Raw genomic sequence first — 72,089 nt, 5'->3', positions numbered from 1 at the left:
GAGTGACAGAGCCCCAATCTAGGTCATTCCAGGTCATCTCCCACCCCCAAACAGGCTTATCTGATTCAAGGAACTTAAACAAGAACTGATTAAGGAAAATATTTTGTATATGCATAGCACTTATCACTATAACATGTCATATATTAATATATAAAATATACATTCTTAACTTATTTACATAGCTTATTGTCTCTCCCTTCATTAGAATGCAAATTTCATGATAGGACAGATTTTTGTTTGTTTTATTCACCGTTATCTCCCAAGTGTTGAGAAGAATGCCTAATGCATATTTGGTGAATAAATGAATGAATGAATGAATGAATGTTCACAATCCCAATCAGAAATCCTGTTTCCTGTGGGTTTACAGATGGCCAATTTATGTATTAAGGGTTTTTCTTTTGTCTCATGTAAGAGAAACCACTTCTGGCTTAGTTAAACAAAGGGGGATTTGGGGAAATGTTATCATGGCGCTGCCAGAATTGTCAAAGGAAAGAGAGACAATTGTCACTCAGATGGCCAGAAAAAGGGACCAGAACATTTTCATCAAACTGCAAATAAGGGACTCCAAACTTTTTCATTGTTTGTCCCTCTACTCAAGAGTCAAATTCCAGAGAGGGGCTATGTCAGATCAGGTGCTAGCCCCTTGGACAGTCACGGATGGCATCAGACTGTAGACAATGAGAAAGGGGTCCAATCCCCAAGGAATTTGTTAGGAAGGAGAAATTAATTCTGAACAACCAAATACAAAACTCTACAATCAAAGGGTCAATTAATTTGAGTTTAGCAATTCCGACACCTTTACCAACTTTTATTTTCCCTCTAAGAAGAAAATTTTCATATATTTTCTTCCACTGCCGTATGCTTAGATAAGCAAAACCAAATTGTATTAGAAACTTATTAAGAACACTGTAGAGTGATGTTTTAAATATAGTTTCAATAAATGTTAGGAGTCGATACTCTAAAGACTTGAAATATATTGACTCATTAAAGAAACGCTCTCACTTAGAACCTTCTCTAGTGGCCAATCACAACTTCGGGCTGCTTTGATTTACGACCTTGGCCACTGTGGCCCAGCCATTTAATCTTATAATCAACATCAATCACCAATTTTTATTACAACATTTTGCAGGCTGAGCAAAAAATATTTCTCCTGAGGACAAATTAGGAACCCCAAAGTGACTACTGCAAATAAATACTGTTGGCCATAACTCGCTGTGCTACAGTTCACTCACAATTCATTCTATTAGTGCCACAGAAGCTAAAAGCAATTGTATAATTTAAAAAATAAAAGAAGTATCCAAAGAGATTCATATAATATAATGGCTATCTGGTGACTGGATAAAGATCTTTAGTGGTTCAATGACAACATGTACTTTCATTTATGCCTCCAATGGTTGCCATCCAGAAGATATTAAGTGTGTCCAAATATCCTTCAAGACAGATCATAACTCACCATTAAGATGATACAAGGCCCTATTAGATTGACAGGCATACTTCCCATTGGTTCAAGGTGCTCATCCCTGAACTTGCACTCAATAGTGAAAAAGTAATGGCCAAACAGAGGACACTATGCAGAATGGCTAATTGCCAGGTATACCACCGATAAATCAGCTGGACCCTATTAATAAGTAATGGTGCTCAATTTACTGTTAATTCAGATACGTCCTGCAAACCCAGGGAGCTCTTTAAAAGTAACTACAGTAATAATTCCCCTTTATGTAAGTCAAATAAAATTGGCATTTAATCCTGGAGTTGTAACCTGTAGAAATAATCATGATGATAAATTATTTAAATATTTCTCAGCACAGAGTCCAGGATTCCAGAGTCCTGGGCTCACTATTCCATCTTGGCTAGCAACACACCATGCAGCTTGTTGTATCTGAGATCCCATGTTGCTGCTGGTAAAACAGGACAGCCCAAAATATTCCATACATAACACATAAGTCCAGATGTAATCACTATTAACTAGAATAACAAAATAGTCTGTTTCCTCTACACATTTACTTGATTCTCCACATTGTACCGCAAATGGCACAAGAGAGATATAGAAAAGTGTTTTGAAGTCAGAGGGATATAGAGAAGTGTTCAGGAGGGAATCCAAGGGTTCACTGCTGCTAATTGCTGTGAAGTAGAAGGTACTTTTCTCCCTTAATCTTGCATTTTTCCTCCAAGAAAATACTTACATGTTTTCTTTTTTTACCCTCCTTCCCGGCAGAAGAAATGATATAGGGTATCTCCCTGGGGACTGAGAGGTCCGAAACCAACACGAACACTTGCTATGACACTGGTCAAAAACACAGTAAAAAGGATGCTTGTGTTTCTACAGCATCTTTTTCCTCCCCCCGCATGACCAGGACTTTATCTCCAGCAAAGGACTTCAGTGTCAACACTTTCCTCCCAGGTTTGTTAGGAGGAGCACATGAGCTGAGGTTGTACACAGCGGCACTCTTTTTACAACAGTAAAGCACCATAGGCATGCTGGACATGTGTAGGCTATTATTATTAATACAATTTAGGAATAACAATAATACGCACTTATACTCTCCATAAAAATACCCTCTGCGGTCTATTCATCCAAGCCCTGTCTGCAGCCTGGTATTTACATGTGCAGCATATCCTCTGAGAGCCATTCTGGGCTGAGTGCACACATTTCCAAATGACAAATTATGAGTTATTTTTCAGAAGACCACAGTGGCTATTATAATGAGTAAATATATTTAACTAAAAATATAAGCTTTTTAAAAACTATTAAGAAATGTTATACAGTGATTGTTTTGTTAGTCTTCAAACAGCTGAGCTAATGTATACAACAAGTGGCTATCCAAGTCCTCTTCAAGTAGCCCAGAGAGCATCGCCCAAGGTGTTATTCTCCTGGATCCTATAGGATGGCGTCCCCTTCCCTTACCAATATGAACCAGATAGATAACTCAATCAATAAAGTCAGTGCCTGGGAAGACACTGGGATCCACACAATGTGAATTTCCAGCATTCAGTATTCAGATATTTCCAAACAAATAGACAAAAATTTTCTCACTTTTTCTTCAGTACTTGAAATCTATTTTTTAAAAATCAGGAACTTTTGTTCAAAATAACTAGTTTCTGATATGCATCAATTTGTTTGAGTTCAAAAGGCTCAAAGTCTAAGTATACAAAATAAAATAAATGAGTTAGTGCTACAATTCTAAAATACATTTAAACTCAATATTCAAGACTGAAGAATATTTTCCTACTGTCTCTTAATCAAGTTAATATCTTGGATTAGACAAAATAATTATTCATATGACAGTTCCTATTGTGAGCTCTTAGAAATGGAGGTTTTCAACCAGGGACACACTTAGATTTCTCCACAGAGCAAGGTGATGAATGCAGCTCCTCAGCTTTGGGGCAGGATCACTATTAGGACATGAGTCATTATATGTGCCCAGCACATCCCACATCTGCCAAAGCACCAGTTTTGCCCACTGCCATTGGACATGTGTAGGACATTAATACAATTTAGGAATAACAATAACATGCACTTACACTCTCCATAAAAATACCGCTCCACCATCTATTAATCCAAGCCCTGTCTGTAGCCTGGGAGACCCGATAGATTGTGACAACTGCACAGATATTACCAAGTCCTCCAAAGATTTTGTTCTATGCCTGTTGCATGTTCTGTGCACATATAATGGAAACATTGTACGTTTCCAACACTAAGCCAGGAGAGCTTACTGGTGACACAAATAATAAGAGCTGCAATTTGCATGGTGTTACCATTAGAAGCAGTTTCCCAAAGGATACGATGGCAAATGTGCCATAATTTTAGGTAATATACAAACTTTAAAATTAAATTAGTAGGGGGCCAGCCCGGTGGCTCAGGCGGTTAGAGCTCCATGCTCCTAACCCCAAAGGCTTCCAGCTGCCACTGAGCTCCCGAATGGCTCAGTTGGTTGGAGTGCGTCCTCTCAACCACAAGGTTGCTGTTTCGACTCCCGCAAGGGATGGTGGGCTGTGTCCCCTGCAACTAGAAAGTGGCAACTGGACCTGGAGCTGAGCTGCACCCTCCACAACTAAGACTGAAAGGACAACAACTTGAAGCTGAACGGCACCCTCCGCAACTAAGATTGAAAAGGACAACAACTTTACTTGGAAAAAAGGCCTGGAAGTACACACTGTTCCCCAATAAAAAAAGTTCTGTTCCCCTTCCCCAATAAAATCTTAAAAAATAAAAAATTTTTAAATTAGTAGTTATATATTTATTTTCATGGACATTTAAAAAATATAACTAGTATATCAACCTCATATTTTTATTACTATGATTATATTCTTAAAATTTTTAATTCAAATTTAAATTGACACATAATGTCAATTCCTTAAAAAATTTTAATTGAAATTTAGATTGTCGATTTAAATTTTAATTAAACATTTTTAAAAATATAGTAGTATGTAGATATGGTAAAAAAGGATGATAGTGATTTGCAAATTTCTGAATATTTAGAAATGTTAAGGCCTTTTTTTGAACTAAAAATGTTTTTAGTTTTAATATTTAATAGCTCATAATTCAGAAAATTTTCATTGACAAATTCACAGATGTAAGTAGGACTGAGAATTTCTCCTCCTGGGGTTCCCTGCATGGCCTATTCAGTGATAAGGTGAATATGAGTAGTAATCCTGATGTTTCTGTACGCTAACCTCTGACTATAGGCATTTACATATAGAGAGAAACATTCAAGCTTAAAACTGTGGCCCCTCATTGTGCAGATTCAACAACAAAGAAACACCCTGATGGGGTGAGCGACTGAGATCTGGGCTCATCTGCAAAATGGGCAACAATAATCCCCACTTCAGGAGGTCATGGTCGAGTGTGAATGATTTATAAGAAGGCTTTTTAAAAATACATATATATAACTGTGTTATTATTATAACTTGTCATGGGGAAGGTCCACAGTTCTCCAAGAGGAAAAAAAAAACAACCATATTTCTCTGCCCCTGATTTTATACTGCAGTTGAGCTCACCTCCAAGGAGTTCAGGAGCACAGCAAACAAATACAGGGCAGGACCCATGTGCAACAGCTCTCAGAATCAGCACCTTGCCCCCAACAGGCTGGGATCTGCTGATAGATCCTCAATAATGATCTGGGCTCAGCACTTGGCTTCCCATGTCCTTCACCTGTGATGAAGCACAGAGCTCTTGCCCAGGAAGAAACAGAGGCTGCTATACAGGGTCTGTTACAGTGGGACAGATAGGCCAGGCTCATTGCGGAAGCTCCTCAGAGAGCAGGGGTAACAAAGAGGGCGCTGAAAAGTGTGGGAGCTGGGGGAAGGCAGTGTCAAGGGTCTCAAATTCAAATGCCTTTTAGAAGAAAGAAGATAAATGAACAAAACTGAACATATGTGGGCCATGGTGAACTAAGAGAGGCAGCTATTACCCAGAAGCTAACTGTCACCAAAGAGAAACTAACTTTCAGGAGAAGTTGGAAGTTGTTTTTATTTGAAATTTCCCACTTATTAACTAGGAACTAATCCCCCCAACTCAAAAAAAAAAAAAGTTAAATCCTCTGCAAACCAAATAAAATAAGTCTGTGGACCTCATGGCGGCCTATAGCTGCCATTTTGCAAGCTCTGTTGTACCAACCCAGGAGGTGAGTGGAGAAAAAACAAATCATAATGAGAAAGCCATTTTTTTTAGCCATTTTCTAATGTCATACCAAAAAAAAAGGGGGGGGGGGGAGTTGGCCTATAAACTAAAGCTAACAACTCCCTTGCAGGGGTGTTGAGAAGCCTGACCAAAATGGCATTTTCATAATCCTCTGAGAAAGCAGTTTACCAGTGTCTGTCTTTAGCTCAAATCAGTGTAGTACTGTTACCTCCTGCCTACAAGTTCCCGCATTTTGAAGCAAGACAATAAACTGATGACAGGTGCATACATAACCCTCAGCCACCTAGCTTCCTAATAAAGAACTAACAGCTTTTCAGACATTTCCCAGCCTTCCCCTCCACCTTTGGGATTCAGTCTCATTAAAGAACAGGCGTAAAAGATGGAGCGCAGGCGGCTCAAACGCCATCCCTTGCACCGGTTATTTCCATTCAGGAAAGGCTAACCTGGGCAGCCTCACGTCTTGCTCTCCAAATTTCACCACAATTTGCAGGGCTTCGGAATCCAACAAAGAACAGTTCTGAGGGGACCCCACATTTCTGAACAGAAACTCAATCACCTACCTTTCCATCCTGGAGTATGCCTTCCAGAGAAAGAAGAAGACAGGAAGTGCTACAGCCATGAACTCCTTCCAAGGCAGCTGAAGTCACCGGACTCGGAGGCGCTCTGCCTGCTCCACACTGTGGAGCAGGCGCTCCCAGGGCTGCTCCCTGCCTCACTCCCACAATGCTTTGCGCTAATGGGCGGTCTGCAAAGGCTGCTGAGGTGACTGGTTCTAGGCCCATGCGGAGGGATCTTGGCATGGCAAACGGCAGTGATTAATTCCTCTGTTTTCCGTATTTCGATAAATAAAAAAGAGAGGGAGAAAGATTCTTTGTGTGCACTCTGTCCAGGTGAAACAGTAGAGCTGTTTGAAAAATTGTGAAATTTCTGCTGTGCAAGGCAGTAAGAGCTAAGCAATGAAACTCAAAAGCATTTTCCTAAGTCTTTGGAGGTCAAATTTACCCCCAGATCTGTAAATCTTACTTAATCCAGGTTTTTCTAAAAACACAGAAGAAGACATAAGATACCCTTCATTTACGTTTTAGCTATTAGGTGGTTCCTTACTCACGGTATGTTGAGGATTTCTTTAAGGATATATTTTAGTTTAACAATTCAGAAATACTTTCGATTCTACTTTTCAGTTGGTATTTTTCATAGTGGAGGCCTGGACTAACTATTTAAAATTATGCCCTTAACTCTCAAAATAGACTCAAAAACCAACAGCACTGAAAGAAATATTAGAGCTCAATCTTCTCAATCTCTTTATTTAAAAAAAAGAAAAAGAAAAAAGAACAGATAGCCAATATTCACCTGGGTAACCTTGGGAATCATGGGTGGCTAGGCTTAAATGAAAGAACATATTGTAGTCAACCCATTATCAGGAGAAAGCTTTTGAACAAGGAAGTAAGAATTTGCCCTGCTGGGTAAAGTAGGTAAGATTAAAATGGCCTCAATGAAATAGGTAATTACAATGAAATGTGCTCCCCCATATATGCTGGCCTCAGGAACTGGAGACATGCCACAGTGGAATGTGCTACAAAAATCCAGCCAGCATAGGTATGTCAGCACCAACAGGAAAAAGTTGTACAGACAAGGATACTCAGTCCTCCAAACGAGACAAGGAAGAAATGGGGGAGGGACTGTGGAAATAATCCTCACAATCAGTCCTTCTTTTGTAATGACTAAAAGCCTCAACTCTGATAGCAACAGTTTCTTTTTCCGAAGACCACCATCTGGAGTCAAATCTGCCTCATCCCGTCAATGTTAAGGCTTTCATTATTCTCAATAGAGATTTTTTTCAGTGTGCCCAAATTCCCAAAGGCCAAGCAAGAAGTCTCTGTACAAGCCCAACCGAGACACCTGGGTAGTGCCTGCTGTGCCACCCACGTCAGCTGCACAGACTCCTGTGTGACTTCCTTCACTCAGCCCATGGGACAGAAGCGTGACACAATGAGGGGAGGAAAGTGCAAGGAAGACACCTGAGCAGAGCTGACAGTGGCCAGTCTGAGAGTGAGCCCCACACATGACACACGTCGTGCTGACATAGCAATCCCATCTGAACAGCAAAGCCTGGAAGCAAAGAGCAGCACAACATCTTTGTAAAGTTGGTGTTACAAAGCCAGTCCTGTACATATCAAATGAGGAGGTGGGTAATTTTCCAAACACAGCTTCCCTGCCCCCAGTCCTACACTCTGATCTGTCTGTCCCTGACCCCCAAACAGCAAAGGTAAGAATTCATGCCAATTCATGTTGGCAAAGCTCAGGATGTAGGAGGCAAAGCTAAAGCAGGACTGAAGCTGTTGCTATGGCCTTCCTTCTCAGAAGTGGCCATAGAAACAGCAGCCTAGGGATAGGGAAGGGACACAGTGGCAAAGAAGCAGCCAGAAGGCAAAGAAAAAGGAGTGTTAGAGGGCCACATTCCTCCTTCCCCTCCCTTCCTCCTTCCCTTCCATTCCTCCTAAGCAGTAGTTACACAAATACCTAGCCAGTCACAAACAGTTGCCCAAACAGTTCAATTCCCTGAATGCAGCTCAGTGCCAGGTATTAGGATACCAAGGGAACAGTTTTTCTGAGAGAAGGGAGAGAGTGTTCAAGAGAGGTTTTATAACAGAGGCAAAATTCAAGCTGGCCAGTAATAATGATGAGGCTAACAGCTGAGTACAGAGTGTTTACACAGTTTAATTAACTGTGTTAAGTGCTTATGTGGATTATATAATTTAATATAACCATAAAATTAACTAGACAAGCAGGAAGATACATAGAGAAAGCATTGCAGAAGGAACAACATGGGACGGCCTGGTGGCTCAGGTGGTTAGTGTGCCATGCTCCTAATGCCACCGAGGTCGCCGGTTCGATTCCCCCATAGGCCAGTGAGCTGTGCCCTCTACAGCTAAGACTGTGAACAACAGCTCTCCCTGGAGCCGGGCTGCCGTGAGCTGCTGTGTGTTGCCTTGGGCTGCTGTGAGCAGCCAACCGACGACTGGCAACCGACTGCCTCAGGCGGTGGGAATGCAAGGCTCATAATACCATCATGGGCCATGGAGCTGTGTCCTACACAACTAGACTGAGAAACAACGGCTTGACCTGGAGTGGGGGGGAGGTGGAAGAAAGGGGGGAAAAAGAAGGAACAACATGAAGGAAGGTAGGGAAGAGAAAGTGTTGTCATGTTCAGTAAATGGTGACATGGAAGAAATAAAGAGGAAGTTAAGAGAAGAGTCAGGCTAGCATAGCATATTCTTCCGGGAATCCCTTCCCTCTTGGTAATTCCCCATTCCGATCACCACTCTGAATATTGTCCCCTTCACACTTAAAATGCACACTCTATAGGATGTGCCTGTCATTATATTTGGCTAGAAGTATCAGACACTCAAAATAACAGACAGATGGCAGTTTATTGCTCTCTCACGTAGAAGCCCCGGGGTAAGCTGCCCAGGGAAGTATGGCAGTTCCACAAATGCAGAGCCCCAGGCTCCTTCCAGAGGCCCCCATCTGTGAGGCCCTCATCTGTGTGGTCTAACATGGTCATAGGAGCTCCCACAGTTACAGTTACATCCACATCCAGTGAGCAAGAGGAAGACATGATAAAGAAGGGCCAAAAGGGGTATAGCTGACATATAATGGAGGTTCTCAGAAGCTGCCACAGAATAGTTCCTCCTACACAGCATTGTCCAGACTTGGCACTGGCCACACCTAGCTGCAAGGGAGGCTGAGAGATGTATCTTTACACTGGGCAGAGATGTGCCCAGCTAAAAACTAGGAATTCTGTTACTGAGGAAGAAAGGGAGAATAGAGGCTAGGGAACAACTACCAGCCTCTATCCATAATAACTTATTTAATCTCTTGTTTCTAGAACATTTTCTTTGATTCAACTAGATCACAACTTCCTTAAAAGTAAGGACTGTATTCTACTCTTTAATGCATTTCATGACTTTAGTATGCACCAAGTGTCCAATAAATGACGTGGGAAAAGAATTGATGAATAACAAATAAAACAAGCAAATTCTTAAAACCTTAGTAGTGTATATGGAGACTATTTTCATGGCTGAGCTACACACAAATAGCGTGACCATAAGATAACAAAACTGATTTCTTTTTTCCAGTGTATATCACAAGAAGATAAATACTTTTTAAAAGCCATGATCATAACATTAGAAACAGATTTTTCTAAACCAACAAATCAGACTTTATTTACCCAAAGGAGAATCTTTACCTTCAATGCAATCTTCACAGCCCACTGCATGTTCTTTTTCAATAACCACTATTGAATCTTCCATCGTTTGAGGGTGTGTTTGGAATTTGGAAGCATAGAAAAGTGATCCAGGACAAAGTCTCATGAATAATAATCTAGATGATCCCGCTGTATTGTGCTATTTCAGTTTTTTTTATAAGTATAATAATAAAGTAACTGGTCTAGATTCCTCATGTGCTTTTTAAATGCCTGTGGGATGTACTTTCAGAAGTGCAATTCCTAAAATCTTTTCAAGAATGGTGAACCAGCTAAATGTCATTACTAGTAGTTACTAATCTTGTTTTATTATTTAAGTAGTGTAATAATGCAGACATACGTAAATATATTAGCATGATATATACAAGGTCTGACAATTAAGTGTGAGAACTCATCCTAGAAAAAGTGCTACATACCTCATTGCTGAATGTCACTAAGGTCACCTTCAAAGTACTCTTTCTGGAATGGCCATCAGAGCTGTCGTCATATTACCCTTGATGTCCTGAATGTCACCAAAATGTCTTCCTTTCAATATTTCCTTTATGTTCAAGTAAAGAGTGAAGTTATTGGGTACCAGATCAGGTAAGTAGGGAGGGTGTTCCAATACAATTATTTGTTTACTGGCTAAAAACTCCATCACAGACAGTGCCATGTGAGCTGGTACATTGTCGTGATACAAGAGTCATGAATTGTTTGCGAAAAGTTCAGGTCGTCTCACTTTTTTATGCAGCCTTTTCAGCACTTCCAATAGTAAACTTGATTAACTGTTTGTCCAATTGGTACAAATTCATAATGAATAAACCCTCTGATAGCAAAAAATGTTAGCAACAGCGTTGCAACCAGTTCGCAAACTTAATTGCCAGACTTTATATGCATTATACATGCGTATAAATATGTGTATATAAATGTATATATATTATAGATTACATATCTATATACACTCATTTATATACATGTTTGAAAACATATATATATGCATGTCTGTGTGTGTCCCCCTATTTCATGAACAAGGTTATCCAAAATGGATGGCAAAATTTTTACCAATCCAGACCTTTCATAATGTGAAGCTTTACTGGGCTCAACATTAAAACAGATAATTACTGAAAAGAAAACCAAAACATACAAATAAAAAGAAAATACTTTGATAGGCAAATAAAAATCCAATAATAACATAATCAGTTTCCATCATGTAATAATGTTTTTTCAGAGAAACTGAAGGCATTTTATAGACATCAATTTTCCTCGGGGATAACACACGCCACATCTCTCCTGCCAGCAATTCTTGGCTGTTTATGCAATGCTGAGCCATTAACTGATATGGGAAGAATTTTATAATAACCACAAGGAAAAAAATAAATCAATAATGTTGCTCAGAATGGACACAGCACTTCTCAACTTCCTAGCACTTTACCAACATTGATGAAATAAGCCTCCCCTGGTCCCAGTGAGACTAAAACAAGAGTCACACTCTTTCACTCCGAGAAGGAGACAGAGATAGTTTGAGTCAACTGCCCTTAGCTCTGTGGGGAGTTAGGGTCAGGGCCAGGACTGAGGTGAGAACTCAACTCAGCGTGTGGAGAAATAAGCACTGACCCCGTACACTCAAGACTTCCACTTACCCCCTCATGTCATCTTCAGGGAACAGTGGTCTTGGAGGCTGGGCGCCCCATTGTCTGAGGCAGCATGGAGAATGTGTTTTCAAGTCAAATATCTATCAATCAACATGCATTGATTTTCTTTAATTATCTCCACAGAGCAGACTTGATTCTGAAGAGCTTATGTGATTTGAAAAATGTATCACCTATTTGTCAGATATGTATAATTTATGAAGGCCTTTTCACTCAAGGTCTGTGGTCCAAAGCCAGCCGTTTGTGAGTTATTAACATGTTATTAGACATACCCTATTAAGATTCACAGACTTGCAGCCCCTTACACAAAAGCAAGAGTGACAATACGTAAATTTTCACTTGCACCATTAAGCTCAGAGGAGTCTAATTCTAACACTACCCCATGAATCCTTTCCAAGGAACTGCCTGATACAATGAAACTATCAAAAAATTATCCTTACTTTACTAATTAAACTCTTTAGTTTAAAACAAGCTTGCTTTAGATGGTAGACTTTTACTTTCCTGGAATGTGTTTCAGTGACTTCCTTCCCATGCAGTTTGCCAATACTAACATTAAACTCAACAGAAATTCTTAGGAATTTTTATGACCAATATATGCTCCTGAATTGGGGACACATAATCTATTGTACAGGTAACTGACTTATAAATAACTACTAATACTTAATTCACGATTCCCTTTACATTAAGTGTCACTAAGTAATGTTAAATTTAGACATAGCCAAGGAACATGGTAGGAATTTCTATTAATCTGGTAAGATAATTAACTTTATAGCTATTATCGTCTTATGTATAGCAAAAATGAAGCAAGAACAAATAGACACATCACCATTCATAAAGAGGGATAAGTGGGTGATAGAGGATGACCTGACTCATTTAATCTCTATAATTCTAATTTCTCATTAGTTATTGAGAATTAATAAATATGTATTGATCATGTGTCCTAGGAACCACACCCAGCACTGGGGACCCAGAAGAGAATGAGACCAACACAGACCCCAGGAACAGGGGGGATGTCCTTGAAGAAGGACCTACAGCTTAGAGCTGAAGGGAAATGAGGGGTAACAGTGAGCCAGGTAGAGCTACCAACTTCTGAACACTCTGGTGAGAGAGAACAGAGAATGTGGTAGGAGAAGAGAGAACAGGCAGTGGAGAAGCCTGTGCCAGAAGCTGTAGGGCTGCAGGGCATCTGAGGCTGATTCATTCTGAGGACAACAAGAACCCACAGAGGGTTGTAAGCATGGGGTAGCTGAAGCAGAAGGGCCTCAGGGATACATGAAACAGATGAATGAAAAGTCCATGAGAGTCTAGCTCTTTTTCAAAACCTATCTCAAATCTGAGTTAAAAGGGGTGTTTTTAAATTAAAAAGAAAAAAAGAGGTCACCTTCTCAAAACCACATGAAGTAAACCCAGTCTTACAGAGGTTTTCACGTTCGGTGCTACTACATCCCTCTGAGGTTGATATGAGGAAAAGGGGAATAATGGAGAAGGAGGATGACTATTTTGTTATTAAATATTTCCCATATACAAAAAGCATAAGGAAACCATAACAAATACCCTTATGCCCACTAGAAAAATTTAGCCAAGGTTAACATCTTACAAGACTTGGTTTGAGTTTGGGGTTTTGTTATTGTTGTTGTTTTTGGTTTGTTTGTTTTTTTAGAAACAAAACATTACAGCCATAAACTAATCCCCCTGTCTCTTTCTTCCCCTCCTTCCCCAGAGGTAACCATCATTCCAAAATTCTTGTATACCCTTCTTCTACATTTATTTTCAGTTTTATTATAAATGTGTGTATCTATATATAATATAGAACATTGTATGTTTTGAAACTTAAGTAAATGGTTTCATACTGTATGTATAATTCTGTAACTTGCTTTTTTTCACCCAACATGTTTTTGAAATGTATTTATATTGATAGACATAATTCTAGTTAATTTATTTTACTGCTGCCTCAAGTATGATTATAGAACAATATATTGATCAATTTCCTAGTGGAGAATATTTAGGCATTCTTTTTCTTCTGATCACAAACAATACCGCAGTGAACATCTTTGCATCTATCTATCTCCTGATACACATGTGTGACAGCTGCCCTGAGAGACAACATTTATGTAAACTGTTTTAACACATTAGAGGAGAGGAGTCCACCAAATTGAACTAATATTCTAATGGCTAGTAGTGATGACAATGACAGTGATATGCTCGGTTACAGGAATAGCTCAAAGCCACCATTTACGGGACCTATATTCAAAAATATATGACATCACTTACATTGAGATGAAGAATGAGCATTTGGAGGTCAAGCAGTGGCTGAAGCTCTGCAGGGTCTGATCTAAGTTGAAAATCTGGTTGAAAGAGCTGAGCATTTCTAATTTAAGATGTATGCCCAGTAGACCTAAATAGCAAAGGAAAACGGGAATAGATGTACTGAGAGGGGAAAAAAAAGTCTTGACAGGTACAGGTTTGCTAACTTCACTGAACAAGTTTTTCAACCTCTGAGGTTCATCCAACATGAAGAATTGTACAGAATTAGCTACAGACCGACGAGACTTTCAAAGTCGGATTTTTTCCTTAATTTTTTCTTTCCAAAAACTAACAATTTAGGGTCAGGCTGGAGTCAGGATTTCCATTCACATCCTACTGCTGCTTTTTTCATCACTCATTGATAATACTCAAACAGCCACCTTGTCAGAACTTGCCCTTTAGCTAAGTGAACTGAGAATGAAAAATCCTTCTAAACTGAACAGCAGTCCCATGTGTGTGAATGGCAAGGCTTCAGTGAGAAGAAAATAAGTACAGGCTCCAACCCCTCTAATGTTGGCTAAGGATGAAAGTCTTAGATCTCCGTGCCTGCCTTCAAAATGCAGAGCAACACTTTCTAACAGCCCAAAGAGGTCCTGCAAATTGAACTCTCAATACTGTCACCACTGTCACTAGCACACACTACCCAGCATGTACTTGGAATCAAAGAAACACAGACATTTTTAATTTACGATAAACTGGGCGATCATCTCATTTAAACCCCTTATTGCGCAGAACTGGGAGCCCAGTGATTACGATGTGTTGTCCAAGCTCATACAGTGAACTGTTGCCATACAGACTCCAAATTCTCCGTTTTATGCTCTTTGTCCTGCATTGTGTAGCTTGTACATAAGATTACTACATCATGATAATTACAAATACTCATTCTTTTTAAAATTTTTATTCATTAAAAGTTGCCAAAATTTTCAGCAGCAATAATTTTAGATCATCGTTATACAGTTCCTCTGGATGATTATATTAGTATTCTCAATCATTTACTCTGCCTCCCTGGATTAAACTGTCCCATTGATGTCATGTTTTTCTGTGTACCTTGCTTTGGCAAGTCATGTGAGTAGAAGTGAATCATGCCATTTGTAAGCAAAAGCTTTAAAAGGTATTGCATGTTTTCTGTCTCTCTTTCTCCCTTTGCTATAAGACAGGTATGTCCCACATAGGGACCATTCCTTCAGCCTGGATCCCAGGATAAAGAAGAGACATGGAAAAAAGCCGAATCTTACTCATATTGACACACAGTGAAACAAACCTTTGCTGTTTTAAGCCATTAAGATTTTTAGAGTTTTTTGTTATTGCAGCATAACCTAGTAAAAGCTGACTGATACAGTTACCAACAAATAGCAAAGACGAAAAAATCCTTCATCAGTCATCACAAAACAACTCATATAAATTTGTAAGGAAAGACCAACCCAATATATTATTTTTGAAGAGCCATAATTTACTTTTTTTACTCATATCTTCATGAGCCATAATTTACTTTTTTCCTTTATTCGTTCACTTCCACATTGCACAGAACTTCCTTTCCAAGAGCAGTGTGAAAAGTTGACTGTGGGATCACTAATAGTTGCTTTCACTTATCCTCCTCAAGAACACACATTTCGTATCAAAGGAATTGAGACTGTGAGCATGAAAATGAGATGTTTTATCTCATCACCAATGACTACTAGAAAGGAAGCTGAAGAGTAGGGGCCATAGAGAAGCGCAGCACACCAAGAGCCAAGATTCTGGGGTCTGGAGGCTCAAGCTGTCATACTTGTTTCTATGCCCATGAATGATCTGTTACCCGACATCCACTGTGTCAGAAGCCAGCCTGTTATCGTCTGTATGAATCCAGCAATGAAGTCATCCTGCTGGGGTAGGACAGGCAGTGTGACCCTCAGCAGAGCAAGACACTTGTCTTCAATCTCTCATTCAGCTAAGACCTGTTGAGTGCCTACTGTGTGCAAGGCACTGTCAGGCCCGAGGATATGAAAAAAAGAGTAAGACAAACAAGGTCCCTCACCTCAATTAGTTTCTATTTTAGTGGGAGGCAGAAAAAAAAATAATGAAAAAAAACACACACAGATTTTGTGAAAAACATGGAAAGTAAATAAGGTGCTAAAAAATTACAGCACAAATTGTTTTAGACAGTAAAAATTCCTCTCAGAAGGTGACATTTTAGCTAAGATCTGAAGGATAAAATGAATTTGGCAATGCAGAGAAAGAGCTAGGGAAAGTCTCCACGCAGGGGGTTGTGGGAATTGCAAAGACTCTGGGGCATGAATGAACATTACACATCAAGGGAACAAACAAACTTTCAGGGAAATGGACTTGTGATTTGGACTCAGCATCAGATAACCCAGACTAAATGACAGTCCAGGAATGGACTGAGGAGAGACAGGCGTTCTAGAATGCTTAAAAGCTAAAAGCAGACATATTTTTCAGGTTTAACTGAATACAATATCTCCCCCCTTATCCACAGTTTCGCTTTCCGTAGCTTCAGTTACCCATGGTCAACCAAGGTCCAAAAATAGTACATGGAAAATTCCAGAAATAAACAACTCATAAGTTTAAATTGCACACCACTCTGAGTAGCATGATAAAATCTTGCGCCATCCCTCTCCATCCCATCCAGGATGTGAATCAACCTTCTGTCCAGCATATTCACACTGTAAATGCTACACACCTGCTCATCGCTTAGTAGCCATCTCAGTTATCAGATCAGCTGTCACCATATTGCAGTGCTCGTGTTCAAGTCACCCTTACCATCAGAAGAGTAATAACAGCCTCATGCCATGTCACAGTGCCTACGCTATTCACCTCACTTTATCTCGTCACATAGGCATTGTATCATCTCATAGTATCACAAGAAGGGTAAATACAGTACAAGATATTTAGAGAGAGAGAGACCATGTTCACATTACTTTTATTATGACATATTGTTATAATTGTTCTATTGTGTTATTAGTTGTTAGTGTTAATCGTTTACTATACCAAATTTATAAATTTAACTTTATCATATGTATGTATACACAGGAAAAATATATAGTACATACAGGGTTGGGTACTATCCATAGTTTCAGACATTCACCAGGAGTTTCAGAAAATATCTCCCTCACGTAAGGGGAGGGACTATTATATTAGGATATGGCTTCATTGATGGTGAATTTGGTTCCAATCTGGGAAATCTAAGTGCATAGTACACAGAATATTAAGCTAAGTCTTGGTGCAAGTCCTATGTATAAAAGACTTGTCATACAGCGAAAATCTGCCTGTTTTCTTAGAACCACAGAAGCCTATCCTGTTCTACGTGAACGTCACATTGGGGAACTAGCAACGGGGAAAAAGCCCTACCAGAATACACTGCTGCTCTCATCCTCTGTGGCACCCTTTCTCTGAAAAGTTTCTGGGCCTTGACTATGCCAATCAGGATGTGTGTGTGTGTGTGTGTGTGTGTGTGTGTGTGTGTGTTTTCTCATGTTGCCAGCTCATAACCCACCTGATACCACAGGCAGCCAGTGTAGTTGCAGTCCCATGACTAAGGGCATAGAATGGAGATGAGACGAGATTGAACTGTGAGCCAGGGACAGACAATGCAGGACCTTGTAGTCATGGGAAGACATTTGGGGTTTATTCTTAATAACAGTAGAAAGGCAATGGAAAGTCTTTAGAAGTTAATACCTGATTTATGCTTCATACACGTCACCCTGACTGCTGGGCACGGACTAGGATAGAAGGAGGTGGGCAAGACAAGAGATCACAGTGGCAAAGACCGGGGTGGCGGCAATGAGTAGGCAGAAGCAGATGGTTTGACACCTATTTGATGGGATTTGGTGATGGACCACAAGGGAGAAGGGAAAAGAGATAACTGGAGAATGATTTCCAGGATGTTTGCTTGAATGATTGGATACATAACAGTGCCGTTTACTGACATGATGAAGAATGTTGAGCAGAGAGACAGATTTTGTGGGAGATAAAAGAGGAAATTAGGAACTCACTCTTGGCCACGTTAGGCTGGTGAAATCTGTAAAATATCCAGGTAGTCCTAAGTGGGCAGTTGGATATACAAGTCTGGAGCTCACGGCATGGAACACAGCTGTGGATATGGATTAGGAAGTTACCAAGACCTGAATGGTATAAAGAAAACAAGCTTCACATACTGTTAGAAATTATTCTTCTAGAATCACAAATTTATTTATTTATTCAAATAAATCAATAACCAGAAAGCCAAGACAAAGGACCTTTTGGTTTCTCACTAGAAATTGGGTTTATGAATTTATGTAGAAATGGAATTATGGAATAAAGTTAGTCAGGTCATTAATAATACTGGTGGGCACATGACAGCTTAGGCATATAAATCCAACCTCCTACCCAGATGGTCTTATATATACAATTTCTTAGACATATAGTAAATGAGCGCAATTCCCCACAACAAACACGGAAAACAAGTTTTGCAGTAACACAGGCTTGCAGCAAAAGATTGTTTTCCATAGATGATGACAACAAACCTCTGTAATAAAGGATGGAAATATCCCAAGAGATGTCTTTGCCTTCCCAGCAAACAAATCCACACATAATTAAACAAAAGAGTAGAATTTATGGCAGCCATTTTGTCACTATGAGGGGAGAGTATGTATGAGAATGAAGCCAATTTACGAAAAGTGGAGCCAAGTAATACGTAGAAAGTGGTCTTAGTATCATTATCTGAGCTCCTGCATCAGACTGTACCTAAAGTGAGCCTCTCCAGGACAGTGATTATATGAGCCAGCTATCATTTGGCTTGGTCACCTTTGGCATGGGTTTCTCTCACCAGCAACAAAGTCCTAACTAATGGAGATAGCAAGAGAACTGTTTCAAGGAGTGCTCCACTGTTGCATATCATGATTAGAAGTCTAAATCGAGTCAGAAAGTTTCCATAGAATTTGGCAGCATTGAAGCCATCGGGAGCCTTGACAAGGTTAGTTTCAGAGCAGTGGCGAGTTGGAAACCAGATTCCAGTGGTCCTGTGGAATATCCTCCAAGCACGCGTATTATCAGTTATGGCTCCTAAATTGATAAAATGGAACAGAAAGAGTCAGAGAACCAGGAGATCTGGACTCCAGATATAGCTCAACCACTAACCAGATGGCTGTGACCTTGGACAGATGGCTCATTTAAGCTCTTGAAGTTTAACAGTTGCCTCATCTATCAAGTGATTACCCCTGCCTTGTACCCAGGGGTCCTTTAGCTCTACAATTCTCAGCAAACTTGTTCTGTTCTGAAACTTGGTGGAAGAAGAAGTCATCCAAATCTACCCAGGTCTCGTTAGCATTCTCTCCTATGCTGCTAAATTAAAGTCTCCTTGTCTTGATTTTCATTTCATAGAATCATTTTACCAAAGGCCATGCTATGGTTGTGGTTGGCTTGAGCAGAGCACTGGGGTGTACCCTGTGCCTCTGGCATTTCAGACTGAGTCTCTTCTCTGTGATCACCCATGATGAGCCCATCCTCACTTCTCCTGTCTGTTTGGGGGTGTCCATTCTGCTTCTACTCTCATTGTTGCTCTCATCGTTTACCGAAAACACACAGGTATGGGCTCCACAGTATCTTTCCAGACTTTCACAGGACATTTTTTTATTTTTTTTTTTAGTTTCAGGTGTACAAAACAATGCAATAGTTAGACATTTCACCCCTCACAAAGTGATAACCCCTCCCCCAATCTATTGCCCCTCTGACATTGTATACATCTATTATGATTCCAGTGATTCCTTTCCCTAAGCTATGCTCCATATCCCATGACTTTATATATATTAAATTATAGCCAACATACAATATTATTCAGCTTCAGCTTCAGATGTACAGTGCAGTGGTCAAGCATCTACACCATCCATGAAGTGTTCTCCCTAACAAGACATGTGCCCATCTGAAACCCTACAACATATTTAAAACATTATTGATTATATTCCTAAAACTGTCTCTCATATCCCCATGGCAATACTTGTAATTACCAATTTATGCTGTCTAATCCCTTCCCCTTCTTCCTCATCCCCACCCCCTCTCTTCTGGCAACCATCAGTTTTTCCTCTATAGCTCTCACAGGACTTTTGATCTTCTAAGGCAAAGATGTTTGCTGATTAGCACTCATTCTTGGCAGCGTCTTTTCTGGAATGTTGACTATGTACTGCTTTTTACTTCACACCACGGGCTAGCGCAATTGCAAACTGAACATTGCCCATGAAGCAAAACACATGCCCAAAAGGTCAGCAGCTGTTAAAATGCATCCCTCTTATTTAGCTCAATCAGGAGCAGGACAGGAGAGGTTAATTTTTCAACAGGATAACATACCGTATATATCAGCACTAACAATGAGGTTTTATTTCCCTGAGTCAGCTTTAAAAATAATGTTGACTTTTATGGTCGATACATTATAGATCACTATATTTATGTCAGAACATATTGGCATGAAAATAAATCAATGAAAATATTAATATATGAGCCTTGTGTTTAAATGAAATCCCTGGCAATTCCACACCTTCCCCTCGTATTTCACTGTAGCGCTTTCTGAGACCTCACTTCTGACATGTTTGACTGAACATGACATCAAGGCCTGTTTTCATTCTCTATAACTACTGTTTTTAATCTGTCTTGCATGTAATAAGGTTCAAAAATATCCACTTGGTTCTTTTGCCATAAACACACATAACTGCATTCCATCATTAATAGGACTGTCAATTCAAATTTATGGTTTATACATGAACAAATATCTAGAGTCAAAGCTCCGACTGGTGTACTATTAATAAATGAAACTCTGTTGGAGACCAGCTTCAAATATTACATTTGCTACCCACAATTATTTTAGAGTCATGATAAGTTTCTATTATAAGTATGTGTTTTAGAAAGCAAGTTCATAACTTAGACATTAAAGAAAAATGAGTTTTGATGAAAAAGAAAATTCATTTTCTTAAGTGTGTCTTGTCTTTCTAATGCTCTTCTGTACTCATAGGATACACCAAGCGCCAGCTGATCACAGCCCGTTCCTGACGGGAACGGTCTTTCTCAAAGCTCCTGCAGAAAGAGCAACTCTAAATGTTCACCCATCGAGTGTGGTCCTGCTCCTAATTCTGTGATAGCATCACAGCAGTCCCAGGCCATAACAAAGGGGCCACCCAGGCAGCCAATATGTGTACACACCAGCAGCATGTGTCATTCCTAACAAAACAGGAATAACGGTGACTACCTGAGTCAATTAGAGTCTCTTGGGAAAATTTCTGTAACTCTGCAGTTAGCCATCTGTAACTGCAGTGGAAGCCAAAGGATGCCCAAAAGGAAAGCTGCATCAGGAGATGCAAGGAAGAAGCAGAAACTTTAACAGAGAAGCAAGGAAAGAGAGAAATAAAAGACAGAGCCTGAAGGCATTGGTTGAAAGCAGCAAAAAAAAGTCACTTGGGTTAGTCCTTAACCCTTCCCCCACCCCCACTCCCATATTTAACTCATTACCAAGTCACATTCATTTACTTCCCACATATCCACTGACTCCACCCATTTCTCTGTTGCCATCCTCAGCACTCAGGTCAAGGCTACCATCGTGTCCCTCCCAGACTACAGTAAATACCTCCTAACTTGTCAGTACTGCCTGCTTGCCACTCGCCAAACAGCATCTAATCCAATCACATTTCTGTTTTTCAGAGAGAGAGACAGAGAGAGAGAGAAACAATTAAACCCTTTAGTAGAACAAAATAAATTAGATTTAAATGGGAAAGGCTTTCATATACTAATATGAAAAAATATCTTTGTGACCTCAAGGTAGAAAAAGATTCTTAAACCAGATACAAAAGCACAAACCATAAAAGGGAAATTGATCATTTTAACTGTGTTAAAATTAAGAACTTCCATTCCTTAAAAATAAATTATATATGTCATTAAGCCAGGGAAAGCCACAGCATAGGAAAAATTATTTATAACATAACTGAAAAGACTTTCATCCAAAATATGTAAAAAAAAAAAAAAAAAAAAAAACCTCCTAAAATTCAATAACAAAAAGACAAATAACTCGATTTAAAAAAAAAAAGAGCAAGAAGAATCACTTCACACAAAAGTATTCGGGTCCAGATGCAGCAGGAGCCCCTCATCTCCCATGTAGAAGCAACACAGAAATTGGGGGGAACACCTCAGAGGGCAAAAGAAAAATGCGGTTCGGTGAGAAAAATTCATTCTTTTCAGTGTGTCTCCTCTTTCTGATGCTCTCCTGTACTAACAGGCTATCCATGCGCCAAGCGGTGTGGCCTGGCCAGGGCCAGACAGGAGCTGGTGGACAAATGCTTCCTTCTTTTTGGCTCTGAAAGGACTTTCCTGAGACATGTTCATTCAGGTTCTCAAGGACAATCCCTTGGGATTGAGCACTCAGTTGCCTTTTGTGGGACAGTTCAGTACCACGCCTCCAAGTCTTAAATCAGTCCCTCTTCATTCACCTCACTGCCCTTGTCTCTCACTCCTGCTCCCTGGGAGTGCACTCCCAAATAAACAGTAACGCAGGGAGCCTCAGCTCTGCTTTCTGGGGGACTGAGGCTAAGGCAACATCATCGTCTCTCCTCTTCACTGTGCTGAGTCCAGACCCATTGTGGATTCTTCCCACCACCACCACCACCACCACTACCCTAGCAACCCTTTAGCAACACCCTAGCAACAGGAAAGGCTGCATGGTGGACAGCACATCCATCAGTAGGTTACTACTACTGTAAACGGCATTTTAGAAGCAGGCTGTGAAGGGAAGTTGCTGCCTGCGGGTAAGAGTGGATCGAAGGAGGGGTCCCGGGATGCAAGCCCTCTACTCTGAAAATGCCTTGGGCAATTTACCACTAGGCCTAGAGCCCCAGGCTCTGCTACCGATCTCCTATCTTGTCCCAAATCAAACCAGCTTTCTATGTTTCTTCACACAGCAGGCAGAGAAAGACTCAGTCAGGATGCATTTAAAGGTCTTTGATGCTAAATGAAAAGAAAAGGAAAAAGTGTAACAAAGGTCTCTTTTCGGGGTTTTGAGCCCAGAGGCAACGATGGACTTCTACAACCACAGGACAATATGTCTGGTTATGTGACTGCGTCATTAATTGATGTTAATAATTCTGATTTCAAAGTCAGTTTGGTGAGCTCACACATTTATACAGATGGAGTAAAGATTATTTTTCAGCAATGATTTTTTCAGACAGAGTAACATCAGTTGCAGAGCAGCCACCTTCTCTGTTGTGACAATATAATGTCAGAGCAATGTTTCCCAATCACGCTCCGTGTTTACACTAATTTGAAGCTGCCAATTATGTCAGATCCTTGTCAATAGAAAACAAAAATGTGCAAGCTGTTATTTAAATTAATTATTGAAATTAAGTACTCACTGTCTCTAGACAGTCTTCTAAATTATTTAAAAGGTCCAATTTGCTTTCCTTGTGGAAAAAATAAAAAATAAAAGCCCTTGGATGCCTATGTTTTGGGACAATTCAAGCATGGAAGAGGGATCCAGGTACACAGCAGGCATAAGCCTGCGCTGTAAAAATAGAACAAATTCATTAAAAAGCTAATGTCAGTGCCTTTTAGCTTAAGACTCAAGGTGTAGAGGGTTGCTATGTAGGTCTCATTCTTCACAGTTTTGTTGTGTTTTTTATTCCATTTATCCTGTTACCTCTCTAGTCACCATTCTCTCCAGATCACACTTTTTGATCTTGGGTTCTGTCATCTATAGCAAAGGCTGCTACTGATTTCAGGGGTCACCTGCTCTTTTATTTCCATGTCTTCTTTCTTTGTTGTATGATTAGGGAGGAGCTGGTAGGTAGGTAAGAAAAAATTCCCTGGAAATCTGGGAATTTGCTGAGTCTCTGCTTTATAAAAGAAGTCCAGGCTTTTTCCCAGATCATCGCAGATAGGACTTCCACAGAACCTCTCTGAACCTTAGTTTGCTCAGCTGTAAAATGGGGGAATGCCTGCCATGCTTATTGCACAAGATCTTTTTTAAAATCAATCACAGTAACAGGCTGTTTTCGGCTCACTGTAATTCCATTTCACTGTATGAACTGAGCTGTAACAGTAGACAAAAGACCAATAGGACGTGGTTTGGTCAGTGGAATTTTCTGTACGTTTTCAATGAATTACATCTCATCCACACCTGCTATTCCCGAACCTGAGCCCAACCCCAATTCCTGCTTCCACTTGTGGGAGAAAATGGCAACCAGTCTGTCGGTCTTCAACGCCACCCAGTGGTCTGTTGATCAAACAACACCAAGGCACCTAGTGGACTTGAAAGATTTAGGAAACGTAATTCAAAGTAAAGCAAAGACTATTTTAATTCACCACCTACTTAAATGTACCTGAGGGTCCCATAAAAAAAAATGTTGAAAAATCAAATAATTAAGTTGTGATATGTATAATAAATCCCTAATTCATCTTTGTAAATTAAATGTACATATTAATCAACAGTTTTTCAGAATAATTTATAAAAACAAATTTTACTGTCTGAAGGCATTTATGAGACTCCATTAAATAGCTTAATTGCTTAAGAAAGGTTTCCAGATACAGGTAAAATATTTAATATTAAAATTAATTTATAGATTTAAACACATTTATAATACAATAGTGGCATTTTAAACTGAAAATTACTGGTGGCTACTCCTCTGGCCCAAAGTTTTTCTTAAAGGGGATCCTATTTTCTCATTCAACAATCAGTCCTCTACAACTGGAAGGCAGTAACATTTTGTTGTTACTCGAGTTAATAACTTTCCCCTTTTCTGAACTCTGAAAACACGTATCATAAATACTTGTTAAAGGCGAGAGAACAGCTCTTTCATCTTAGCTTTCTCTGAGTAGTGAAAACTAGCAGCGGTGCCAAAAACCCTTTGTATTTCAGACCGTTAAGATGACGAAGACCTCCCTGTGCCTTTGGAAGATGTCCGCCTTGGTACTCAGAGATCACTGCTGCTCCCAGAATGACTTGCAGAGGGCCAGAAACAGGCCCAGGCTCTTAGAGACCCACAGCAGGAAGAGCACTGGGATCAAGGTCAGAGGGGCCCATTTAAACCACACATTTGGGATTCTCACTTCATTCATTCTTTTCTGAAGGCCCATCTCCCCCACTGAGCCCATTTAAAGTAAACAGATTCTAAATTATGTCTGCCTTTTTTAAAGCTCTTGAAGAAATGGTGACAGAGGGAAACCTGCATTATGCGATACACACTCACTTTCTAGGAATGTAGACATCTCTTCTCCTTAGAATCCCATTCATCACACCAACTGTCCTCAAATTCTCTTCTCTCTAAACCCCCAGCCACCCTCTCTTCCACTCTAGGTCTTTTCCTTTATTCTATGAATAGCTACATAGCCCTACAATTCTGCATCCCTGTTAATGGAGGGAACTAGGAGTTCTAGGGAGGCAGGAGAAAAGTCAGGGGATGACGGAGGCTACAGAAGAAAGGCTTCAAAGAGGATGAGGTGGTCAGCCTTGTCACAGCTTTGGGCAAGTGAATTAATCCTTTATGGCCTGAGTTTTTCTCCCTCTTCCTTTCTTCATAATAGTAGCCTCAGTGATGCATCAGTCTGAACATTGTGTAGTTTACCCTTATGCCTTGACAAAGGATGGTGACCCTCTCCCCTAAAAAGCTGTCCCTCCAGACTCGCTAAGCCTGGAAGTGTGTGGAAGGTGTCTTAGTCTTCTCGAGCTCTGTCACAAAATATCAGATTGGGTGGCTTCAACAACAGAAATGCACTTCTCACAGTCCTAGAGACTGGAAAGTCCAAGATCAAGAACTGCAGGATTTGAGTTCCTGGTGAGAGCTCTTCCTGGTTTGCAGGCCACCTTCTTGCTGTGCTGTGTCCTCACGAGAGAGAGAGAGAGAAGGGAATTTTAGATATTATAGCAATAATTTTCAGATATCAAGCTCTCTGCTGTCCTTTATTATAAAGATACTGATTCTACTGGATTGGGGTCCCACTCTTATGCCCTCATTTAACCTTAATTACTTCCTTACTCCAAGTGCACTGGAGGCTAGGGGTTCAACACCTGACTTTGTAGGGGATACAATCAGACCACAGCAGAAGGTAACAGCCAGGAAGAAAGTGACCTTGACCAGCTTTCAGGTAGCAAAGGACACTTGCCCTCTCATCTTCCTACACAACCCAAAGACCTCGGGTTTCCAGGGCACCACGGTGTTTAGGAGAAGAGGGAGAAGAAGGAGTAGGAAGAGAAGTGAAATGTGTCAGGCCTGTGCCTCTCTCCTCGCTGATTCTCAAAGCAGCCTCACCGGAGACACCATCGCTTTCTACAGCTGAGGAGACCGTGGATGAGAGACAAGGTGACTTGATTCGGACTGTCCTAATTAGCGGCCGGTCGCTGGCAAAGCCAGCTTGGAGGGCTTCTTACCACACCACAGCACACCATGTGGAGGCAGCCACCCACGAGGCCCCCTAGAGTAGAGGGTGTAGTGAGCCCTACCGGGGTGTCTTCTCTGACCCTCATCAGTGAAACAAGGTAATAATGCCTCATCCGCAAGGTTGTTCTGAGGATTAAATAAGATCGCGGTGTGACCCTCTGGACCCAGCTAACACTGCACGCTGAGCCAGGCTGCTTCCCTCCTTGGCTTCTCTCTGGGAGCCCACACTGAGCTGGGAAGGCAGCTTCACTAGCAACAGCTAAGCATTTGCCAGCCTCCCACATGACACATTACAGGGAACAACATGAATGAAAACTGCACTCCTTTTACTCACCAAGTCAAAAAGCTTTGCTCTCCCAGTTGGGTGGATTTTACAGCCAGTCACCTAAGTGTCAAGCCCCTTGTCAGGATGCAGCACAGAGACCCACGGTCCCCTCAATCTGTGAACAGCAGTCCCAGGCTTCAAGCTTCACGTTTCAGCTTAGACGCTGGCCTTACCACCCACCCAGTCTCAGCGACACCCTCCTGTCACTCGTGTCTCTACAGCGTCTCTGGGGTCAGGTCTCCTCCCTCCCCTTCGACCACCCTGCATGGCCTCATTTGGGGTACTGAGCATCTCTCACCTGCAGGCTCTGCCTCAGCCCCTTTACAGTCTGGCTGCTCCAGGCCCGATTCCTTGCTGCTGCCAGGTATCTTCCTGAAACACAGCCTTAGCCCACGCCCCTTGTGGTGGCATCCTTGATGTTCATCCGCTAGGCTGGTCCTTCTGCCATCCCAGGACACCCTTCACCTCCAGCTCCTTGCATATGCTGTCCTTTCAGGATGCCCCTCACTTCTCTGTCTCGCAAGCTCCGATTTGTTCTTCTCCCACCAAGCAGCTCAAGTGGCGCTACTCTTATTCTCTCAGGGGAGAACCAATGCATCCTGCTGGTTTTCACAGCGTTTGGTTGACCATTTATCAGACTGTATTACAATTAGCTGTATCCTCTTCTTTCTTCCCCACCAGACTGAGATCCTGGAGAGCAAGGGCTGTGTTTCACTCGTCTGTATTGCTAGTCATTGAGCCTGACTTAATAGGTGCTCAGTAAGCGTGGACTGAGTGCACGAGGTGTCTGCTCCTTTTATTGTAAATAAAGCTCTGTATGTGATAGTCTACAGTCAACACTCAATTTATATGAAAATCTCCAATCTAAAATTTTTCTCTTGCTCTGCATTGACTCGTCTTTCTGAACATCAAGCCCTAGAAACAAACTTCTTTCCATCCCTGTAGATTCCATGCTGATTGGCTGACTGACCCACTGACTTCCCAGTGAGAAAAAAAACCCTGCGAGCGCCACACCCCGCTTCTTCAGCTATGGGGGTCTGCTAACTGCATCTGCTTTGTCAGCAGGGACGGGAATAAGGAAGAAGCTGCAGCTGGCTTCGTGGCTCAGGTTTGTTTTCTTGGCTGCTCGGGATGCTGAGATTGTTAACACGCAAATCAGCCTCAGCATTCAAATACGCAGTTAATAAATCCTGAAAGAGACACAAATCAAAACCCTCCAGCAGAGCCTGTAGGCAAAACCTGTGCTTTGCCTAATCCTCCCTAAGCCCAAGGATCACTTTCTTTTCCACCACGGGGTTTGGAGTGAGGACAAGATTGGGAGCAGTATCACCCCCTGGGAATGCAACTCCAGCTTCTCAGGCTGGAGATTTCCTGGCTCTATGCAAAGGACGCTAGCCAGAGGAGGAGTCATAGCACTGGAGGCCGTGTGCGCCCTGTTTAAATGGCAGCAGCACCTACCTGCCACCATGTGTACTTGAGTTTCCTATCACAACCCAGTCTGGAGCAGAGAGCATACAAGTCAGCATAGGGCCAGCCCTTTGGACCTGGTAAGTCTAGAAGCCCTCGTGTTGAAGACTGCTTTGCCCTCGGGTTTAATTCTTTCTGTCCTGGAGCTGGTCTCCCTCCAACATGGACACTGACCAGCCTTGGGGAGAGAGTCGCACCATACATACCACACAGAGTTGAGTGCCAGAGCAAGGCAGGGGCTAACACCCAGCTGAGGGCATCATGCTCTGCTGTCCATTTTGTTTCTTCCCAGGGGAAGCAGAAGCAGGAGCAGCTGGGCTCCCAGAGGGAGCACCCCAAGAGATGGACACGCTGGACACTAATGCCTCCGAGGAACAAGGCCTCTGCCACTTGTCAGAGGACTACAAGCAAATCTACCTCTCTCTGACCTACAGTATCATCTTCGTGCTAGGACTGCCCCTGAATGCCACTGTCTTGTGGCTCTCCTGGCACCAAACCAAGCGCTGGAGCTGTGCCACCATCTATCTGGTGAACCTGATGGTGGCCGACCTGCTTTATGTGCTGACGCTGCCCTTCCTCATCGTCACCTACTCCATGGGGGACTGGTGGCCCTTCGGGGAGCTACTGTGCAAGCTGGTGCGCTTCCTGTTCTACACTAACCTCTACGGCAGCGTCCTGCTGCTGACCTGCATCTCGGTGCATCGCTTCCTGAGCGTGTGCCACCCTCTGCGTTCCCTGCCCTACCGGACCCGCCGGCACGCCCTGCTGGCTGCGGCCACCACCTGGGCCCTGGTGGTCCTGCAGCTGCTGCCCACCCTGGGCTTCTCCCACACGGACTACATCAACGGCCACATGGTCTGCTACGACACAACTGGCCCAAAGAATTTTGATCGGTATTTTGCCTACGGTATGGTTCTGACGTTGTCCGGCTTTGCCTTTCCCTTTGCGGTCGTCTTGGTGTGCTACACGCTGATGGTCAGGAGCCTGACCAAGCCAGAGGAGACCCTCATGAAGACGGGCAACGCAGTCCGGGCCAAGTCCATCCGGACCATCCTGCTGGTGTGCAGCCTCTTCGTCCTCTGCTTCGTGCCCTTCCATGTCGCACGCTCCTTCTACCTCACTCTCCGCTTCCTGACTTCCCAGGACTGCCAGCTTTTGAGGGTGGCCAGCTTGGCCTACAAGATATGGAGGCCGCTGGTGAGCATGAACAGCTGCTTCAACCCAGTCCTGTACTTCCTGTCAGTCGGGAACAACAGAGTCAGGCTCCTCCAAAAACTGAGGCATAACAAGGTGGGTGAGCACCCAGCCGGAGCCGAGGGCGAGAGGCCCAGGGGTGGGCAGGTCTGGGTACTGCCAAGATGCAGTGTGGGCAAAACGAGCCCCAAGACGTTGACAATGACTTGTTTGAATACAGTCGTGCGCTAGTGGTAGACGGACTCAAGATCTCCTAGGGGTGTCCTACGGGGAAGGAGTTTGTACTGATGTTAAGAGACTTTAAAATAAGAATATGGAGAATGTCACCAACACAAAGGAAAACTTTATTTTAATGAGAGATGACATGTAGCTCTTGTCGTTCAGGTCTCAGCTCAAACATCACCTCCGCAGAAGCCACTCCAGCCCATCATAGCTAATGCTGCTCTCTCCCCACAACCCAGTCACTCACTGTTATATTTCCCTAGTGTCCTTCTGTCACTGATTAGTACCCGGACTCATTAGTTTACTTATGATCTGTCTCTGCCCCTAGAATATAGGCCAGGGACCTATAGGACAGAGACCTCGTCTGTCTGACTGCTGTACCCCTAATTCCGGCTTCTAATGCAGGGCCAAGCACATAGTGAGTGCACAACACATAGGGGTTGAATAAATAAGTGAATGAATACATGGATGGATGAGTGAATGAAGCCCTTACTATGTAAGAGCACTTTACATGGAGTAACTCATTTAATCTTCACAACAGCCCTTAGAGGTAGGAGCTATCGTCAGCCCCATTTACAAATAAATGAGGGATCTGAAGCCTGGAGCTTTAAGTAACTTGTCCAAGGTCACCCAGCTGGAGAATGCCCAGGTCATAGTGTTGGATGGAAGCTTTGAGCCCAGGAAATGGCCTTAGAAGCTGAAATACACGCTCCTAAGACTGAAGCACCCGGCCCCATCCAAAGCCAGCCAAGTTCTCGCAGACAGCACCAGCTCTCTGTTTTAGGTCAGCTCACTTGTTTACATCATTGTTATCTGCAGACCAGTGGGTATATACAGTATAAGGTTTTTCACTACCCTTCTTAACCAGTGTACTGGTTAATGTTAGAAAAAGTTCTGCATGATAAAGTGGGAGATACAGGGTAAAGTGACTGCATGAACCATGGTTTTTATTTGAACATGTCTCAGTTTATGACAGAAAAGTTTTACCAGTCTTAAATTGTATGATGTTCATTCTCTACCAAAGGGCGGGGGGGGGGGGGGGGGAGCTACGTTTAAGATTCAAGGTAATCCAAAACGACAACCTTAAAAAAACCTCTCACATTTAAACAATAATGATCTCCAAGGAGTTCGCAGATCTAAGCATACATTATTTAATAATTCATTATAATCTCTCTATGAAAAGGTGGATAAGCCTTTTTCATAAAAACGGAAGTATAACCCCTCATTATTACCCTACTCTAATCTCAGGAAGTGTCTGAGTAAACCATGTATATGTCTAAATTATAAAACTTTATTCTAAAAGTGCAGTTTATTGCTTTCAAGGGCACGCAATAATTAGCGCTAGACTAAGTGTTGCCTAGCAGAATTCCTTAGGATAATCAGTTTAATGAACAGGCAAGGGTGTTTTCTAATTAGCAGGTCAGCTCTTTCCATATAAGTAAATGCTCCTACACTGGCTGGGAGAGCTTAAAACTGATTGCTCTGTTGAACGTTCTATCAGCTCTCTTGCTTCTTATTAATTCTTGTCCCTGTCTTTGCAAACACAACACACTGGGAAGATTCAGCCAAACTACAGTCCATTATCTATCATCACACCTTAGAAATTAATCAAGTTTAACATTACCAGCGAACTGGTGCACTAGGCTCCCCCCCAAAAGCTTCAAGCCATTCCACATCCCAAACCCACCAGCCTGCCAACGCTGCAGGTGGGAAGAAAACCTGGAATCCTCAGGATGCATTACCTTTATTGAAAAAGCAAGTGCTTTATACACCTGCCAAAGTTTTCCAGCCTTCAGTCTCTGTGAACCTATGCTTGCCGTTACTTCTCTGGTCCACATAATGTTAATTCAGCTTCAGCAGTGTTTTCTGACCTTCTTAGCAGCAAAGAACCCATTTTTAACTTATTTCTGGATAATTGGGATCAAAAAGTTTAACTTAGTTGACATTGTATCCTGGTTTTCAGGGACAGTTATTCAAGATACAAAAATCAAATCTGACTATCCCCTTGGAAAAAGGGACCCTTTGTTAAGGGGAGCTGGAAACTCACTGCCCAATGTAAGTCAAGGAAATATATTTGCCTCCCCTGTGGTTATCGAAAACCCACCCATAGAAGGGGACAAAGAGACCAGAAGAAACAAAAGTTCTTCCTGAATCTACCTGGGCAATGTCCACCACCCTGGTGAAAGCTGGGATCCCCAAATGTGTTATCCCTCCGGGCCCCAAGCGTCACATTATCTGCCTGGTTGTTTGGGCAGGTTAAAACAAAATTGAAGGTGGGTGAATATTATCATGTTCAAAATCCATGGATGCAAATGTAAGGGCGGTAGCCACTTACAAAAGCACAAGCAAAGTGTCAGCCCTTAAGGAGGTTAGAGACTGTTGGAGAAACAAAAACATATACACAAACAATGTGCACTAATTAATAATTTCAGCAGCTGCAGAAGAAATCATGTCAGCTATTGATTAATCCAAATGAACACCACAGGCAGTAGGTATTAGGGAAGTTCTTTTTTTGGGGGGAGGGGAGAAGGAGTGAGAGCACTTTCTGCTGAGAGATCCATGAATTATGAGTCTGCTAAAGGCTGGGTGAAATTTCAATTACTAGAATTCCCCCAAGCAGTGGAGAAAACGGAAAATGTGTGTGAGAGCCAACGGTTGGTTCCTGAAGGGGAGGAGGTGGAGACCATGCTGGAAGGTTGGGTGCCCCAAAGCCAGGGAAAGAACAACTCAAGGCACAGGGAACCACCACAGGTATTTGAGTGGGACAGTGACATGATTAAAGCTGTGACTTAGAAACTTAATCTGTAGGCCCTCACGTTTGAACGAATTAGAAAAAAGAAACAAAACGGCACAGCAAACTTCTCAAGGTCTCCTCATTGGTTTCTCTTCCCTTCAAACACATGCTGCACTATACCTTCAGATTTTCTTTCAAACCGCATTTTTCATACATCATACCCTCCCTGATTTTGTTAGTTTCCTCCCTGTATCATCATTTCTATACAATAAAGCTCAGATTTCTCACCCATCAGTCTAGTCCCAACTGAACTTTTCAACTCACAGGTCTCCTACCCCACTACGTGGACTTCCACCCCTCACGTTTACCATGGGGCCACCATGGTAACAACCCTCACCTCCCCCAAACACCTACTCCTCACCCCCCAAAAAAAACCTTCTCCAAATGCCTAAGTAGCCATCTTCCTAGACCATGAGTTCTACTTCCTGCAGCTACCTCCGATCTCACTCTGCACTACTGACTCACCCACTGGGCTTATGACCTTGGAGTTGATGATGCGATGATTATCGTTTCAGTCTGTTTTATCTCCCCCACTATTTGATTTTTCAATCTATAGAACATGGCATCCTAACAACATTCTGAATATGACACTCAGTAAGCAATGGTGATGCTGATAATGGAGGAAGAAGGTGGTGATCAACATTTAGAAGGCCACTGCAGTGCTCCAAGTGTACAGATAATGGGCATGAGAAAACGTTTTAAAACATATTGGAAAGAATGAAGAGAAATAAAATGATTAGACGTGAGTGGTAAAGGAAACAACGAAAATGACTCTGAGACTCCAAGCACGAGGAACCAAAAGAAAATTAGCACTTAGCACATAGTAGGTGTTCAACAGTATTGGTGAAAAGGGAGGGGAAGGGAAGGGAGGGAAGGGGCTGTGTACTGTGGGGGAGATTTCAGATTCAGACAAGTCCAATGTGAGCTGCTACTGAGAGAAGTTGGAAATAGAGAATCAGAGACAGCTTTGGCACAAGCTCTGGGTTTAGTTATCTGTCCAAGCAAATATTCAAAGCTACAGACCTAAATAACATCTCTGAGGGAGAAGAGAAAAAGCAGAGGAGATACAGGAATCATAAAAAATTCTGACAGGGAACATAGGGATAGAAGCTAGTGCTGGATCATACAGCACTGGGAACGCAGAAGGAACAGTGTCAAGGGAGGAATCAAGGTGTCACATGAAACAGAACAGTCAAAGAGAATGAACAGTTGTCTCTCAGCCAACAACTCAAAGGCCACCTCTTCTGAGAAGCCTCCCCTGATGACTCATCAAAAGGCCCTCCCCCTTCTCTGACCCATCACCCACACCTCTTAAGGGACCTCTCCCCTTGTACTCCCCAAGTATGAGCAGCAGTGTTTCAGTCCTCTTAGCCCTCCTCCTCCAGCATCTAGCAGAGGCTGGAACATCTGGGTACTTACTAAATCTTTGTGGAATAAATGAATATACAGCAAATGATTCTCCTGTGTATGCTTTTCTGGAATTACTGCCTAAATCCAATTTATGAATGTGTGCCTATAAAACTAAATCACAAGTTGTCTGGGATTTATTTGTTCTAACACTCACCAAGTCCAATTCAATGCAATTCCAGGACACAACATACCTGCAAGCATTCTCATTTTTTAGCCCACATTTCAAAGACAACAGGAAGGGAAATTTTTCACAAAGTCATGTGCAATTAAGCATAACCTCAGCTTATCAAGTTATGTATTCTCATTATCTTTTACTTTCTTGTAAGCAGGCCAAATGTCTTCAGTATTTCAATTTCTCAACTTTTTGTTGAGGTTTTTTTTCTTCAATGTATCAAACAACTTCGAAGGTAATGGTCTGAAGAAGAATTCCGTGGTTAAGAGCAGAACGTATGTTCCTGCAGCAGGCCATAACTGGACATTTTTATAGTGGTTAAATCATGAACAAAAAGCAAAAAGTGCCATTCCAAGAAAATTAAAGAATCGCAGAGTCTGAGAATGCGCCATCCCGCAAGTAGAAAAACACATGAACAACGAGACCTTTATAAAGCATTAACCCAACAATCCAAGAAAGAGCCACCGAAGACTCTTTCTGTTCTTTTATAGCCTAGTTTCTTGCAAGGATAGGCTACACTTTTTATTGCATTTCTACCTTGAATTTATACTCCAAATCATTACCAGCAGCTGCTGCCCATCCCACTGAAATTGCTCTCAACAAGGTACCAATGACTTGCCAGTTACAAACTGAATGGACACGGGCAGAGCCTATCCCGCTTGAGCTTTCAGGGCACTTCCCACTGCCGCCCACTCCCTTCCTACACCTCCCCTGGCTTCCACAGAAGGCACCCTCTCTTGCTTCTCTTCACTCCTTGTCCTGCTCCCTCCCTGTAAGTGAGGGTGGGTGTGCCTAGGACTCTGTCCTTGGCACTCTTCCTAGGCAATCTCACTGATTCCTGATGGCCCCACCTATGGCCCGGAATTCCTTTCACATTTCAAACCTATGCTTCTGTCCATACAACAATCTCTCAGGCACTGCAAGCTCCATCCACAAAGGGAAAACTGAAATCATTTTCCTCCCAAACCTGCTCTTTCCAGTTAAATGGCACCACCATCCAACCAAGCCAGGAGTCATCCTTAATTCAAGCTTCTCCCAACGCCTCACGTTGTCAGATCATATTGTCAGTTCACCCTCCCTAGTATTACTAGAATTTGTCCACTCATTTCCATCTTCACTGCCACTGCCTTAGTTCAAACTTCCATCATGTCTCTTGGGCTTCACTGCTCCAACCTATTAACCATTCTCCTGACTCCAGATTTGTCCCCCTCAACTTCCGATTCATTCCCTTCCTTCTGCTTCTAGGGTCCTCTTCGTAAATGTAAATCCTACCTTAATCCTCAACATAAAAATCGTCCAAATGCTCCCATTTGCCTTCAGTATTAAGATCAAAATGTTGAACATGGAATGAAAGGCCCTCAGCAATCTGCCTTGTATCAAAAGCTTAAAACCTCAACTCTCCAGGTGACCCCTTCACTCCACTGTAATTAACAGCAGGCTCTCTCAGGATGAGCTCTGGGGCCTCTCGTCCACCCCACTCCCACCCCACTCCTTCTGTTAGGTGAATCACCCTATTCATCCTTTACAATGCAGCTCAAAGACGATCTCCTCTGGGAATCTCAGGATGGCAGGTGTTCTGAACCCAATTAGCCATTGATCTATGATAACGCTCATCATACTGCATCGCAATCCCAGAGTCACTGGCTCTTTATGTGCTTCCCCCACTTGAGGAAGGAGGTCCACATTTTCCACATCTCCAAATCACCTCCTCTACTGAAGAGCCTTAGGTCAATGATGCCAGAAACAAATGATGACACAGAAATGTGTGTATATCTCACATCATCAAGCATAATTACAGCACTATGTTTGGTTTTCCCCACTACTGTTATTTTTTTGAACCATCAGATGATGTCAAAGATATACCCCAATGTCAGAGATCTCTGTTAAAAGGTGAAATTTTGTACTCTATGAAATAAACATATTAATAAGTAACACCATCACAAGACCTTTATGTACTTTGTTATCAGATTAGAAAAGCACTTCAAAAACCCAAGTGCTAGAAAATAAACCAAAACTTTCTACTCTTAAATGAAGGGAGCACATATATATGTTATCTTAAAATATTACTATATTTCCCTTTGAAAATGTTCATGAAAGAGCTATTTGTTCTATATCCTGGTTGTGGTGGCCAGAATACAAATCTATCCGCTACTAAAATTCATAGAACTATAAAATAAGCCATGGAAAACATTTTAAAACGTCCATTAAATATGTCTGATCTCTTAGGCTCATTCCCCCAGCTCTCCCATCCTCCAAGCCTGGACGCCACGCCCACGGACTGCATTGGAACCCAAAGACACCATGTATTTCTCCTCTGACCTTCTCCATTTCATGAGCGATGCCTCTAACATCTGAGGTGACCTGTCTCCAGGACCATCTCTTCACTACCTCATGTCCCAGCCCAGGCTTCCTTTCGTTAACACAAGGTCCTGTTCTTCTTCCAGCTGTTTCTCATCCCAGCGCTCCCAAGTCCGTTGCTGCCAGCTCAAACCCAGTCTCCTCTCATCCTCTTCCTACCTCACTCCATTGGCTGTTTTGCCATCTCCTGTCCACAGCAGCCTCTGAAATCAGGGCTCTTTTCAGGTTAGGAAGTTGGGTGAAGGGATTCACCTTTTGTCCTAACACTTATTTACATCTTCCACAGGGCAGACAGGGTGTGCTTTGAAAGGTTAAAAACTACCTGAACGTGCTAAGACATAGAACCCCCAAATAATCAGATTCTCCTTGGAAAACTGAGTAAGCCTCAATATTTGGGGGAGGAGGGCGCAGTGGGATAGGCCTTGCAAGATTGAAAGTGTCACCAGCCCAGACTTTCAGCTAGTTGTTTGTGAACCCACTGTTATCCTAGAAATTTCTGAGCATGCTTCATTTACTTGCCAGAGTGCCCAAAGGAATCTGAACACAATCCCAGGAAAGGCCCATATTTTTCAACCCATCAACTAATCCACTAAATGCAGGGAATGGATAGATATTTCTCTAGACAATGTACTAGGTCACCCATTAATGAATACACATCTAACATATGGTAATTAACCGTATCTGTATGTTTCGTAAAGGATGAATGAGAGTGCTAAAAGGAACTTTAGTGATATTCCACTTTGCAATCAGGAAATGGAAGTCCAGAAAGCTACTACCTACCATGTTTCCCCAAAAATAAGACCTAGCCGGACAATGAGACCTAGCCGGACAATCAGCTCTAATGCGTCTTTTGGAGCAAAAATTATTGTAAGACCGGTCTTCTAGTAAAATAAGGCCGGGTCTTAAATTAATTTTTGCTCCAAAGGACGCATAAGAGCTGATGGACTGGCTAGGTCTTATTTTCGGGGAAACACGGTAGTAAAACTTAGTAGATAAGCATGGGAGGTGATTCTCTTCAAAAACACAAACTCCTACAAAGTCCACGCTAACCCCTAATGGAATGGCTCATAGGCCCACTGATTTTCATTACACAATTGACTTGCAGTCAAACCTCTGGGGGAAAAGTCAGTTTAGGGAGTAGAGCAAGTTAGGCGGGGCAGCTGCCATGATGTGGGACGGATAAAGAGCCACCAAGAAGACACGTCACTTGAGTACATGACCATACACACGACACCTGGGGGGAGTAAGTGGTAAAAGTGTGGCTGCCTGGCCTGTCTGCAGGATGTCAAGGACTTTTCAGTTATTTCTTACAAAACATTAAAGTTTTCTCCCAACCTCCAGGCAGCAATTCCATGTTCAAGGCCTAAATTCAACAACCCGCACCCCCGACCCCCAGGGGGCACTCCAAGAACTGTCAAGGGAAGAAGCCAAGGTGTGTGACGCTGAGGTGGAGGCATTCCATAAACGGACAGCTTGCAAACACCTTGAAGCTGTTTTTTTGCTACAACTGGGACCCAAAAATAAGTGCATTATTTCATTTAGCCCATATCCCATTCTATACTGTCTCCCACAGTTCCCTTCACATGCACTTTTCTTCCTGTCAATACAAATTCTAACTCCTGGCGCTGTTTAACTCCCACCGACATCCCCAAAGTTCTTGGGAAAACACTACCTATTACCTCCCTCCCTTCTGAACACTAATACCACTTTCTTCAAACAGTAACACTCAAACTTGTATTGAATTTCATTCTTTATAGGGGGTTTTAAACTTTTATTACATAATAAGTATTTATTGTTGAAAAAGTAGAAAATATAAATAAGCCAAAAGAAAGTCATCACCCAGAGACACTTATGGACACATCCTTCAAACATGTTTGTTGTATAGTAGCAGCACTCTGCCTCTCCCACATAATGACGCCATCATTCCATGTCAGCGTGTACTCTAATGGAACCATTTAACGACTGCTTAGTATTTCCCTTTATACATATGATACGATGTGGTTAACAAATCCCCTATTCTGATAAACATGGGTGGTTTCCTATTTTAGGCTATTATAAGCAGTCTTGCAATGAAGATACCCCCTTAATATATATTTACAAGTGTGTGTGCCTGATGGGTCCCTTACAATAAATTATCAGAAATGGAACTTCTAAGTCAAAAGACATGCAGCCCACCACTATTCCCCTTTCAGGTCTTTTTTTCATATTACCAATTTATCCTTCAAAAAGTTATTCCAATTTACTTTCCTTTTTATTTAAGCATCATTCAAAAACATATTTTGTGCCTACTTTGTGCTGGTCACTACCAGCAGAGTCACTATTAATATAACAGACACAGTCCTTGCCCTCGAGGAGCTCACAATCTAAAGGAAGAGATGGAAACCCACAATGTCACAAATTCTTCATTACAAGCTGAGGTAAGCTAAGAAGGAAAAGTACAGGGCTTTTCAAAAGTCACAGGAACTTAAGAAGACCCTGATAGCCTGAAAGGTCTGGAAGAGTTTCCATAGGAATAACGCTTCTGAGCTGGGGCTAAGGTTTCCTGACGGAAATTAGGTGAAACCAGGTTTTAGAGAATCCTGGAAAAAATATTCTAAGCAAAGGGAGCAGCATGGACAAAGCCCCCAAGAAAGGAAGAAATATGACCCATTTGAAAAAACGGAAGCAGCTCCCTGTGGCTGGGGCAGAGGAGTGGAAAGATGGAGGCAGGGGCCAGACCACACAAGTCCTCCAGCAGCAGCAGCTGTCACCTTCCTGCACTCTCCCCAACTGGTGAGGCCAACGGTCAATAACATGGGCTACAACAGTCACACGGCAGCCAAAGCCTAAAGAACTAACAACTGAATAATGACACAATAAACTGTAAATCAGAAAAATGGATGTAAATAAATTTACCCTGAATAAGGAATGCACTTTCAATCTGTTCCAGAACTTTTAAGCACACGTTATGTCATGTACTTTAAACAGTGTAATCAGCTAAATTCTTTAGTTTAATAGTTGTTGTCTAAAATATCTGCCTGCCTACAGAGAGCAAAACACATGAAAAATTCCTTGACTTTAATATGCTAAGATCGAGTCAATTGAAAAGTGTTAGTCTGTTGGAGAAATTTCATATGCATTATTTTATTTAAGGTGCAAAACATAAGTGTTTCATTAAGGGCCTACTCTGGAGAAAAAGCTAATCCTGCAATCTTTCAATGACTCTAATTAGGCAAATTTTCTTTATGCCAACACAGATTTTCTTATAAACTTCCATATAAATAAGAGTTAAAAATCAGTGTTTTAAAACATTTTAAAAATCAAAACTTAGAAGATATCAAGTATTCCTTTGAGTGGTTTTATTTATCCAGGTAGATAAGCAATTATCATAATGTAACGGACATTTTTTTAGTAATTAACTATAAAAAAATCTGCACAGAAAGTTTGTACCACAAAAGTATGTCCATAAGTGATTAAGGTGCTCAATAACCGAGAGAAAGTAGCTCCAAAACGTCCCTGCTCAGCAACCTCTCATAACTAAAGAGAGCAGAACATAAGCTGCTACTTGTGAAAATGAAGGGACTTCATAAAAATATCTCTCAAATATTCCCTATTATAATACGAAAGGGAATGCCTATTAAAATGCCAGTTTATTCTGTATAAAACACCCCTTCTACCCCCTTCAAAAGCTTTTTTCATTGTTTTGCTTTAAGGTAAAGAAAAGGCCACATCCCTAAGATCTTTGTGAAAATGATCTCAATACAAGATACAATGATTTCCATTATTTCCTGTCCTTACTGAAGTTCACCTGCACATTCCAGAGGAATCTGCTGAACTTCACTGTTGATTAGCCTATTCCAAAGTAGACTTCTTCAGCAACACACAAAAGACAGAGGATGAAATAGTCCTCACAAATATACTCTGAAATAGGAGTATTTGAAATATAAATATAACTTTCCAGACTATTATTTTTCCTAATGACTAAACTCTAAATTAAAAAAAAAAAAATCGAGGTTTTCAAACAATGATGTGTGCAGCCCATTTTCATGACACAGTCATTTGAACTTCTCATCTGCAAAACATAATGCAATAAATTATCAAAAAGTAGAGGAAAAACCACAAAGCTTCACCTGGTTTACAAAACGTAAACTGTAAGCATTACAAAACTCATAGTGCCAAGTATTAAAAGTTACTCATTTTGCTGGATAATCTTTCATCTCCTCGATTGGAAAAGTAATGCAGGATCAATATATAAAATTGGAAAATACAGAAAAGCAAAGATAAAAATAAACTCTTGTAACCCTACCATTCAACTGGAGTTGTTATATTGGGGGTTTTCTTTCAGTATTTTTTCCGTTATACACAAGTAATAGGTTTAAGAAATACAAATGCCTGTATACTTTTTAAAAGTAAAATTAGGATATTGTATTTGCATTTTTATCATTTACTCACTTAACATACAGCAAGTTACATATCTCTGACTTTAAAAATCCTTCTAAAAATCATTTAAACATATGTGGATGGTTCATAACGTATTTATTTTGTGACATTTTTGCTGTTTCCAACTTTTTGAGATGACAAAGACTGTCATAAAAATATTTAAAACTCATAACACTTCATATTATTTTCTTAAAATATTATTTCTAGAATTACTATATTAAAAGGCAATTTCTGATGGCCAAGAATCACCCCTTGAAACAGCCTTGTTCTACCAGATTTTAACCTATTCAAAATTCACAAAACTTACAGTTACATGGTATATAATTTAAAATAAATTTTTTAAATAAAAATTCAACGACAAAAATTAGAAATAACAGGAAATAGAATCACTGTTTTAGCATATACTCATGGAAAAAAATTAATTTAACTTAAACCCCACACTATATACTTTAATCTGTTCCAAATTAGTCAAGAGAACACAGAATAGCCATGCTAGTACTAGGAGAAGAAGAAAAATTATCTCAACTAGTTAAGAAAAAAAAAATATCAGAGAGAATGGAAGGGTGAGTCCAGGACAGGAATTTAAGACAAAGACCTTTCCTCCAATAAACTACAAATACTACAGATTTTTTTCTCTCAAAAAGCAACTTTACAGTCTAAGTCTCTCCCCACCCTTCATTTTTAAACTGATATCCACCTCTTTAAATTTTCTGACACAAACAGAATTTTGTTATAGTAGTTCCAGAGGTAATTGTCAGCTCTCCAAACTCAAGAAAAAGATTAATTTCTTAAAAGTCCAGTCCCAATACCTTGAAATAAAATGCTAATGTTTAGTAAGATTTTCAAAATAAAGACAACTTTTCTTTTTTCAATACTTACTCAGAATGGGAAACTTTTATTTCTTCCCTTTGTCTTGCAGAATAATTTAGGTTCCCACCTAAAACACAAATAAGCACAGAATCTTTTCAATATAACTATTAAAAGTAAAATCCCAACAAGCATGTGCATACACACACACATTTGCAGTGATATACCATAAAGTGACAGAAAAGGCTGTGGAAGAAAGAAACGGTTTCTCTCCTGGAACCTTCTTAACGAAAAAAAATGTTTTCTAAAAATCCTTATATGATACAAATAATTACTGTTTAATTTTAGCATTTTTTTAAGTTTGGATTTATGTATCGCTTCAGGTTTTGTTAACGGGGACACTGTATTAACATTCAGTAATAGTGAAAATTAAGAGAAATGAAAGGAAATGACCTAAATGATTTAAACAGCATGTGGATATATTTTTCTAAATACATAATAACCTTTAAAGGCAAGCCAGTTAGAAAAACTGATAAGGGTAACATCAACATCTAAGAACAAAGAAAAAAACGAACAAATGTATATAGCACATATTAGCAAAAGAAAAAAATCTGCAATTTCTCATTCTGCATCGAATGCTTTCAACCTTAAAATGTGCATTTCAGCTGTAAATTTGTTTACTTATTTTTTTTAATATAAGACAACACAGGAAAGGCTTTATTTTAAAAAATGTTTATTTATACTAATATATAGTGAACATCTAAGATTTTATATTACAAAACTCATATTGAATTAGCCAGAGCATAACAATAATTGTAAGAAATGTGAAGGCCCAGAATACATAACTATATGTTACATAATGAAATGTTTCCATCACTATGTATGAACAGAAGGTTATTACATGAACTAAAGCACTGTCCTCTAAAGAGGCATGGAGACAATCCAGTTACCCCACAAGATGATCCATCACAGTTTAAGAAATACCTTAACTTTTACTCACCTTGGGCACGATTCACCAAATAGAGGAAGACCACAGCTAAAAGTGACACTGGAAGTGAAAAAACACAGGACCCTTAAAAATCATGTACTCCTTCCCAATGATTCCTACGTAATCATAACTCGTACTCAAAATAAGTTAAACATCATTTTCTCCATAGGCTACCTGAGCCCAGGGATAGCGAGGCCAGAAACAGAGAAGCTGAGACACCCACAGGAGAGGGGGCCAACCCACCCACGGTCATCCTTGCTACTCTTTCCTCTCTCTTTGTAAGTGCTGGTCCTTCCCAGCACTTCCCCAAAACTCCTGCCAATCCCTACACTATTTATCTTTTTACAGAGGGTAAACAGAATTAATCCTTTGGAAGTTTTAGGTGTGAAAACACCATGTCCATTTAACAAACATCTGAACGTTGTCATTAGATGCCCAGAGCCGGTAAAAACCTCAGAAAGTCAGGTGCTTAGCTTTGTACCTTGACAAGTGAGGCACACTTACTTTAAATTAATATGGCAACAAAAACACTTTTAAATGGCACGGTGTTTGATTTGGGAACCAAGTATATATGGAACTTAATGGCTTGAAGTTAAACCACATGTTGCAGCATCAGAAATAGACGAAAACATTTTCATGAACCAGTAAATTCTTATATGACCCACTTTTTAAAAACAAATAATGTGGTTTTTTTTAATTTGATGTGCTTATTTCTAAAATTATGAGACAATAAAATGTATTCAGGCTACTCATAAGCAATTATCTACAAGCACAATTCTACTTCAACTATAGGTAGTCACTATGAAACAAAATGAAAATAAAGTCTGATAATATCACTGGGGTTTGCCATTTTAGATACATATTATCAAAGTATAAAAGGCATCTTAATATGTTATATGATAATTTTTTTCAGATGAACACAATTTATGTGTATGGTGAAGACTATCAATGGAAAAATTCTGATTCTTATAGTTTTCAACAGTTTCCTAACGCTTCCTATTTTTAATCAACAAATCATTACGGGCAAAAATTAAGTAACAGGACTAATAAAAGAAATTTCAAACTGCCTAATGAAATTAGCCATGAGCATTCACACCCACGTCACACCAGCAGTGTCCACACATTCACAACCACGGACACACTCAGGACTCTTGAAATGCTTCCACTTTAAAGGGGAAAATGTTTAAAAAAAAAAAACAAAACAAGTATTTAAAACAGAATATGAAGCAGATTCCACTACTGCCTTTAAGGACAGGAATCTCCTGAAAAATGTGTGTGAATCTTCAGAGAACTAGAAAGTCACCAGCTGGGAAACTGACACACAGGCTAAGAACTAGGCAAACCCAAGAGATACGGCTTACAGATTTGGTTTAAAAAGGGGGGAACAGAACAATAACAAAAACCTGAAAATATAAAAATATTCTGCTACATATTAAAAGAAACTAAATAAATGTTGCCACCTGGCACACTTACAAGAAACACAGGCAATGAAGAAAACTTCCAAAAACAAATATCCCCGAGTATCCAGTATCATGCCAGCAATGATGGAACTGATTGCCAACCCAAGGTTCTGAATGGACTGCATGCTGCAATTTAAGAAACGAAAAAACACATTTCAATCAAAAGTCTTCACACACAGTAACAATTTATTGCAAATATTAGTATCTGTAAACCACATACTATTTGTACTAACACATGTTTTCAACCAGGGATGACTCGATTAGATTTGTTTTTTATCCCATGACTGTTTCCTGTACTAGACTTCATGCTCAAATGTAAGGGAGCTTGCCTTATTAAGTGAAGTACAAACTCAAAACCTTCCTGATGAAAGAAAGAAAGGCTTAAGTGAATACCAACCCCTTCTGCCTTTTGGACCAGAGACCAGAACTCAACTGCTCACTGAGAAGCCCTTACACAAATGGGCCATGGGATGATAAGGTTAGCAATTACCTCTTATGGGTTACCTTAACTCCAGCTCTCCTGCTGGAGACTTGGAGCATTTTTTTGTTGCCACAATAACATCATAAATACATTAACTGACTTCTCTAGTTATTTCCAGGTTCAGAGCTGTCCCAGAAGCCTAAAGATGACTAGATCAGGAGACCTGGGGTTTCATATGATAATTAAATTGATCCAGTTGAGAGGGATATTATATGATCCATGGTGCAAGTACTTACAAGCCATATGCAGTTCCCAGTTGATGTTCAGGAACTACAAATGCCACCATCGGCCACAATGCACAGGCAAGCAACGAATAGGAGAGTCCCAGGAGACACTAAAGAAAGCAATAAGGAAAAGGGGAAAAGTCTTATATTAACCAAAAGGTGACTTTCCTTTGATGCAGATTAGCAAGAGTGCTATAAATAGCTAATACACGTATATGAACAGCCATGCACGTTTTATGGCGATCAGACTAAAACTCATATTCAATACAAACGAGTCCTGGCCCTCTCTAACAGTATCCTTCTAGTGACAAAATACACACACTGTCTTAACCATTTTCTATTTTATACACCTATAACTGGCTAGGCACAGGGTACAGTTAAGAACCAAGCGGGAAAACAAAGCTAATTTGCAAAGTCAGTGCCAATGTTTTAAGTAAGCTAATTTTCCAACATTTATTAGGAATTACAAATTAAGCAACCAAGGCAACATCACACCAGTAAGTCCATTATCTCACCTCTGGGTTATCAACACCCAACAGGAGAGCAAGGCAGACAACCAACCACCAATGCTTGTTAAACATCACCTAATGCTAATTGTTTTCTTCAATTAAAAAAGGAATCTTATGAACTAAGTTAAAATAAGATCATTTATAACTATCAGACTGGCAAAGATTAAAATGCCAATGTCCAATAATGGCAAGGATCCTAAAAAGCAGACACATTCTTCTATTATTGATAATGCTATAAATGGATAGGAAGTTATTGGAGAAGTTTCACAGTATCTATCAAGATGTTTCATGTGCGAAGCCTCTACTACAGCATTTCTATTTCTAGGAATCTGTCCTATAGAATTCTCACCAAGTGCACAAATACACATGTTCAAGATATCCTTTTATGAACAGATAAGAAATGTGGCACTTCAGCCTGTAATCGTAAAAATGACATTCTGAAGAACAATAACAAAAACTTGATGAATTCGTTATCACTTTTGACCTACTAAAAGTCAAAGACAAAACAATGGGAAATCATGGATGTTAGGCTAAGTTTTTTTTACCACCTATGATGGAATGACTTCATTTAATGAAGTACAGAAAAATAAATGGAACTACTAAGCATTCTAGCTTTTATAAGACTATTTTATTTCAAATTCTACTTCAGCATTGAGACTACTCTATTAAATAAGCCAAATAAAATTAAAAAATACTTTACACATTAACAATTAATATTTACATACACTAAAAATAGTTACTTAAATTTAAATCAAGGCCTTGCTTTCCCACAGCCATGAAGCATTGCTTTCGGAGGAACTGAGTGCGGCTCCTGCCACGCAGGCACTTTACAGGGTCCTCCCGACCACTGAGCCCCACGTGCTAACAGTGACGTTACCATAGCAATCCAAGGATTCCACAGTGTAAAGGCCAGCAGCATATGCGAAGCAAGAGTGGTCACCACTGCACACAGGACCCAGACGATGTTCTTCCCTGTTTTATCCACCAGGAGCCCAAATATTGGGGACATGGGAGCTGATATGACATATACAACACTGCCCAGAGAATATAAAAGATATTTAATGAAATATATCACAGCGAGAAAAAAAAACCCAACAGGTCCCCAAAACTATCAGGCAATGCAAACCCCAGCTCATTTAGTTTAACAATCTTCTAAAATGGTCACTAATAAATAGAAATATAAAGATATAAAAAGTGGTCCGAGACTTCTTTGGTTTTGCATTAATGCAAAGATGGCCACTCAGGATCAAGTGCCAACACAGTCTTGGTTTCACACTGTGGATGTTATGCCACATACGTTTCCTAACATTTGGTTATAATTAAAGACCCACGCTAGGCACACGATAAGCACTTGCAAAAAATAATGAAATACCTGTTGATAGCACCTGCTGCCTGAGAAGAAAATCCAAATTTCTCTGTAAAGAAAACTCTAAAATAAAAAAAGAGAATTAAGCACTTTAAAGAGAACTACTGTTCTTAAAAAACAAAGGCAAAATATTAGGTTGATGTAAAAGTAATTGCAGTTTTTGCAATTATTTTTAACCTTTTAAACCACAATTACTTTTGCACCAACCTAATAAAACTGAATACAAGTCATTCTAAGATTAGTCAACTTTTCCTTCTTCATACTGTTTTCTCACCTTATTTGAGATTTATCGTAAAGTAACTGGCTAAAGCTTTAGTATTTATACAATTCACTTAACTAAATAAAATATACTGATGCCTACTTTTTTCCCTTTTTACATATACAGCAAATGGTACACACAAATTTTCAGAAAACAAAATGTATTACTACATGGAATTAAGACTGCTTCTCTTCCTTAAAAGCAATTCTGGACAGGTTCTTGGCTATATAATGCACAGGGTTCTTGTCTCAAACTATTTAAAATGAGAGCCTGAATTTAAAGGTTATAATTACAGACACAGCCCACAAAAACAACACTCTCACTCACACACTGCTCTGTGTAAGCAGCTGCCAACGAAAAAAGAGAAAGAGGTAGAAGATAAAGCAAAGAAGAATGGGATTTAAACCCTGAATTGGAGTCAGGCAGAACTGCAATCCCAGCAAATAACAATGTGCCCAGTCACTAGGAGCCAATCCACTGTCTCCATTCTCAACAAGAGGCTTCCTAACCAAGGAATAAAGAGGAAAAATAAAAAAGAACACTAATCTAAAGTCAAGCATTAAAAATAATCAATTATTTTGAATCAACAACTGTTATTAGGTATTTCTTCAAAAAAATCATCAAAGCATTAAATCAACTAAACCTTAAGTTAAAAAAACCAGTTATATCTCAGGATATAAAACAATTCCCATGTAAATATAAACTATCACCAGGAAGCAAGGTTTACAGCTAAAAATATTTCTGTGACTGAATTCTCATTATAATTTAGCCAACACAAGTGGAATGCTAGAGAATACTCACTTGCCAAGTCCAATAAAGGGGAACACGGCCACATAATAGCAGACACAGATGATAAATATGAGCCACAGGGGTAAGGAGAAGTCCTTCACATCAGTTAACTTAATAACTTCACCTTAGAGAAGAAAGGGAAGAGGCTATCAGCATAATTTTGCATACCGAAGTCAAGATTATTTTTCTTTTATCATGTGATCAACCTTAGCAATACAGTTAAAAAAATACTTTTTTCCATAAATTACTGGAACATAGTTTCTGGGATAACTTAAAAAGATATTAGAAAAAGCAATGTCTAAAATTAGCATCTACCTTCCTACCCTCTTCCAGGAACACTCACCATTTTGCAAATATACAAAGTACAATCAAGAATGTAAATTATGCCAAAAATATAAAAGAGGAAAAAATAGTACTTAAAAATTTAGACAGTGGAAATACATTTGGAAATAAAAGAAAGAAAAAGAAAAAACATGTATTAAGCCTTACTGGGTTTCAACACTGCATTAGGAACTTGCATCATTGTAAATTATCTCAAAAAGGCCATAATTAACCACAATCCCACTACTCCTGCATGTAGACTTACCTGTTTTTCCTTGTTCTTTATGAAGAATTCTTTCTGCTCTCTGATCCAAGTAAGCAAGGGCCAAGGCACAAATTAGTGAAAGAATACATGTTATAGCCCCTATAATAAAAAAAGAGAAATTTTTAATAGAGAACCACACTGAAGGTTCCTTAAAAGGCAGCGCATCACATTAACAGCAGAAAATTTAGCAACTGACAGGGATGGTATTTAGACTCATACAAGAAAAGCCTATACTTACTAAATCGGGACAGAAGGAAAAGAAGAGCATATGGTGAGCACTCAACAAACAGTAGTCACTAGTCCAATAAAGGGGACTATATTATCTTCCAGTTGGAGATTGGAGGGAAAAGGCTAGAATAAACTAGTCCAGTCTTGTAATGCAGAATACAGACTGAAGAAAGCTGATGACCAGCTGGCAAATTAGTCTTTTCTTAATTCAGTCTAAGAACCAATTATTGACGGATGCCAGGGGAAAAAAAATATAAAAGCAAAGTCTGATTCTGTGATGACCACATCTCTCTCCTGATTCTTTCCCAAAGTCGGTGATTCTTGCTCCTATTTTCTGGCAGCCGCAGGGCTCCACAGCACAGCTCGCTTGGGCTCTCTTTCCTTTGTGTATCCAGCATTACTCACTAAAGCTGATCTCTTATTATTAAAGCAAACTGGATAGAGTGGAATAAAGTTTACACTTGTGAAGAATTTTAAGAAGGTTAGTAAAATAAACGAATATTTAATTGGCTGATATAATATGGTTGAGTTGAAAAACTGCAGAAATGAGTCAGTAGACTTCAGTTCTACTGCCACTAACAAGCTGAACTTAACCCTCTTTGGGCTTCCCCACCTGTAAAATAAGAGACTCTGACTTATGATGGCACAGGTTTTTTTCTGGCTCTAAAATTCTTTAAAATTCTCCAGTTCTCCAGAGTGGAGGGAACTAGAACGAATACGGAAGAGCATTTGAGAGTAAGAAAGAGGTTCTGAGTAAGGCAAAGGATCAGAGAGGGAGGGAGAAAGGAGGAGGAGTCTCTAGGTACAAGTCACCTGTTTAGGATTACTGCTCCACTGTTCTATTTTTACCAGGCTGTACTGAACAATTATGAGCAATAAAAGATGGCACAGAACATTCACCCCATCCCGCAGGTGTCTCTAGGGCTCGCAAGCGGCCCTCTACACACCATGGGACTCAGACAAATTCACTGCTCAGAGAAAAGACCCGGGTCGTGAATCCAGAGGGCCTCATACGAGTCCCAGTGACCCACCCAGCAACCATGGAGCCTTAGCTCAGAGAACTCAGGGCCAGAAGGGACCTAAACAGTTTTGGTCAAATACCTGCAATTTTATGGAAAAGAAAACGGAGACACAGAAGTGAACTCCTCTGTCCAAGATGACAGAACTGCTAGAGCCAGGACTGGAATCCAGGCTCCTAACTCCCAACTTACTGGATTTCCCACCATATCATACCATGTCTGACTTCTATAAAATCCAAGCTGCAGAGGCACACTAACTGAATTTGATCAAAAGGAAACAATTCTCCCTTCTGCTACAGACTAATAAGTAACACCTCACACGTATAAAGGCCTGATCATTTTCGGAGTTTTCACAGATTCTCTCATTTGATCATCAGGAGGATACTGAAGTAGTCAAGAGTAAAACAAGATCCTCCATTTTAAGAAAGTGGAAATAAAAACATAAACGGGGTGAATGATTCGCTATTTCTAATTAGGTCAAAGAACTAGTGAACTGTGCAGGCAAAATTATAACCAACGAGGTCTACTCGATTTCCTCTCTGCCATGACACTTCCTATGACATGCTTTCCAAGGAGACAAAACGTGGCAGTATCAGGATTCACTAACCAATCATAAGTGTGATTCCAAGGGTTGTGTGGCCAGCAGAACCCAAAGCTTCAACCTTAGAATACAGCCATCCCATGAGGTTCATGTTCACTGTACTTCCCTGGAAAAGAAGAGGGGAAAGAAATCAACATAATTTTCATTTATATCTCTGCCTTGTTCAAAAAATAGGATGTGGGGTAACTTATAGAATAGGCATGGAGGATCCATATTAAACAAGAGATAAATTTAAAAAGAAAAAACTAACAAAGATAAAGCCACAGATAAGATTACAAAACAAAAAATGCCAATTTATAGAAAATGCTAGTAGTATTCAAACAGCACAGTGCATTTAGAACTTCCTAGTAGCCAAAGCAAAAATGAAACAGTGAGTTACCAAATTCACACGATACTTACAATAAAATAAACCTTAGCTCAGAAAAAGCACAGCTTTTCCTGGTGTTAACATCTGAAAAAAAATGTGTCCTCTAACTCCATAAGAAAACAATAAAAGTTATATAGTAGATAATATCCTTATTCAGTCATACATTTAGCAATTATTGAGCCCTGATTACATACCAGTCACTGTTCTAGGTAATGGAAATATAATAAAGAACAACACAGAAAAATTTCCAGCTGTCACAGAGCTTACTTTTAGTGGAGTAGAAGCGATAAAATCTGTAGTATATTAAATAGTGCTTAAAAGTGCTTTCAAAATAAGGGGAAAAAATAAAGCAGGAAAGGAGAATATAAAGGGGTGGAGGCCTCACTGAGAATGTGACTTTGGAGTAAAAACCAAGGAAGCTACTGTGTTTCCCCGAAAATAATACCTAACCGGAAAAGAAGCCCTAATGCATCTTTTGGAACAAAAATTAATATAAGACCCCATCTTATTTTCAGGGAAATACGTTAAGAATGGGAGACATAGCAGCCCTACCTAATACCGCATTTTCCCGAAAATAAGACCAGCTCTTATATTAATTTTTGCTCCAAAAGACACATTAGGGCTTCTTTTCCGGTTAGGTCTTATTTTCGGGGAAACACAGGAGGAGTGAGGTCATCTGGGGGAAGAACATTCCAGACAGAAGGTACAGCCAATGCACAGACCCCAAGAGCAAGGCTGTCCGCTGTGCTCAGCTCATGAATGGCAAGGAGGGCAGAGGCTGGACCAGCGTAAATGAAGAGGAAACAGGACGAGATGAGGTCTCCAGAGAGGAAATGGTGGGGAAGCGGGGGGCTATACGTCATAATAAAGTATTTGGCTTTCACTCTGCGTGAGAAGAAATGTCATTAGGGTTTGGGCAGAGAAGAGGCATGATCCATGTATGTTTTAACAGACCTGCTTTGCCTACCATATCCGACACAGACTACAAGTGCGATGAAGGCATCCATGAAGGGGCGACTGCAATAATCCAGGACAGAGATGATGGGTCTTGGACTAGGACGGCTAGAATGGGCGAGTGAGAAGTGGCTGGAGTATGTACATATTTTGATGGTAAAAACTAACAGGATTTGCTAAAGACAAAAATGTGGAATGTGGAGAAAAAAACAACAAAAAAAAAAAAGAGTTAAGGATGACACCACTTTTTGCCTGAGCAACTGGAAGAAAAGAGTTGCCCACAATTGAGGATGAGGAAACTATCGCATGACCTGGTTTGAAGGGTGGCAGGTAGAGTATCAGAGCTGGGTTTTGGCCCTATCAGGTTTCAAATGCCTGCTAGACATCCAAGTGGAAATGTCACACAGAAGTTGCATGTATAGGTGTGGAATTCAGGGAAAGCCCTGGACCAGTGCTTCACAAAGACATGCTATTTAAAACTTCAAAACTAGATTAGGTCACCAACGAAATGAGCATCCAAAAAGAACATGTCCAATGACCAAGCTCTGGGGCACTCCCACACTTACAGCTTGAGAAGACTGAGATGGAAACAGCAAAAGAGGTAAAGAAGCAGCAGACAGAAAGGCAGGAGGAAAACTATGAGGCTGGAGTGTCCTGGAACCCAAGAGAAGAAATCAAGGAAGGGGGAATGTCAACTGTGCTTCATGTGCTATTGACTGAAACTGCTAGTGACAGGTCAGACCCTGAAGACAGAAACGAGGTGGCTGCCTGTGAGCTGGCTCACCCCACATCCTCCTCAGGTCTTCCCACCACTCCAAGAACCCCCACTCTGCAGCCTAGAAGCCCTGAGATTCCTTTCCAAAAAACTAGGGCTCCTTGGAATGCAGCTGAATGGATTATAACTAGTTTGTGACCACACAGCAAGGAACCTGATGAACACTAGTAACCACAATGACGTCACTGAGAATGAGTGCTTGGACTACACTCAACTGATCCTATATCCTTCTTTGAGAAGTTATTAAACGAGATCCACAAACTGCCACAGACGTATCTCGAGTTCCACAAGATACACGATGAAATACTCAAAATATCCTGGTAGACAACATTTAGAAAACATGGGGAACCACACTAGTTATCAAAGAATTATGAACTGAAGTAATACTTAGGTATTTCCTATCAAATTGAAAAAAGACTTTTAAAGCAATAATAACCTGTACTATCAAAGCTGTAATAAAAAGGATTCTCTCATATTCTATAGATGGAGATGTAAACATCGCTGAGAGGATAACGTGAAAATATGTTTCAACAGTCCTCAGAAGCCCTAACAATAATAATTCCATCCCTAGCAACACAGCCTATGGAAACGGAGAGGCAGACAAGTCCTACAGTGTTACATATCAGCACTATTTATAATAGTGAAACATTAGAAAGAAGCTGCATGTATAAAAACATGTCATACAGTCACATGATGAAATATTACATTAAAAACTTTTTATACTGGATTTCTTCTTCCCTGACAATAGGTTACAAGCATTTTCATGTCATTTATTAGTCTGAAACCTTGATTTTTAACGGCAAAATTTTTGTATCTTGTGTTTTTGTTTTGTTTTTTAAAGAAAACTCTATTCATGGGAGTTAATGCAGAAAAAATACTAAGGGGGTATAGGACTGCCAAAACACCTTATAGGTTTCATTAATAAAAGCATAATGTTTTCCCCCGAGTACCCTCCATCAGACCAAGCCTGAAAAGCATGACCATCTGCAGATTTCATGCCAGGAGGCGTACTGGTCGCCTGCAGTAAGTCCAGAAAGGCGTGAGCGCCATGGTCAGGGAGCTGAAATCCATGTCATGGGGCTGAGACAAGCACAGGAAATGGGCACATCTGACCAAGAGCTGTCTCCATAAGCCCAGTGCGGGTGCCCAGTGAGGTAAACTACAGAGGGCAAAGGTCGGAGTGATCAGTAGAGTTGCCTGTGCAGGCAGATTTCATCTCTATGTGAGGATGAGCTTCATAAACCTCACTGAAGTAGATGGGCTGCCCCACTACACTGTGAGCTTCCATCCCTGGAAATGTGCAGGCCGAGCCAGGATGACCACGTGTGAAGGCCATACTAAATAGAGGGATGCCGAAATGGGTAAGGAATTAGACTATAAAACCTGTAAGATCTATTCCAACGCTCAGCTTCTCTCAAGTAATGAATGTTCATCTAGCCATTTCAGACTGTTTCCTAAATGAAATAAGGTTAGGAATGCCTTAATTAAAGTAAGGTAAGTGCTATACTACAGTCTAGAAAAATACATTAAAAAGTCAATACCTAATTTATCACACACAAACATTTCATCCTGTAATGTTTAAGAGAGAACTATGAGAGTCGATCTTTTGCTTCCTACATAGCTTCATTAGGTTTGTCATACTTACAACTCTAGCCATGCTAAGCTGTAGTCCAAACACCAGGTTTAATTCTTTGCCTTTAAACCAACTCACAGCATATGTATTCTGAGCAACTGCCAAGGACTCCCCACCAATCCTAAAAATGAGGAAAGGAAGAAAAGTCAAGCTTTTAAAGAAAGACCATGGTTACCAACACAGCAGGTTTAAAAGTTTGACATCCCTCTTATCAACAGCTGGAGTCGCTGTCTCCTCCCCTGAATCTAGGTGGGCTTGTGATGCTTCAACCAATACAATATGTTGATGCTGTATAAGTGATGCTATATAATCCCAAGGTTGGGTCATAAAAGGTGACATCTGCCTTTTTACTCAAACGCTCGCACTTGGAGCCCTGAGCTACCTTGTGAGAAGCCCAACTCCCCTGAGTTCACCATGCTATGAGAAAGTCAAGCTACACAGAGAGGCCGCCCTTACGCACTCCAGCCAGCAGTGCTGGTTTTCAAGTTATCCCCACCCAGGTGCCAGACATGTCAATCAACTAGCTTTCAGATGATACCAGGCCCCAGCCTTCCATGATCCTTTCCATCTGGGGCTCCAGACAGCAGGCGCACAGACAAGCAAGCCATCCATGCTATACCATGTACAAATTCCTGACCCCCAAAGTCCACAAGCATGATTAAATGTTTGTTTTATACTGCTGAGTTCGGGGGAATTTGATATGCTGCAATAATACTCATGCCAGGCAATAAAAGGCCTCTGGGTTACCACATCACCTTCTATGCTATATAAAATGTTCATATGGAAAGAGAGGGCCACACTTTGTGAAAACACAAAAATTCACTTTTCAGGCCAATACCTTCCTTATTTGACACTGACATTCTCCTACTTCCCGGGTTTTAATTTTCCTTCTATGAATTCTACATGCTGACCGTTCCTCACTCCAGGCCTTCAGGTTGGAGCTTCTCCATATCCTAACACTGAGCCCTCTTCACCACTCCGTCCTAAACCAAAAATAGTTCCCATCTCTTCAAATCCAAATCTTATACAGTGCCAAGGCCCACATGGTCTGTGAAGCCCCTTCTGACCACACTTCCATCTCTGAATCCCTTTCTATTTTTATATACATTTCGTTTCCTTCTCTCTCACTTGGAACACTTTCTGGAATATGTCACATATGTCTACATGTCCCTGGTAACCATGAAAAGATTGAGTAAGTTATACTTTTAAGTTAAAGACTGAATACGTTATATCATCTCAAGTGTCCCCTCAGGTCAGGAAGGCCAAGGCTGGACTCGGAATGGGCTTATGGGACAGACAATGAAATTCATGAATTTCATGAATTTCAGTCTATTGGTATTCTGCTCACTCAGGCGTCTTCAACAGGGTTCAAAAGGACCAGCACATTACCCACTAAGGAACAGCAAATGTCCATGAATCTCCAACCTAGAGACTGATGATCTTTACTACAATACTCTAAATGAGATTTAAGTCATAGTGTGCAATACTACAGAAAAGCAAAACACCTAGGAAAAATATCCTTTCTGGAGAACTATTCAATATTCAAACCCCACACAGGGGTTTGACCACTCAAAATTGTTGCTTACTTTAAAGGAAAATTAAGACACTAATAGTCTTACGTATATATGGCTAGATTTCAAGGACTTGAATTTTCCAGAAGAGACAATAAATTTTTTGTAAATCCTTAATAAATAGCTGAACACTAACACAATATATTAAGATAAATGAAATTATGCATAACTTACCCAAACACAAACCTTCCAAATTCCATCAGCCAATAAGCATTAAATATTCCACCCAGAGCAAAAACAACCTATAATGTACAATCAATGAAAAAGTAAATTCAAGATATTCGAGAGAAATAACGAACTTATGATAAACCACAACTTATACAGTGATTTTAATACTTCTTCTTAGCAAAGCTGTGAAATTTAAATATGTTAATACCTTTGAAATACCAGAAATAATATCCTTCAAAGGCGGAATTAATGCTCAACAGAGCACATAATAAAATAAATAGAATAATAGTAAAATATTAAGGTTCATCTGTCCCAAGGGTTGAAATGGATTATGCATTATACTACTTGGGCATTTGTGGACCCTGCCTAATTAAGTTAAGCATTCATCAAACACATCTTTGCTGAAATTAGACAAGAATTCAAGTCACTGTCACATAACCAATGAATGTTTTGGCCTTCCTTACCTGTCCAATGCAAATAAAGCAGCTAAAAATAATGGTGCCCCATCTGTTAGAAAGAGAGAATAAGAATGAATTAAGAGTATGTCACCAAGTCCTTCAGTAATGATTCCCTTTGGTTTTCTTTGACCCCTCTGCATTCCCTCCAAAGAAAGAAAAATGAAGTGCTGGTCTGCCTCTGAAGTCAGCAGCTTTCCTAGGCTGAATGCTAACCTACAGAAGTCTTGACTTCTGAGGGAATTCCAGAAGCTTTAGTAATGGCATATGTTAGTTTAAGTCACTGTCATCTCTTAAACAAAACTCATTATACAATCTTCAAGAAGTACCCAGGGTTCCCATTTAAAGTGGACATTCTTTATGAAATTTCTACTAAGACGTTAATTGATTCTAAGGAATGTCAGATTAAGTAATTTTAAGTGGGTATAATTCATGACAACTAAAAACTGTGTCTAAAAGAACAACTATCGAACACGATAATACAATCCTGACAAGTCTTTCTAACACTACACTTTGACTCCCTGGTCAATGTTTCCCCGGGGTAACGGAACACCGGTATTAGAAGTCCAAAGACACAGGCATAAACAATCCTGTGCAATGGCCACACCACATTCTACTGAGTGTCTCTAGCCCTGGAAAACGCACTATGGTCTTGCAATTCATGGTCCCTCCTGTCAAGCAAAGTCATCAACATACTAAGTAGAATCTGTCCCCCTGAAGTTTCCAGCTAATTCTGTCTCTTTAGACCAAGCAAAATAAATTTAATTCCTTCTTAATACTCTAACTTCCAATTTTTAAAAAGTGAGTCCCCAAGTCTAAATACTTAGTTTCATCAATTCTTTCCTACAAGACATGGTTAGAAGATCATTATTTTGCTCTCTGCTTTCTGAAAATATTCCCTCTTCGTCACCACTAACAACACACACATAAACATAAGGATGAAAACTGACGAAGTGTATAGTGTTATTCCTTCCTCAGTATCTAACAGAAATGGTCACAAAAAGTTCAATATCCAAAGAAAGGCAGAAAGAGAAATTCTCACTGGGGAGGGGCAAATACTATGCAGGTGCCAAAGACTGTACATCCATCTGTCAATCCTCATAACCACTTGCAGGGCAGGAATTACTGTCCATGTTTTACCAGTGAGGAAACTGAAGCTCAGAAGAGCTGGGAAGTTTAGCAAGTGGCAGCACTGGGGTTCAGACCCTGGCCTGCCTGATCCCAAGGGAGGGCATAATTTACCTTCGGATAACTGAGTCACCTTATCCCACGGGCAGCATTTAATATCCCAACCTTAACTGAAATACCAACCAAATTTCAAAAACCAATTCCAGAGATATGGAAATATTTTTAAAAATAGAGAAGTTTATTCAGTTCTGTTTCTAGAAATACCGTAATTTAGTTCTGTGTTTTCCTAATAATCAGATTTTACCCATACGTGAAATTTTTTTTAAGCTTACCGTATTCCAAACACTCGGTCTATCAAAAAGCCACCAAAGAAACACAAAACTACATTGGGCCAAGAATACCAGGCATACAGCAGCATGAATTTCGTGGTATTCACCTGCATATCCTACATGGAAAGAAAATAAAACTATTTTTTTCCAAACAGTTAACTTCAGCAACTAACAAATCAAAACAATTCTGTGCAGAGCAAGAATTTCTTAATCATTAGTAGTCACTTAACTGCTTTGGGAATCTCAGGATAGCTATGGCCCCTGCCCCAGCAAAATGGTCACACCTGGGAACTTCTTGCATCCGCATGCCATTTCAGAGGCTCCACGAAGTCCAGCATCAGTCAGCTCCCCCACTATGGACTACCCCCATTTGCGTCTGCCAATATACTCTATATTCCTATTCCCCCTATATTACCTGCATTGGGGCTCCCCACCACATGGAAAAGAATAATCTTAGCTTATCCCTACCCCGACCCTGACTAACTCCTACCTTCTCTCCCTTTCCTTCTAGAATGTGAAGGGCCAATCTATGCATTTCTCTCTGTCCAAAGGTAAAAAACTACCTACAGAAAAGAGACTATCTAAATGCACAAGAAACTATAAATGTCAAATACATTTTTATAAAACCAGATTAAAAATATTGACATGGACAATCCTCTGCCATCAGTATCCACACTTAAAAAATAACAACAAAAACATTTAAGAAGGCAAAAAAAAGGGCCGGCCCAGTGGCTCAGGCGGTTGGAGCTCCAGGCTCCTAACTCCGAAGGCTGCCGGTTTGATTCCCACATGGGCCAGTGGGCTCTACCACAAGGTTGCCGGTTCAACTCAAGTTCCGCAAGGGATGGTGGGCTCCACACCCCCTGCAACTAAGATTGAACACGGCACCTTGAGCTGAGCTGACCCCCGGATGGCTCAACTGGTTGGAATGCAGGCTCTCAACCACAAGGTTGCCAGTTCGACTCCTGCAAGGGATGGTGGGCTGTGCCCCCTGCAACTAGCAACTGCAACTGGACCTGGAGCTGAGCTGCGCCCTCTTCAACTAAGATTGAAAGGACAACAACTTGAAGCTGAACGGCACCCTCCACAACTAAGATTGAAAGGACAACAACTTGACTTGGAAAAGTCCTGGAAGTACACACTATTCCCCAATAAAGTGCTGTTCTGCTTCCCCAATAAAATCTTTAAAAAATTTAAAAAGGAAAAAAAAGAGAAAAAAGCTATCCTACCAAATCATTTGTCATTCAAATGATTACTCAATGGGAGAGTGAAATGAGAACAAAAATCTGCTAATACTTTTTGATAATACTGTGAAAATAGTACATAATTATTTATCTAAGTTGTGAAACAAGATCAAGTTACACACAAGTGCTATAAATGAATTTTGTGGCCACTCATTCCAACTCAAGAACACGCCTTGCCCCACACAGATTTGGTGACTACAGATGTCAAAATGGATTCATTGGACAACGTTGCAGACTAGGCAACCTGAGAGCTGATGAAGCGTCACCAGCTACACCCGCTCTAAAGCCAACAACAGAAACAAAGGTGAAAACTCCACTTACCCGTTTAACCTGAGTCTGAAGGGCGGCAGGATTATCATAGCAAAAATAGCTGCCTAGAAAAAGGAAGAACAAATATTTTCTCATAAATAATACTGTCCATATAAAAGTTTCAAGTTGCAAATACTACTCAAATGGTGATTTAAATGTTTATACTAGGGGCTCGAGGACTAACACTGTAGGAACTTTTTTAACCATTTCCTTGTCCATCATTATTTTCTAAGTTGTAGCCAAATAACCCAGAGGACACATACCAAATCATTTACAAATATTAGTGTGCATATACAGCAAATATTGAGAAGCTGAATTAAGAAGTTAATCAACTACTTGTTCTTCCATTTTACTATCACCAGGCCTCATATGTCCATTATTTTATTAGCATCTTCATAGAGCAGCTTTATTTTCCTTATTTAAAGTTACCAAAACACACACAAACATCAAAAATGTCACAAATATCCTCAGCAGTTTCCCAGTAATGTTACCTGAGGTCACCATTTTATCTTGAGAACAGAGGAATGGAGTTTAACTATTCTGACTAAACCTATATTTGAATATAGAATTCTAATTCCACAAAAAGAATGCCCAAATCAAATAATTTAGCAAATACAGTGGCAGGAATGAAGAATTCTAAAGGATTAAGTTAAAACATAATTATAGTGTCTCTTGGCAGGTAAGAAAGAGAGAAATGGAGAGAAATCTGCCATTCATTCACTCAGATTTATTTTCAAAGTAATATAATTGATAGATTTGTGGTAGGCTTAAAGATAATACTGCCTCCATTTCTCCACTCTCTCTGTTAGTACATATTAGAAGCTAGAATTCAAAAGAAAAAAATGTCATTAGAAAGGTATGAATCCGGCTTCTGAAACCCAGGCAGGTAATCGTAATTTACCAAACATGATCTGTGTTAGAAGGGGCAATTTCAGGTGTTTTGTCTCGTTCTTTTTTGTTCCTAACCCAGCAACTTATGTCCCTGCTTTATCGCTGTAAGGGGTACCAGTGTCATGATTTAAAACTAATGGATGGGCATCATCTTTCCAAAAAGGGGTTGTGGGGAAGGGGGTCAACAAACTTGCAAAGAAACTAAAGCCCAAAGCATCCTTCATGCCTACTTATGCATCCCAACAGTAGCATAATGTTCCCAAACTCGTTGATTACACTGATTCCTGTGAGCCCCTGAAAAACACATCATTACTTTCATAACAAATACTGACATTAGAATATTCCTGAATAAATCAGTTGCTAGAACATAGAAAGATGTTTTAAAAATTATCTCAAGAAACTGCCTTCAGAGTCATCAGATTCCGTAAGTGACATCAACCCCTGCCCCGCCTACCGCAAGTCCAATCCAGTGTGATTGCCTCACAGTGTCAGAGCGGAAGAGTAAGAAAGCACATCTGCTCACTGAAGCTAACAGTAACACATACTCAGGACATTTTCCCAAAAGAGGATGAGAAACTTATAAAAGACTACCCACGAAATTACTGATTCAACAAAAGTCTTTGTTGTGCGGAGCGGTGGGGAGGAGGCGTAGTTAAAGCTTTCTGAAATCCTTCAAAACAAAACGCCAAGACAGTCCTTGACGACCTACAGATTCCTTCATGTCTATGGCCCCAGGGACTGAGTTGCTAGCCTCGGGGACTTCTTGGAGCAAAGGAGTGGGAACAAAACTCGCCCAGCTCAGTCCCCTGACTCCCACTTTCGGGACGCCACTGGCTTGGATGGGGACGCGAAGCGAAAAGGGGGCTGCAGCGAGAGGTGGGGGGAGGGGGAGGAGGGGGAGCAGAGAAGTCGGGGATTCCGTGACTACCCGCCCCACCCGCGCGGCTCACCAAAGCCCAGGAAGCACATCAGCAACAGCACCACAAGCCGGTGCGCCAGACGACTCGGGTCGCAGAGGGCCGGCAGCGCCCCGGGGGCGGCTAGGGCGGCGGGGGCATCTCTACCGGTCTCCTCTGGGCCGTTTGCCAGAAGCCCCCGCGCTTCCTCATCCTCGTCCTCCATGGGGTGGGCGCACACGGAGAAGCGACAGCGGCCGCAACTCCGGGCCGGACAGGGCTCACGCAGGCCAGAGCCCCGCCAAGGCTGCGGTCACGTGACGCGGCGGCAAGTCACGCGGGGCCGCGCTCACGTGATCGCGCGGTGGGCAGGGCTGCGGGGAGGACTAGGAGGAGGCGTGGTTGGGTCTGTTCTCGAGGGGTTACGTGTGTCTGTGGGCTGAGGTCCTCTGAGCGCCCGTCCTCGGCCTTCCGGCGTTCGCCGCGCTGTCTTTTTGTTTCCTGACCTGCTTACAAACACACGCACTGCAGCCCCGGAGCAGCTCCTCCAGGAGAGAGTGCGGGCTTCCCGTCCGGCCGACGCCGGCCTCCTGGCAGCATTGCTCTCGGCAGCCTCGTTGGCTGCTAAGACAGCTGATTGAGCACCTCTTCACGAGCTCTCTGACCTCAGAGTTCAGTTTCGTTGGGGAGAGCGACAGAAACTGACACGTTAAAAAAAAAAAAAAAAAAATGAATAGAGAACAGAAATAAGCACTGAATTCTATAGAAATGAAAGGGAGAACAGGTGAATAGTTGAACCCGCCTTGGAGGAAAGTGGCAGCAGAGAATGTGGGGAGCGCTGAAGCTCCCTGACGCTGATACCTAAGCTAGGATTAGTAAGAATGAGCCAGTTACTGTGCCTGAGCAGGTTATCTGGGGAGACGGTTAGGAAGGATAATAAACACGCAGGCATGAAACAGAACTGAATGTGTGTGTGTGTGTCTTGATCTGGGAATGAGAGCTAAGGAACCGAAGGGTAGAAAACACTAAGCCTGTTTCATGAGAAGCCATGCAAGGATTTTGAGCAGAGCAGCAAGAATGAAAGATGTGTTTTTAAAAATTCAATCTGGCAACACAAGCCTACCCTCACTTTCTGGGTGTCCCCAGGCTTTTCCAACAGAATGTTGAGGGTTGACAGGGCTAGAAGTTGAATAACCATGAGGATTCTTCAGTATTAGGAAGATTGGAGGTGGCAAGGGCCTACACTGGAGAAACAGGTATGAAGCGAAGGAGACAGAGTAAGTATTTAGGAGGTGAAATGGGGATGACTTTGTAAATAATAGCATATGAGGTCTGAAAGAAAGGAAGGATTTGAGAACATCTCCCAGATTTCTATCTTGGGCCCCCAACAGAGATCAGATTATAGGAAGAGAAGAGTAGGGGAGAGTGTCAGAGGAGATAGATCAGTTTGGAACATGTTGCCTTTGAGATGTCTATACATGACTTCTCCACTTTCCACCTCCCATTCTCTTTTCAGCCCCAAAGGAGGCACCCCCATTCTAGTGAAACTGTCTTGCCAAGATGACTAACATCTCCATCTTCCAATTACAGTGATCACTTCTCTGTCCTCAACTTACTCAACTTTTCAGCATCAGTTGTTTAGTTGGCAACTCCCTCCTCCTTGGCCCCCTTGACTTAGGCTTATCTTGTTTTCCTCCACGTGTACTGGACTCTGATTTGCTGTCTCATTTGTCAGCTCCTCCTCTTCTAGGTGAACTCTAAAAATTCAAGAGCCCCAAGTCCCTGGCCTGGGCTCCCTTCCACTCATTAGGTTCCATAGCTTTAAATATCATTGCTGTCCATCTCTGTTGTCCGACAGGTAGCCCCCACCACGTGTGGCTGTTGAGCACTTGAAACATGGCTAGTCCTAATTAAGATGTGCTGTAAATGTAAAATACCAGATTTCAAAGATTTACTTAGTATGAAAAAAAAATGTAAAATAAACTCACCATATTTTTCCTCCTTCCTTAGAGGTGAAGGGGGCAGGAAAGAAGAGGCAATGTTACATTTTCTAATTGGAACAATTTAAAGGAACCCTTTAACTTGGTGAAAGAAAAAATATAGGTGTATATACATATATGTGTATATATATGAGATCTGACAATTATGTTCACAAACTTGTTGCAGCTATGTTGCTAACCATTTTTTTATATCAGAGTGATTATTCATTATGAATTTGTACCAAATGGACAAACAGGTAACCAAGTTTACTACTTGGAAGTGCTGAAAAAGATGCCTGAAAAAGTTAGACGAAAACAACCTGAACTTTTCGCCAACAATTCATGGCTCTTGCATCACGACAATGCACCAGCTCACACAGCACTGTCTGTGAGGGAGTTTTTAGCCAGCAAACAAATAACTGTATTGGAACCCCCTCCCTACTCACCTGATCTGGCCCCCAATGATTTCTTTCTTTACCTGAAAATAAAGGACATATTGAAAGGAAGAAATTTTGATGACATTAAGGACATCAAGGTAATACAATGACAGCTTTGATAGCCATTCCAGAAAAAGAGTTCCAAAATTGTTTTGAAGTTTGGACTAGGTGCTGGCATCGGTGCATAGCTTCCCAAGGGGAGTGCTTCGAAGGTGACCATAGTGATATTTAGCAATGGGGTATGTAGCACTTTTTCTAGGATGAGTTCACGAGCTTGTCAGACCTCATACATATTAAGCAATGAAAATGTGCACATACTTATGAATTTTGAGGGGGGGAAAAAAGGATGGGAAAATGTTTTTTAAAAATCAGCTGTTGGAGGAACAGCTATGGGAAGTATACATAGACACTTCGTATTCAGGTTATGGATTTATTGTCTCAGCTCCAAGTTCATCCTTTTCACCCAGTCTACGAAATTTTTTAAATGTTTTTTTGCCAACTGGCATGATGTAAGCTTTGTCAGTAGATGGCGCAGGAGAAACATCTCAAGCATCTGGAAACAAGATTCCCACCCATTAACTGATAAATGTGGCTCACTGTACCAAACTGTTTGTACAAATGATGTGGTTTACACTGAACATCTGCTTTCCTTTGGGGAGCCTGGAATTTGTATATGTGCTCGATGCTGGTGTAATTTGAGGGTCCTGTGTGACTCTACTGGGAGAACACTCTTAGCTTATACCTTGTTTACTCCGGACTTCACCCAATGCACCTTTTCCATTTGCTGAATTTGCTCTGTATGCTTTCTCTGTAACAAATTATAACCACGACTACAACTTATGCTGAGTCCTGTGAGTACTTCTAGAGAATCATTGAACCTGGGGACAGCCTTGGGAACCTCTTGATATGGCCTGTTAATACTCCCAGAAATAAACTTACCCCGGATTTCAGATCTTCCTTTGTGGAGATATTTGAGAAGAAAGAGCCTTTGTCAAACTTTCAATCTATTTATAAAAACAAAAATAAGCCAATATACAATCTCTTAAGAATAATAGCAAGGAACAAGGAACACACTGGCTGGTCAAGGAAAGGCAATACAAATCTGTGCCTTTGGCCCATGCAAATTTTGTTTTTTTCCATGACTTTTGGACTTACTGTGTAAACACAGAATGAACTCAATAAATGCTTGTGTATTTAAAGATATACCTTATGCAAATGCAAAATGAAAATGGAATCTTTTCCACATTTTTCATAATTTTCCAAATGTTTAACTAAAACATCTCTTAAGTTAGCATTAGGGAGGTTTGGTGTTTTATTAATTATGCTGCCAACTACCTTTTTGATGAAGTAGATTCATTTTTGTCCCAAATTACTCTAACATTATCTAAAAATAAACATTTCTCATTCATTAACATGGACTCAGTTATAAATAATGTTCCTGTTATGAAATTATTTTTAATTTAGACTCTCTTTGGTTTGTATTAAGGTAGTCCTTAAATTAATTGAATTACGTCACCCTAGCTGTAACCGCGGTGGCAAAATAAGCATGAGACAATCCACATAAAACTAAACAGACCTCAAAGGAATTCTGTTGAATGAAAAGAAGCCAATCTCAAAAGGTTACCAACTATATGATTCCATTTATATACTATTCTTGAAATGATTAAATTATAGAGATGAAGAAAAGATTAGTGGTTGCCAGAATTGAGGACTAGGAAAAGGAGGTGGGTGTAAATAATAAGATAAACAAAATACGATTATTAATCGGGAGTATAGAAAGATGAAATCCTATATATCATTTATTTGAAAAATATTTAGCATTACACATTTGATCTTTTTCATTTCCAACCATATACAGTTTTCACCTTGGTGATGACCTTGCTGAGTGGGAAACATAATATCTTTAATACATGAGGTAAATCTAAGATGATGTTCAAATGGACTGTAGGTAACTGCTTATGTCAATAATAAATACAGTAGATTACTTTTAAAACCCATACTTTGGACTTTTTACTACAGATGCAATTGCTGACTTACCATAAATCAATGTACTTAAAGTGCCATATGATATCAAATGTTTAGCTTAACAGCATAAAATTGAACAGAAACTGTAAAACATGTTTTATGGGTATTATAAAACACGGAGCTGGAGGTCTCGCTTTTTTGCATTACTCTGATTCATCAAGCCCACTGAAAATTCCAGATAGCCAGTACACTTGGAAATTGAAAAGTAGCTTTCAGAGTTTTACTCACCTCAATTATTATAACCTCCAGGGACAGCATCCTGTGTTTCCTAATATGAGGAGAGAAGCACAGACTAGTTAGTGTAGGACCCAGAGAGCTAAGACATTCTTTCTATTTTTTTTTTTTCTCGCTTAAACATCAGACATTTATTTTCTTACAGTCCTGAAGCCTGAAGTCTGAGCTCAGGGTGCCAGTATGGTTGGCTTCTGAGAGAACTCTCTTCTTGGCTTACAGACAGCTACCTTCTCATTGCTCACATGGCCTTTCCTCAGTGTGGGTGCGTGTGTTTTTTAATTACTGTATTTTGCCATGTATAATGCTCTCCCATGTATAATGTGCACCCACGTTTTTTGGCTCAAACTTTCAGGAGAAAAAATCTTTAACTTTTTAATTCAAATTTTTATTTGTTTATATTTAGGTATTTGCTTTTTGTATTATAAGGGAATTTTCCATTTAATTTAACATATTAGGGTACAAGAAATTTTATGTAACAAATAATTACAAAACACCAGAACAGATACAAGTTGCAAGAAATTTTATGCACCGGTAATAAATTTATGATATTTATGCATCATAAAAGGCCAAGAACTCTTTGTCGTTGAAAGTTCATTGTAAGTTCAACAAAACCGATTATCGTATTCCAGAGTATTATTTTGCACGTGGATATTGTTGTTGAATTCTAGAGTTATACTTTTAACTCATAAGCGTAAATAAAAGAATTAAAAACATTTATGTAGATGTGGCATTAGTACTATCCATGTATAATGTGCATTCTTGTTTTTCCTTCACAAATTTGGGCAAAAAAGTGTACATTATACATGGCAAAATATTGTACATTGTTTTTATTTTTTTTTTTTTCAATTACACTTTACATTCAATATTATTTCAGGTTAGTTTCAGGTGTAGAGCATAGTGGCTAGACATTTATATAATTTAAGAAATGATTCCCCCCATAAGTCTAGTACTGACCTGGCACCATATTAGCCTCTTTTCAGATACTAAATGGTCCCACAAGGGGTTGGGGCGGGGGAGACTAGACTCAGCAGGATGGGTTAGTAACAAAAGATCATACTCCTCAGTCATCCTGTGGAAATTTGCAACAGCAATTGGTTATGGGATCAAGACCAGAAGGCAAATCAAAAGGAATTAACTGTAGTAAACACCATTGATGATGTTCCTGTTGTTGCAAATGCAGTCTCTTCTATTATAAAACTATGTGCCTCGTGGATCACTTCAAAGAATTACTTGATTCAGCCCTCCATCTTTATTTATTCACCCAGTCATTAGCTTCTAAGCTTAAACTACCTACTGCTCACTCTTAGCACTCCAAAAGTCTGCTACTTTTCCTCTTCAACCTCTGGAACCAGGAATTGAAGATAACGCCTTAGTATGTAGCCAGAGATCAATACTGAAGAAATGAAAACAGGCACTGAAGAAGTCTATGACAAGTTAATGAAGGGGTAAAATGGAATAATGAAAAATTTATTAACCCAACAAGAGGAAAGAAAATTTTTAAATAGAACACAAAGCAGGTGGATTAATTAGAAAACAGATAGTTAAGATAGTTGCAATAAACCCAACTATATCAATAATTAATATAAATTGAGTACATAGCCCAAGTAAAAAGCTAAAATTGTAATAATGGATAAGAAAATAGGTGCATTTTAAATATAAGAACACAGAAAGATTGGAAGTGAGAAGAGAGAAGAGCCACCAAGCAGATGTTCACCGCAAGGAGCTAGTCTAACATCAGACGAAGCAAATTGGGAGGCAAGAGGCATCAAAGCAGAGAGAGGGAACTGTTATAATGATCAGGGAGTCGATCCAACAGAAAAATAGCACAATCTCAAATCCTTACACACCTACTAACTTAGCTGCAGAATACAAAGAGTGACAAATATGAAATCCACTGAGGAAAGTCATCAATCAAGTTCAAACTTATCTGAAAAGTAAGTTACTACCAATTTTGAACTCATTATCACAAAGCATCTGACTTGCCAATGCGCTGGTTGGCCCTGAAGTTGCCTCAGGGGCAGGTGGGAAGGGGCAGTCGCTAGACAGTGAGCTGCATCCATCCCACAGGGTCTCTTACTCAGTGAGACCCCCTAGAAAGCATCTCCAGGCAGTTCACTTAGAATGCTTATGTGAGACTCTTGCATTCAATCTGCATTTTTCTAAATGAATTCAAGTTGCCATCAGCAGATCACCCAGCACACTGACCCAGCCTTGGGATCCTGCAGCTCCTGGTCTCATTGTCAAAGGTAAATGTCATCTGCAGCTGCATCTTGGTACCTGGACACTCAGGAGTTTTGGTCAAATACTTAGTACAGTGAAATGGCCCAGGATTAAGCTCTAAGGGATCGTAAATATATAGAGGATTTTTAAATGCTGGTTTCCTCCCCAGCAAGGAGTACATCACTTGCTTTTCCTGTGTCACTGCTAATTTCTGCCCCAAGAGTTATTGTCTTATGAGGATCATTTCACTCTCTCCATCCTGCTTGCAGAGTCACCCGGCTCCTGCCACCATAACATGCACTGTCCACTCTGGGCAAAATCTCAGGTCATACGTCATAATCTCTGCATGAGGATCCCTTTCTCTAGGAACAGGAAATTTCTATATCCACCCAAATTTCAATTTCAATTTCAAGTTTGCTTCAGAACCCACAACCTAACAATATGCAGTTGTTGTCTTTTCTTCTTGCATTGCAACCCCCGTAGCCAAAATCGTACAGGAAGAAAATACACAAAGGCAAGTTTGGTGAGTCTACAATTTCCTACTTATTGTTAAGAGTGCTATGGGGAATCGAAGGACTCTGGCATGTTATGGGATTTTCAGTTACTATAATTTGCCAGTTGTGAAATATATATTCATTTGTGTTTTTTCCCCCTTAAAACTTCTTTCTTATTAAAAAGGAAACAAAAAGAAGCATTCAAATGATTTCACATTTGATGGGTTTGTGAATAGTCACATACCTTCAGATGAGCGTCTAAAAGTATAATGAAACTAATCCAATAATAATTGGTTTCTCTAATGGTGCAGGCCAAATTGGGAAGGACAGTCAACCTAGAAATGTTATATCCTAAAGTACTTGAATATCAGAAATTAAAGAAATATATCTATCACTTAATCCAGTTCCTTTCTCTCACAAATTGAAGCCTTAGATGGATTGAGTAGGAATCCACCTTGTCAATCTGAGGGTGAAGAGCAAGCACATAGTTGGGAAAAAGGGCAGACGAGAACTAGGAGGTTGTGACAACACAGCTAACTATTCAAGTTACACATGTCATAAGTGGAACAATTCTTGGTGTTGACATGGTTCATGGTGAGGCCAAGGGAGTTGGATGCTGGAGGAGAAGAGAGGAGAATGCCTTCAGCCTCCGAAATGTCAAGGGTTTCTTCCCTGGGAAACTGAGTGATGAGGGGGCCAGCAGGGCCACTGCAGGTCTTTGCTGGGGGAGATTGTTAGACATGCCCCAGGGCCTAATGCGTGCTGGACAATTCATTCATTCACTCAACAGACGTTATTGAAGCTTCTCACTTTCTTAGATGCTTGAGGTACAGAGATCAAAATTGTAGGTCCTACTGTCAGGAAGCCCACAGCCCAGTGCTAGACATGGTACAGCACAGAATGATAAACACAATGAGGAAGGTGCAGGGCATTTTGGGACCCCCAAAGGGAGCATCTTTGCAAACGGTAGAGGGGTGAGAATAAACGAGCAGCAGCAGATGACAAAAATGAACACGCAAGAGAGAATCATGAATCCAAAGCAGAGATTTTACAAGAGGGTGTGAGACTCACTGTCCAGAAGTGGACAGTGGGACATGCTGATCATGGGGGATGAGCGGTCTTCATATCAAGACACTACAACCATCTCTTCCTCTTTAATCCTTCCTGCCTCCCAGACTCTAAGCCTTAAACTGAGGTGTCTCCACCCTGGCCCAAAGTACTCTCAATCCAGCATCTTCTAACCCTAATAAAAAATCACCCCTGCCCCTTAGCTATCCATTCGAACTGAAACTAATTCACAGTGCCATATGGAAGTTTGACTGTCTTACTGTTCTGATGACACCAGCCTTTTAAAGGACTTTTGCTGTGATAGATGTATTTTCCAAAAATGGCCACAAAATATTCCTGATTCTATGCGCACATCCAGGACTTTGCTGCTCCCCCATTAAGATGTAGAAGATATTTCCCTTCCCTTGAGATTGGGCTGGAGTTTATGACTTCTTCAATAAAAGGACCTACTTAGAACCACCCACCTGTACCCCTCACCTCCCCCCATCCATGTGCACCATTTTTTTGGTCCCCACTCCCATTGTCTCCTTAACATGGGGCTTTGGCCCCGGAGTTCATCCAATCCTTTCCCCCAGGAACACCCCCTTGCTCTTCTTTAGTCCCTGGGGAGCTCCCTTGGGTTCCAGCTACTGCCCTTTCCCCAGAAATCCCTGTAAGTCTGCCATCCCAGCAGGATCCCTCATAATCTGCCTCTAGCAGTTCAGGGAACAAACCCAGCCTGTCTTGCTAAGGATAGGGCTAGGGGGAGGATGCAGTAACACGCAGCTTGTTACTAACAAACATGGCAAGATATCATCTTGAGATGTTCATCTGTGGGGTTTTCTTTCCCTCCCTCACTGTACATTGACCACATGGCCTCATGGAAGGGTAAAGTTGATAGAGAGGGATTGAAAACAGCCTTGAATAGTCAATGCTGAGCTGTGTGACTCACAAGCCGCTTTTGAGAATCAAAAAATGAAGCTTGGGGCATGAAGCACATGGAGAAACATGGAATAAGGACAGAGACGAGAGAACTGCCAGATGGAGAGAACTGCCAGATGGCCGCACCCCAGTGCCTCCCAGGGAGAGCAGAGGAGGTCTGCTGGGCTGGGTGAGGGGAGAAGCAAGGAGGTGCAGGTGGGCACTGGAAGCCTGGGAGCACCTGAGAGCATTCCCATCATCATTCGTCCCCCCAGCAGGCCCTCAGGCAGCTGCATATCCCTGGAGGTGTTTGCTGAGCCCGGCCCACACTCCCCTGAATGGACATGCCCCCCATACACACACTGAGTCAGTGTTTCAGGACTCTCTGAGCCCTGCACATCTGTTAGCAATACTTTCAGCTACAAGCAACAAAAAAATATGATGAGCAGTGCCTTAAACACTAGAGGTTTATTTTTCACATGACATAAGAAGGCCAGAGGTGGGCAGTTGCTTCACAAAAAAAAATGCAGATTCCCCAGGACCCAGTTCCTGAGATTAGGCTTCAGTTAGTTCTGTAATGATCTCTGGGGACCTGTAATTCTAGAGACTTTCCAGGTGATCCTGATTTGCAACCAGATGGTTGAGCTACTGTCCTGAACTTGGGTCCTGAGCCTTCTGTGCTGTCCTCTCTTCTGAATTTCCAGAGTCCTTTAGCTTTCAGAGGAATCAACCGCACTACCAGTGAACAACTGATTCATTCTTTCATTCAAATGGTCAACAAACAGTAATTGCTCACCTTTTATCTGGCAGACACCAGCCTAGGGAGGCTTTTGCACTGGGCCTAGACACATGAGGATTCAGCAACATTCTCAAACTGGGTAGAGTACTTCTTTTTCCACTGAAGAAAGATGGGATCATTATGATGGATTGAACGCCTTCCTTTTGCTTCCGTTCCCTCTTGAAACCTCATTACAACAAAAAGATTTTCTTAAAGGCAACAAAATCCTCAAGGACAAAAATAAAAGAGAATGCAACAAGAATGAAGAGAGAGACATGAACAAAATTGTGGAAACTGGAAACAGATGGCAAGTGATGAGCAACTTAGAGACCGGGTGTGGGTTGCAGAGAGGAGGAAGGAAGCTAACGGACTGGCCCATAGAGCCCCTGAAATGCATAGGATTGGATGCACTGGGAACCTTTCAGGAGGTGGAGTGTTGCCTAAAAGGCTGTACTAAATTCAGGGGATCCCTAGATTGCTTCTCTACCCCACCAGCCAGGCGTCTCCCCCATCTGACAAAAACATGCTGGAGAAGGGGATTAATGGCAGGTTGGCATGCTGAATGAATGCTGAGATCCACCAGCAACTTTTCACCACTGCATCTGAGAGTCCTGGTGGCCCAACTGAGATACCTGAAACAGTAGACTGGAAGTTTCCTCTCTAGGGAAAATGAGATCATCAAAGAAAAGACTTACCGACAATGATTATTGGCAATCCTGATCAAATTCAGAGGAAACCAAGAGCACAAACAACAGAATAAACTTTCAGGAAAACCATAAATAATATCTTCCGAGAGGTAATAGAAGACAATTGCACCAATGAAAAAAGAACAGACTATTTATAGAACAAAAATGAGTTCTCAGTTTTAAAAAACAGAGAAAAAAATTCAACAGACTCTAAGCATGCTTTGGTAGGAAGCCACTAGAGGTTGTACTCCATCAAAATGAGGGAGTAAAGCAGGAGTAAAAAAAGACAGAATTCAAGAAACAGGTGTCCAACGGGGGGGTGGGGGGTGGGGAGTGGACAACACATCAGAGCAGGAGGCCAGTGGGCTCCAGAGGGGGTGTGTTAAAAGTAAAAACTCAATAGATTATCTGACACCTTTGAACTATTAAGGGTAAATTAACTGTTCTGGCAAAGAGTTGGAAGAGCATCAAGGATAAGTATAAACCAAAATATAACATAGTTTTGAACTCCAGGGAAGGAAAATAGTTGTATAACAAAGGAAACATTATCGGTGTATACTGCATGCCTGAGCTGGAAAAAAATATTTATCCATTCACAATGATCACAGAAGTGTTAACTTTCGATTTAACTAAAAATTGTGATACAATTACTTTGG

General features: G+C 40.8%; 1 protein-coding gene and 1 long non-coding RNA gene across 8 annotated transcripts; both read right to left on the bottom strand.

Annotated features, from left to right (window-relative positions):
* Positions 1 to 18,135: 18,135 nt before the first annotated feature.
* Positions 18,136 to 60,997, bottom strand: MFSD1 (major facilitator superfamily domain containing 1). 7 transcript variants are annotated; one of them, XM_074327000.1, is made up of 16 exons: positions 60,667 to 60,982; positions 58,838 to 58,890; positions 57,276 to 57,388; positions 55,825 to 55,867; positions 55,367 to 55,434; positions 53,634 to 53,742; positions 49,899 to 49,998; positions 48,045 to 48,143; positions 47,471 to 47,582; positions 46,417 to 46,473; positions 45,922 to 46,078; positions 44,548 to 44,645; positions 43,844 to 43,956; positions 42,383 to 42,430; positions 41,455 to 41,512; positions 18,136 to 18,874 (listed from the first exon to the last, which is right to left on the bottom strand). In XM_074327000.1, the coding sequence occupies exons 1-16, from the start codon at positions 60,836 to 60,838 to the stop codon at positions 18,862 to 18,864; spliced, it is 1,413 nt and encodes a 470-aa protein (XP_074183101.1). In that variant the 5' UTR covers positions 60,839 to 60,982; the 3' UTR covers positions 18,136 to 18,861. The 7 variants fall into 7 exon arrangements, with proteins under 7 accessions (XP_074183101.1, XP_074183113.1, XP_074183099.1 ...); XM_074326998.1 differs by lacking the exon at positions 18,136 to 18,874 and adding an exon at positions 24,422 to 25,652 and having other exon boundaries at positions 60,667 to 60,997; XM_019732021.2 differs by lacking the exon at positions 18,136 to 18,874 and adding an exon at positions 37,894 to 40,207 and having other exon boundaries at positions 60,667 to 60,979.
* Positions 60,998 to 63,712: 2,715 nt separating this feature from the next.
* On the bottom strand, positions 63,713 to 71,095 carry LOC109447507 (uncharacterized). Its single transcript, XR_012494553.1, has 3 exons — positions 70,766 to 71,095; positions 65,282 to 65,321; positions 63,713 to 64,032 (listed from the first exon to the last, which is right to left on the bottom strand). It is a non-coding gene; the product is annotated as an uncharacterized LOC109447507 (long non-coding RNA).
* Between the last annotated feature and the right edge of the window lie 994 nt (positions 71,096 to 72,089).

The sequence above is a fragment of the Rhinolophus sinicus genome, linkage group LG01 (genome assembly GCF_036562045.2).
Source record: "Rhinolophus sinicus isolate RSC01 linkage group LG01, ASM3656204v1, whole genome shotgun sequence".
Taxonomy (NCBI): Eukaryota; Metazoa; Chordata; class Mammalia; order Chiroptera; family Rhinolophidae; genus Rhinolophus; species Rhinolophus sinicus.
This window is presented reverse-complemented; position numbering and strand designations above follow the sequence as displayed.

Coding starts and splice junctions, on each gene's coding strand:
- MFSD1 (XM_074326998.1), bottom strand. CDS start 60,838: ATGGAGGACGAGGATGAGGAAGCGCGGGGGCTTCTGGCAAACGGCCCA. Junction 55,868..57,275: donor GACCGAGTGTTTGGAATACG/GTAAGCTTAAAA, acceptor TCTTTCTAACAG/ATGGGGCACCATTATTTTTA. Junction 55,435..55,824: donor GCTTTATTTGCATTGGACAG/GTAAGGAAGGCC, acceptor TGTACATTATAG/GTTGTTTTTGCTCTGGGTGG.